The following is a 72089-nucleotide window of genomic DNA, read 5'->3' as shown; positions in this document are numbered from 1 at the left end:
CTAGGTGGGTACTTCTCCAGGCTTCCTGTTACAAGAATAACAGGTTTTCAATCCCCTCCAGGCACAGAAAACAAATTACTCTGAAAACCACACAGAAGAAACTGTATGTTTTAAATAAATGTGACTTTCTTTAGATAGGACTTTTTTGTTTCATTTATTTTTTAATATTTTTGTTGGCTTTGAAAAATACACAGAAGAAACTACGTATTTAAACCAAATGTGAGTTAAGATAGACTCAGGATTTATAAATGTTCTTATTTTGATGCTTTAGTCAGTGCATATTAGTAATACATGGTAATGAGTTTCATTCAGACACTTCCATGTATGTATCCAATGTATAGTAATCATGCTCACCTTACCCCCATTATCCTTTCTTGTCCTCTGTACCTGCTAATCTCCTTCCTGTTCCCAAACTGTCCCCTCATCATTTCACTGAAGTGTGTATGTGTTTTCATTAGTGTCCTTTACAAGGGAGTGGAAGAAAGTTTGTTTCCACTAACATGGACATTTTAGCATTAAATTCACTACTCACCCCTTCTCTCCGCATCAACTGTGAATGGCATATAAACCCCAGGTGGGTTGGTGTGGGGCTCGTGAGTCCCTCTCCTCTCCTCTCATGACAAGGTAGTATGTGCAAGACTACTGTGACTTGTGCAAGAAGTCATAGCTGTTGAGGGTTCAAGTGTGCAAACGCCGTGTGATTCCTGGAAGGCAGTGTTCCACACCCCTTCTCACCCTCCTGTCAGTCATGTCATTTATTTCACCCCTTCTTCCTTCGGAAGTGTTCCTTGATGGGGGATGTCCTTTTGTATATGTGCTTCTCTTATCGGTTGATGAATAAAACACTGTTTGGTCAATAGAGGCAGGAAGATAGGCCAGACTAGGAGATGAGGAGAATTCTGGGAAAGGTAGTCAGAGAGAGACCATGTAGAGACACCATGGAGGGACTGGGAAGATAGGACTCTGGTAAGATAAGGCCATGTAGAAATACATAGACCAGTAGTTGTGGGCTAATAATTAAGAGAGAGCTAGTCAGTAAGAAGCCCTAACCACTGGCCAACAGTTTAAAAATTAATACAGCGCCTGTGTATTTATTTGGGGCAAGGCACTCATGGGACCAGGCTGGAAACAAACACCCCAGTTATGGTTGAGTCGTTTATTCTTTGTAGAATGATCTCCAGGAAACTGTTACAAGAGCAGGAGTTAGAAACCTAAACAAAAACCTCAGAAAAATCAGAAACAGTCAAGGGTACTGCAAAATTATGGTGAGACCCAGTGGCTGCTTCTAAATGAATGGTCAATTCTTAGGCTCAGAAATACCTATAGAAGATTGCAAACTGAAGGACAGAATTTGCATTGTCACTCCCTCTCTATATTTCATGATATTCTGTAGTTTTAGATTCTGTTGTCCAGGCACTGGATTGAATGTATATAATTGTCTTATTCTCCATACCTGACGCTAGGGAAATTCCCAGCAATCCACAAGGACAACCCCAGCTAAGACGCCTAGCATAGTGGAGTTACCTAAACTGTTCTTCCCCTGTAATCAGATTGGTGACTTCCTAATTGTCACCATAGAACCTTCATCCAGTAACTGATGGAAACAGATGCGGAGATCCACATTCAAGCACCAGGCCAAGCTCTGGGGATCTTGTTGAAGAGAGGGAGGAGGGATTATATGAGCAAGGGGCATGAAGATCATGATGAGGGAAACCCACAGACAGTTGACCTGAACACGCAGGAGCTCATAGACTCTAGCCTCACAGCTGGGGAGCCTGCATGGGACCGAACCAGGCCCTCTGCATGTGGGCGACAGTTTGGTATCCTGGTCTGTTTGTGGCAGTGGGACCAGGTTCTATCCCTAGTGCATGAGCTGGCTTTTTGAAGCCCATTCCACATGGTGGGATGTCTTGCTCAGCCTTGATGGGTGGGGGGCTTGGTTCTGCCTCAACTAAATGTGCCAGTGTAAAGCCCATGGGAGGCTTTACACTTCCTGAGAAGGGGTGGGTTTGGGTGAGATGGGGGAAAAGGGGAGAATGAAAGGGGGGAACTGGGGTTGATATGTAAAATGAATAAAAAAATAAAATATAATATAAAAACAATTATCTTATTCTCCAACATAGTACTATATGTAGATATAATGACTGACATAGAATAAAACATAAGGGGTGAGGCACTTATTTTCGTATTGGTATTATCTCTGGGCCAGCAGGTGATTTCTCTTTTTCTTTGGTTAGAGTGAACCTTACTTGTTGACGTTACAAATCCAGGTCACTTGAATGATTAAAAAACCCCCAAACCAGCTCTCTTCCCCAGCTCTTAAATGTTTTTCTACCCCTTCTGGAGCCTTTTCAGAGGGAGGGGGCTGCAATGATGTAGATGAGCCTTTCACGGCTGGTCACTTATTTTTAGCACTCTGACCAGTTAGGAATCTCTGCATTATCTGCTCTCCATTTCTCTGACAGAGGTTGAAGGCAGCACAAATCGAGGGTTATAATGATAACTATTTAGAAGACAGCTTGACAACATCACCATTTGGGAAAAAAAAAAAAAAACAACCAGTAAGTCCTCCCCTGGGGCACTCACTGCGACCCCTCCTGACCAGAGGAACCCCACAGTTTGAGTGGTAGTGTGATAACTTTAGGGTAAGCCATTGTTTTCTGGTTGGATTTGAGGCTTGTTTCCCAGGAGGAATCCTATGCCTGTGTCTATCTATAGACATGGTCAAAATATTATATTCTTAACATGAGCAAATAGTTTTCAGCTATGATCCTAAAGCATAATTAAAAACAAAAGAAGGCAAATTGGAGTATGTAAAGATTAACAACTCCTCTCCCAGGAAGACACTGTAAGGGCTACAGAGGTAACCCATAAGTAGCAACAAATATTTGAAAATAATATGTCTGACATGGTCTCAGATGGCAGACCAGGCCTGGTCCACCCACATGTCCCTCAGTGGTGACAGGAGCCATGGACATCAACTCAGATCCTGGCTGCTAGAGGGCCACAGACCCATATAGGGCCCTCAGCAGCTGCCCTTGTCCAGATGATGTCACGATATAACTCTAGGTGACAGAACAGGCCTCCCAGATCAGCATGTTCCGGGTGACCACACGGACCCTGGACACCATCATGGCCACAGGTTGTGACTCAGAGCCCTGGCATCCATGTGGTCTTTGGTGGCAACATGGGCCATGGAATCAACAGGGACCTGGCTGTGGGAGGTCATGGCTTTGTGTATTCTAACCATTTAAATTTTAGATATTTCTGTGAATGAAAGCATCAAAGCCTGGCACACTGGTGTGAAAAGGAACAAGGTTGAGCACCAGAAAGGTTACTAACTGGTAATTTATTAAGAAGCAATACTCACACAAGGAGCCAATAACCAGATTTACCACTTTGAGAAGTCCAGTCCTAGATGCCTTGAAGTCCTCGCCTGTACCCCGAGAGAGGAGAAGTGCCTCTTTTCTTTGCCCTTTATGGTACCCCTACACATACCCGTGACCACACACAAATGGGCGTGGTCAGTGGTACAGGTACCCAGGGTCTCTCCCTACACTGGTGTTTGAAGCATATTTACTTGTAATATTCAGAACGGAAAATAATGCAGTGCCCATCAGTAGGAGGAGGCATGAGCAGTTCTGTGTGTGAAAGTATGCATAATGAGGATACATTACATTACAGAGGAATAAAACACCTAAGCACGAATCTATCTCAAAAGAATTTTGATGACAGCAAGAACATGGAAATAAAATAATACATATTTTATGTATGTCTATAGATAGATTATTCTTTGGTAGTATAAATCCATGAAATAGGCAGTTCTAATATTTGGAACCAAATCTCCAGGGACAGAAACCAACTCCTGTGTTCCCCCTTGATATAATAAAGGACACTGGGTGGTGTTTGTGAAGGAGCTATCAGGAAAATGTAGAGATCGTGTTTCTATTAGTTTCTGTGCTTTTAGTAATGGGTCTGCTGGCTTGTCAATCAAAGCTTTTACACTACACACAAGAAACTAATGCAGCTTACTTTATGTTAATTTTAACCTCATAAAATTGGTCCCTTTCCAAAACATCTAAAGTCATGCTTTAAGAGCTCAAACTGCTTAAAAATATTAATTTCATAGTCTTATAGAGGAGACTGTGTAAGCTCTGAAAATATATCAAATAAGACACAAAGGTATCTCAAAGAACATGGCAGTTCCCCCAAGGAGTGATATTTAGAACCAAGGAGATAAGATGCAATCAAATGACGTTGACTTCCTGTCTCTGTAAGTGACATGAGTCTGTATTTGCTAAAGCTAAATCTTGGGCATCCTCTTGGATTCACACTTTGCTTTTCTCTTCTATCTAATATTTCCATTATGGCTTCTTTACTGTCCTGAATTGATTAGGGTCTGAGTGCATCTTATTCCCATCCTGTGTTCTCTGATTCAGTATCCACTGTTACTGTCTTTTCTAGTATGCCTTCGTGCAACAGAGGAGAGCAGTGACCTGAAGAAATGAAACGGATTATTTCCTCTTTCCAGTTTGCTTTTATTTGTTAGTTTTGAGGGTTGCCCCTTGAAGGGCAAAGGAAATTTTTTGTACCTTGTCAGTTTTTATTAGTATGGTTTGATTAAATGGAAAACACAAAACAGCATTCATAGTTCAATGTGTAGGAAATATCAAATTTCTGTTGGAAATAAAAAGTTGATTTCCCTGTCTTCTGAAATGTATGTCCAAAAAATATGTTAACAGCATGAAGACTAGTACCAACTGTTGTCCCTTGCTACCAGTTTTCTTTGTACATATGTTGTGCAGAAATGTTTAGTGTCCATAACCTAATATTGTTAGAGATCCAAATATGCCCATTTTCAGAACAGGGGAATTTTTTAAAGAAACTGTTACTGTGCAATCTATTATAGTTGGAATAACCAGCAGTTTCTCTATCTATACTCCTGTTTTGAAGCACCCTCATGGTTAATAGGACACCAATTTACATTACTACTGTTTATTTTCAAGCTTTATTTCCCAGACTAAATGGGAGCTTTACATATTTTTTGTTGTTGTTTTGTCTTGAGGGTGCTTAGTATATACCCTGAAATAATGAACATTCCATAAGTGACTGCTCAACCTGTGATGGATTTTTTAAATGGCAACCATCATGATTTGTTGTGATTTTATTAGCCCTATAGAATCTATACAGTTTATGCATAAAAAGTCAGATAAACTTTCCAGGCACGGAGTGATCATCATTTGTTTTTATATCTTCAAGTAGACATTTACTTTAAGCAGAAAACTACAATAACAAAACTTTCAAATGGGAGGAAGTAAGAACTGGGGTGAATCTGGATTCGCAGTCAGCATTGTCTTGTAATCACATCCTTTTAGATTTGTTTTGAATTATGCTTAAGAGTCAAATATCTTGATCAAAAAGCTGAGAGCCCTGAGCTGGACATAGTAGTCACACATCCTTAATCAGCCAATCAACCAAGCAGCCAGCCAGCCAGCCAGCCAGCCAGCCAACCAACCAACCAACCAACCAACCAACCAACCAAGCTAACCAAACATGTTTTCTGGACCTGAGAACACTCTGTTCTAAAAGGAACAAGAGTCTTAGCATGATTTGTACCCAGCCTTCAGAACGCCTATTTTACCCCAGTCTGGAACTGGTTTCATTCTTGCTTGATACTAACATCCTCAGACAGGGTTACAGGAGAGCAGTACACAGACAGACTGAATAATTTCATGAATCAGCTTCTAGGCCATCGAGATGTGATATTCTTTCCTAGCATTACTCTGTCTGAAACCATGTCTGAGTTCACAGTATAACCTCTTTCTCTACAGAGTGAGACATCAACTCAACAAAAACCTTCACGTTTATTTAGCTTTTTTAGTTTAATTATGAATACTTATTTTTCAGTTACTTGTGTTCTTGTCTTATTTCATATTGCTTTCCAGTTATAATTTTAAGAATATGTACTTTTTATGTCTTTTATAAATAAGCAAAGACACTTGATTGATAAAGTCCAAGTAAACTAATGTTTGTGTGTGTGTGTATGTGTATGTGTGTGTGCATTTGTGTGTATGTGTGTGTATGTGTGTATGTATGTATGTGTATGTGTATGTATGTGTGTGTATGTGTGTATAAGTGTGTGTGTATGTGTGTGTATGTATGAATATGTGTGTGTATGTGTTTGTGTGGGTGTATGTGTATGTGTGTGTAGGTATGTGTGTATATGGGTGTGTATGTGTGTGTAAGTGTGTGTATGTATGTGTGTATGTGTGTGTGTATGTGTATGTGTGTGTGGGTATGTGTGTATATGTGTGTGTATGTGTCTGTGTGTTTAAGTGTGTGTATGTATGTGTGTGTGTGTGTATGTGTATGTGTGTGTATTTGTGTGTGTGTGTGTGTGTGTGTAAGTGTGTGTGTATGTGTATGTGTGTGTGGGTATGTGTGTATATGTGTGTGTATGTGTATGTGTGTGTAAGTGTGTGTATGTATGTGTGTGTAAGTGTGTGTGTATGTGTATGTGTGTATTTGTGTGTGTGTATGTGTATGTATGTGTATATGTGTGTAAGTGTATGTGTGTGTGTGTGTGTGTGTGTGTGTGTGTGTGTGTGTGTACATTCTCCCCTAAGAACAACCTGATCCATCTGCACACTGTTATCCTGTTATCTGTGAGTGTATCTTTTCAGGGATGGCCATTTGGGACTGGATAACCAGTGGTATGCTCTTCCCTGGAGAAGATTGTGTCTCCTGCTCTCAGAGTCCCTTAGATGCCTGCAGTTCTTTGTGTAGGTTGAGGCCTCCTGGGAACACAATCCGTTTTCATATGCACATGTCTATTATGGTTGTGCTTGTCCGGCAGCCATGCTGGAGAGACTTCTTCACGGGTGTAGCTTCTCACAGCAAGCTCCCTGCTCCTTCCATGTTCTTGTGATACCCCCATCCCCTGCCCCCTACTTCCCACCCCCTGGCACTCAGCAACCCACAGGGATTCCTTAGCCTTAGATACAGGAGTTGCAGATGGTTTGTATTCTTCACTTACAAGTTATGCTGTCTTACAAATCAAGTTCTCAGAAACTCAAAGACCTTGTTTGTAGGTCTTACCTATCTCCACCTTCTGTCTCTAATGCTTAATTTAAGGCATATTCTCAGGGCTATGAATCTGTTCCCGTCCTATTGGCCTGGGTATTTTGTGGTGTCTGGATGAAAATGTGAAGAACGCTTCTCTAAGGTATGGTTGAGGAGAAGGTTTTTATTGTAGATATGAGGGGGAGGATAGTCAGAGACATCTGGAAGGGTCCAGACTGAACCAGGCTATGAGAAGAGTTGGGAGAGCCAAGAGGAAGAGAAAGAGGGAAGGAGAGGAGAGGAGAGGAGAGGAGAGGAGAGGAGGGAGGGGAGGGGGGGAGGGGAGGGAAGGGGGGGAGGGGAAGGGGAGGGGAGGGGGGGGAGAGGAGGAGAGGAGGGAAGGGAGGAGAGGGGAGGGGGAGGGAGAGGGAGGGGAGGGGAGGAGGAGGAGGAAGAGGAGAGGGAGGGGAGGAGGAGGAGGAGAGGAGGAGAGAGGGAGGGGAGGAGAAGAGGGAGAGGGGAGGAGGGAGAGGAGGGGGAGAGGAGGGGAAGAGGAGGGGAGAGGGAGAGGAGAGGAGGGGAGGAGAGAGAGGAGAGGAGGAGGGAGGAAAGGGAGAAGGGAGGGGAGAGGCGAGGAGAGGAGGGGAGGGAGAGGGGAGGGAGGGAGGGGAGGGGAGGGAGGGGAAGTGGAGAGGAGAGGAGGGAGGGGAGAGAAAGGGGAGGGAGGGGAGGGAAGGGAGGGGAGGGGAGGGGAGGGGAGGGGGGAGGGGAGGGGAAGGGGAGGGGAGGGGAGGGGAGGGGAGGGGAGGGAAGAGGAGAGAGAGCAAGAAGACCAAGAAAGGAACTGAACACCAAGAGGCCAAGGAGCACATGGCCACCAGAACATGGCTGGGTGTGTAGGAATCAGAAATAGGGGGATGCTAACCTCAACCCCCTGGAGGAAGAGGTTAGGGTAAGGGGTGGGGCCAGAAGTGCTGGGAGGAGCCACCCATAGTGAGTCTTGTCCCGGGTTTCTATGGGATCTGACAGTTTCTCACACAAGAAAAAAGTGCAGAGACAAAATGAATTGAAAAGATCCCCAAGAAAACAGCAACAAATTCTGTTGTGGTAAAGTCACAATTGATCACGTCTTATTTTTGTTAAGGTTATGTTATTCATGAGCATTTTAAAAGCCCTGAACAGATAAACCTCTGACAATCTTCAGCATACATTAGAGATAGCTCTGCTATCCAGTCTTCTTGGGATTATGCGACCTGGCAGAAAGATTCTAATGTTCTTCTCTCACAAACCTCATAGGCCCCATGAGTCTGCTTCACTTCTGAAGCACTTGGCATACTCAGAAACACAGAGGTCTGGAAAACGCCCCATTCGCTTTTAGTTTTTGCTTAGCTTTGAGACAGTTTTTTCTTGTATCCCTGTCTATCCTCTGTCTGACCTTGAAGTTGCAGTGATCCTCCTGCCCCAGTCTCCTGAGTATTGGAAATAGCAAGTTGGACTTTATTTATAACAAGGAAAAGGATGCTATCCCTAAGTTGTTACAATATCCATTTGTTTATTTAAGCTTTCACTCTGAACATACAGACCAGGTTCCTTTGCGGTTCTGGCATTACTTAAACATTTTCATGTCATTGTTGCTGAAGTTTTTTTCCAGCCAGGTGCCACAGCTTCAGTTCCAAATGAACACACAGACACTATATTAATTATAAAACTGTTGTGATGGGGAATGTCCTTCTGTTTATGTTTATCTTGTTGATTGTTGAACAAAGTACTGTTTGAACAATGAGGCAGCAGGTTAGGTGGGACTAGGAGTGAAGAGGATTCTGAGAAATGTAGTAAAAAGAAGTCTTGTGATAAAGGCAGGAAGTAACATAGCAGGCAGACTCATATATAAGCAGGGGCAAACAGGAAGTCGTCCCTTTTCTCTTGTTCTTCCTCTTCCTCCTGCTCTGGAGTCACCATGTGAGCCCGGGAAGACAGGACACTTGCCGCCAGTGTCCTCTAGGATAAGTCTTATGATTGTGGTTGATAATTAAGACTGAGCTAGCATATAAGAAATCCTAGTCAATTGGCCAGCAGCATTTGTAAACTAATGTAAGTCTCTGTGTATTATTTGGGGCTCTAATGTGGCAGGCAGAACTTGGGCGGAACTGGGGTGGCTGGCGGGAAGTGCCCACGTGGTGGCAGGGCTCAGGTGGCTTTGGAATAAAGACTTATCATAACGCTGTTGGCTGATGGCTAGGGCTTCTTATTTGCTAGCTCTGTCTTAATTTTTAACCCATAACTACTAATCCACGCATTTCTATATGGCCTTATCTTACCAGAGGACACCTGGCGCACCCTATCCTCCTGGTATCTACATGGCGTCTTCTTGTGGTATCACTCTCTGACTACCTTTTCCAGAATTCTCGTCCCCTAGTCCCGCCTATCTTCCTGACTCTATTGGCCAAACAGTGTTTTATTCATCAACCAATAAGAGAAGCATATACACTGAAGGACCTCCCCCATCACATTATGAAAGGGAATTATGTTAGAGTTTACAAAAAGTGCAGAGTATTTCCATAATATTGTGCCTTATGAATGAGACAAAATCCTCACATGCCCTAGAACATAATTTAAAACAAAAACAAAGCCGGGTGTTGGCGCACGCCTTTAATCCCAGCACTCAGGAGGCAGAGGCAGGCAGATTGCTGTGAGTTCGAGGCCAGCCTGGTCTCCAGAGCAAGTGCCAGGATAGGCTCCAAAGCTACACAGAGAAACCCTGCCTTGAAAAACAATAAATAAATAAATAAATAAATAAATAAATAAATAAGACTGATTGGATACTTTAGCTTATTGTTCCGAGTTTGTCCCAGGCCCATAGCCGACAGGCTATTTGATTTTATTGTATTGCCTCACTCAACAGTGAAAGCAGAAAGGTTTTAAGATCTGCAGTGCACAGGGATAGGGAGACCGTGATCTGACAGAGGAGTAGATGCCTTCTTGTGCAGACATTTGCTTTTGTTTACCTTTCTGTGCTCTTTGCATGAAGCTTGCTCACACTGGAAGGGGGACAGCCTGTCTTCCTTAGTCTACTAATTCAGATGTTACTGTATAAAACATCTGCACACCCTATGATCCAGTCAAGTTGGTACTTGGATTACTGACTAGGGATTACTGACTCTGCATTTCAGCAGTGTGCCTATAGCCCTTTATACTATTATGTCAGGTCTGTATCATACAGATGCAGGAGACATGATGCATTAAATTCTTCTTCATACTCTTCTGTTAGATTGCAGTAAAAGTCTTTAGTTCTGGCTGCCCTGGAACTCATTCTGTAGACCAGGCTGGCTTAGAACTCAGAGATCTGCCTGCCTCTGCCTCCCAACTGCTGGCATTAAAGGTGTGTGCCACCACCACCTGGTAGGAATAAAAATATTGAAAGTGAAGTCCCTCCTCTCAGTTTCACAAAACTAACACAGGTTAAGTGGAAGGTTGCTGTAGCTTACACAACTCCATTTCAAACTGTTTGCAAATGGCACATCTGAAACTGCCCCTGCTCCCAGCAGGGTTCAGTGACTTCAGGGGCAGAACAAGACATGAATTTTCCTTAAGGCACATTTGGAGTTTGAGTTGTTTCTTTTTCAGGAAGTAATGTTTAGTGATTATTTTTTGAAAAAAAAGCATTCCTTAATTAGCCATACAATATTCCAACCTTAAAAAATCCATATATGGTACCTTATAACTTAAAATACTAAGAGGATGACAGCCTAAGAATTACCAAACAGAAAATTAAAAGACAGAACAAAATTAAAAAAAAAAACCAACCCTGAAGTAACTATACAATTATCTTTTCAAGTCAGTAATAGGCAGTTTGCTTAAACTATTGGCAACAATGAGCAAAAAAATCAGACTTGAAAGTTTTTTTTTATTTTTTTATTATTTTTTAAACAAACTGTTCTCTCAAAGTTACCGAAGCTGTGGATCTTGGCTGGTTTGGTTGTGAACATTGTCACACGATGAAGGGATGGTGGTTTGCAAGTCAAAGCAGAACAAAGTGGCAGTCCACCCTTGCCTATCTGTTCAGTCCAAAATAAAAGTCACTGCAGAGAAAGCAAAACCCTTGTTTCCCTGCTTTCAAAATGACCTTTTCAGGGACTCTGGAGATGTTTATGAACGTCTATGGGAATACCTTCTAGCTAGCTACTCTCAATTTAATTACAAATTAAATCATATTCATCTAATTTTTCTCACCCAGCATCTTCTTTTTTAAAGGAAGGATTTAAAGTTTATCTAAAAATCTATCTGCCTCCCTGTTTCATGATGTGCACATATAACTTTCCCTCAAGCCATCACATTTCTTCTCTGTGGACTTCCTGGTTTTCCTTATGGGAACAAACCCTGTTGTCAGTTGTTCTTAGCTGTAAGTTTTCTCTTACACCTCTCCTACGCTACCCCATTAGTGAAAAACTTGACTTCTATTTTTTCTTCCTAATACCTTTTAAAATTCCCATTGTCACCACCTTGGCACTGGAACTCATTATTTCACAAGTCTCTTTCTTAGATGGCGATCTTGCTAGTGTTCCTGGCCTCTCTTGTATTTTCTCCATGCTGTCGTTCTTCACCCAGCTCATTTCAATACACAAGATGAAACATCAACAATTCTCCATGTGCCACAAGAGGACTTTCCCTTCTGTATTGTGTCATTTCCAGTCCAGTCCCACTCTAGAACTCGCCTCACTCAGCTGACGGCAACGGTTAATCATTACAGTGTCACTTTAAGACATTTTCAGTAGTTGTAGAGAGAAGGGCTGCTGGTGGCTTTCAATGGGTACAAGCCAGGGATGCCTCTATCTAAACACATGAGATGGTCAGCACAACACATACTTTTCTAGCTCCAGATATCAACTGCACCAATTCATCAATGACTATAGCCTTTCCTCTCAATTATGTGATGAAGTTAAATGAGCTGATATCTTTAGTTCTCCTTTAAAAGAACCAGAATATGATGTGTTGAGTGCTAACCATCTCAAAGGGAAGTTGACACTAAGTCCCTGGAACTAAAGAATGTTGCCTTCCTTGGCAAAAAGAGACTTCACAGATGTAATCAAGGTGTTCCAGAGAACCCAAATCCAACTCCTGTCCCAGCAAGATACACAGAGGAAAGACCCAGATAGGGAGATACCTGGGGAGCACAGAGGTAAGAGTACAGATTGGAGCCACGAAGCCACATCGAGTCACAGACTGAAGGAGATGAATGGACACAAACAAAAAATAAAGTGATATGGCCAAAAGCCAAAGAAGAGGAAGGCAGCTGGGTCACCAGAAGCTGTGAGAGGAGAGGAGGAAGTATCCACCTTAGAGCCTTTATAGAGAGAGCATTGGCCTTTGGATGCCATGAATTTAGACTTCAGTGTTCAGAACTATGAGAAGACACTCCTGTTGTATGAGCTGCCAAGTTAGGTGTCATTGTTATGAAGGGCTCAGGGGACTGATACACCCGGTCAGTACTGAGCCTCACACACAGCTACTTTACAAATACTTGCTTCTTTGTAGAAGTTTGACTATGGTTCCTTACAAAAACTTAAGTTGGTGTTCCTGTACTGCAATATAACTTCTTTGAATGTCAGAACATATTGTGAAACTCCTAGACAAAGCATTCTTTCGTCCTCCTAAGCAGTCATTAATTTATTTTAAATGTATTCCATAAAGATAGGCTATAACGGACACTTAGAATTGGCCGATTAAACACATTCCCAATAAAATGCAATACTGCAATTTAGAAACTGGTTCAAATTTATGTAGCTTGCAGCAACTTCATCTTTAATCTCTAGATGGCACTATGTTATAAGGGATCAGGCTGAGATCTGATTACAATTTTCATATAACATGCTGGGAACGAAGAACGCTTTCTTGCAAAATAAAAATTCCAGGAAGTAGGTACAATTATGGTGAAAGTTTCATTTCACTAGATATGCGTAGGTGTCTAATTTGCACATGACTAAAGGATAGAGAAGACAACAGAGAAACAGTGTCTCTAAATTATTCTCACCCACAGGGAAGAGCACGTCTGTCAAGTTTGTTTTTGAATTATTGTCAGCTACGTTGCTGTAGAGTGCACAAAAGCAAGTATGCTGTCACCAGGGCTCTGCAACGAGATTGCACACATAACTTGTGACTTTATCTCTGATGGCCATGAGTAAAGACTCATGATCTACTCTTTATTGTGGCTTCAGATATAAACAAGACCACAAGTTTCTTCGTCAAATTCCAACTTTGGTCTCGGCAGAGCAGAGGCGAAACTGCTCGTGTCATCCCTTCTGTAACTCACCTTGCAGTTTTAAACATTCTTGTCCTCTTCTTAGCTTTTTGCCTTATGTCCCCAGTGATTTCCAGGCATCTGAAATTTTCTTTTAAGTTCTCAAAGACCTCAGCAGTTCGGTTGCTTTCCACCTGCCTTCGTGGCAAACTCAGTTAGCCAACCAACACCCTGCATGCTGTGATTCACTCTCATAGCATTTGACGTCGCTCCTGAAGTACATTTTCATCTACTGTCTTGTATTTTAATTAATTAATTTTTCCTCTGTCTACACACAAATTGAAAAAAACAATATCCTAATCTCAGATCTTCAGCTTTTGCTTTCCCTTCACACCTGTGATCATCAGACAGCTCCTTTTTCCCTCTGACCTCTTTAGGGTGATGTCAGAGCTTTACACCATAGCCCAAACTGATGCGGAACTGACTGCATAGTGAGCGTGGCCTCTATTGCATGGCAGTCCCCTGCCTCAGCCTTTTGAATGTTGACATTGCAGGCAGGCACCACCATATCCAGATGTGTGGCAGTCCTTCCTGGAGCAGTGTTTTACTTCCAGAGAAAAGCCATCCACATTCCTAAACTGCAGCACACATGTTAGAGAATACTTACCATACTCTCGCTGTTTATCTCATCTATTTTACCAGCATTTGCATTTCGAAAAGACAGGAACTTCGGGAATCCTATGTGGCCTTTTATGACAATGTATGCACTGCATCCATGTGGTAAATAACTATCAGTGAAATTAAATGGAAACTTTTTAATAAAAGGGAAGCAGCTGCATTTTGCATTGATAATATATTGGGATATTTGCTGCCTGTTAATGCTCCATGGCATATTAAAAAACACACTTATTAGTATTATGTAAGAACCCTAAATAAAGGCACAGTGCTGCTTGAAGATTCATTATGCATGAAACGCAAACAAAAGAGCAGTGGCCAAGATAAATAAAGTACCCTGTCCCCAAGGAGCCTCCATTATACGGAAGTTAAGACAACAAACCAAGAAATAAATATGTAACAAAATAAGCAAATATGTAAGTGAAAGATATGCAAAAGTAGCAAAACATAGCAATATACATATTATTGAATATATACAATTTTTGAAGGTACTTGCTTTGGTGGCATATATACTAAATTAGGAGCTATGGAGAAGATTGTCAGAGGCCCTGCCCAAGAATGACATGCAGATTTTTGAACAATTACCTACTTTAAAAAATTTTATGAACATACACAAATATACACACAAGCACACACACACTAGCACACACACCCACACTAATGTAGAAGGCCAATATGATAAGGGTTCCAGGCAGGCTTTAAGGAGGTGACATTGACATGTATCTGAATGAAGAGGCATGCAAATCTATCTGCCTGAAGCTAGACCTTCCTTTAGAGCATAGAGACATAAAGTTATGAAGCAGAATCTTGGCTGGTGTGTTTCAAGAAAATGAGTAAGGCTAGAATGAGTGACAGAAACTTGCTGGTGTTTGAGGTTTGACTGTGGAAGAGTCAAACCTGGCAAGGACTTGGATGTTGTTGAAGATAGGAAGTCCTTTTCCTGGAGTAACGGTGATGGGGGAAAATACGCGTGATCAGTTGTGACTAGTGTTTGGGTTAGGGTTTCCAGAGTGTGCTGGTGGGAATCGTGTAAAGGATAAAGAGTCAATACAAAGAGGATTCTAAGGATTCTCATTGTTTGTTGCGTTAACTAAGAAATGGGAGCCCAAAAGCAGACATGGACACAGGGAGGCTTCCCTCTTAAGATGATAAGGGTTTCAGCATGCCTGCATTCTGATAGAAATGATGGCAGAGATCCTGGACTGTGTGTTGACTGGGTGAGCAGGGTGTGGTGCTATACAAGACTTTCCTCAGAAAGGTTTCCCCGTGTTCCAGGAGGAAACATAAAGAGCTATGGATCCAGAAAGGGGTAGATTTCCTTGAGTATGTGCCCAGTATTGGTATAGGTCTGTAGTCAGACTTTTTGCCAGGATGGCCAACTCCCCAATAATGACATGGAGACTTATTAATTATAAAAGCTTAGCTGATAACCTAGGCTTGTTACTAAGTAGTTCTTACTCCTTAAATTAACCCATTTTTATCTATCTGCTATTTGTCTTGTAGATTTATTACCTTTATTCTGTACTACCCATAACTCCTTCCTCTCCTGGCAGGTAACTCTCCCTGTCTTCTTCCCAGTGTCCTTTGTGCTTGAAAATCCTGCCTGGCTACTGGCTGTTCAGCTTTTTATTAAACCAATCATAATAACACATCTTCATAATGTACAAAAAGATTATTCCACTACATAGATCCTATTGTTGAAGACTGCATTTTTGTGAGCCATAGGCCATTTAGAAATCAAGCTATTCCCATTGAATAGCATCCACACTACCAAAAGATGCTGTGCACCCCAGCACAGGAGAAAAGCAATCAACAAAGTGCTCAGTTGTGAACCAGCAAGCTACAATAACCACCGGCCTGACAAGACATGCTCATTGGAGCAGTTGTGGCACAGATGCTTTGGGAGTAACCAACTGCTTAGATTTAAGGTCCACTCCCCAAGACAGAACACAATTTTTGTTTTGTTAATGGACCCAGAACCCATGACCAGGCAGGTCATAGGTCCTCTGAGAGATCTTACTGCTACTGTTCTTTGCTGATTGGACACAGTAGCAAATTATTCTCTTAACACTTATCATTATATCTATAAATTAACACATCTCTCAACTCTTATCAGAGAAGCCTAATTTTTCAGTAGATGGTGATCAATACAGAGTCTCCCTACCTGGTCAAAATTCAGAAAATAAGAAATACAGAGTGTTCAGTTCTAAATGGGACACATATACCCCATCTCCCATCCTTTAAGACCCGGGAATCATCATGGAAAATGGGGCAGAAACAGCTCAAGAGACAGAGGTAGTGGATGTTTACACTAAAACACTGTTTTCCAAATGTGCCAGCGTCACTGGCCATATGAGATCATAGTGACTGTGACTGTTTACACAAGACATGAGCAAGATCAAGGCAGCCCAAGTTCCAGTATGGCTGGGGAAGGACTAACGATATCCCATCTCTATCTGAGGAGCTACTGACAGTTGATGGATCCTTGGGGAAGAGTAACCTTTTTCTTTAGATGCAGCACCAGATAGGCTGGCCGTGTTCTAGCAGATGGTCTCATATATACATACTGGCAGTGCTGTGTGAACTCAGCTGGTTAGAAAGACAGACAGACAGACAGACAGACAGACAGACACACACACACACACACACACACACACACACAGAGGGGGTGCACATCCAGTTGAAATGGAAAATCGGGGAGCTGGGGTTAAGTTTGATCAAAATACATTATATTCGTGTATGGAATTATCAAGCAATAAGTATTTAAAGCCAATGGTGGATAAGAGGCTGGGAGCGAGTAGAATTTTCTTTTCTCTGCTTTTGTGTCAGCAGTGAATCAGCAAATCTGTCATTGTGAGCTATTTCAGGAGACCTGGAGTCAAAAAGACTGGGAATTGAACTCTGAGACCTCCCCTTAGTAGCTGTACAGTTCTGAAGAAATTAGTTAAGTCACTGAGTATCACTTAGAAGAAAGGAAAACAATCATTATTTATGAGTTAGGCAGTTATACACTTGGACAAATGTTTACACAAACTTTTCTTTAATCTTTATAATATTTATCTGAAACAAGTACATAGTAAAGTGTCGCGCATGTCCTATGTTATAAAATTCCCCATCCTTACCTGGATTATTCTTTTTATAGTATATTGCTCTCTCTTTAAAGGCTTTAGTATTATTCTTTTTCTATGACTGTCTATACCCATTCTGGACCTGGCTCTGCAGCTCCAGGAAAATGTTGCAAAACCCTTCTCTGCCTCTGCAGACTCCTTCTGTGCCTCTGCTTAGCACACGGTGCTGGAACCAGACTCTGTCCGACTCAGTTCATGAGCCTGGAGCCATGTTTACCTGCCCAAGCTCTTCGAAGTTGCTGGGCCAAGCTGCAGCAGGCCTTCCTACCTTGTTTCCTGTTGAGTAGCATGCCAGGTACTCATCGTCCCTACTCTTGAATGTATGTGTCTCCGCCACATTGGATGCCAAGTGTGATGGGTTTCTTTGGACCACCAGCTCCCGAATAATGGCATTAAGACTTTATTAATTATGAAAGCTTGACCTTAGCTTAGGCCTGTTCCCAACCAGCTCTTAAATTAACCATTTATATTATCAATGTTCTGCCACGTGGCTCGTGACTTCTCCTTGGCACAGTATGTCTGACTTCTTCTGCATCTTGCTGGTAAATCCTCTGTGCCTCAGAGTCCTCCCTGAGTTCCCATCTCTCTCCAGAAGTCCTGCCTATGCTCTCCTCCCCTAGCTATTGGCCATCCAGCTCTTTATTAAACCAATCAGAAGGTGCCTTAGGCAGGTTAGTTAAAACAACAACACATCTTCACACAGTGTGACCAAATATCCCATAACAGTAAAGTAAATTTGAAAGAACTGTAAAAATCTTGACTAATATTATGCATGAAAGTATAGCTACAGTGAAACACTGCCAAAAGAGGCAAACCCTAGAAACCATGATGCTTTTAAATACCAACAGGAAATTAACTCATTGATAAAATTCAGGGATATGCCAGACCTTGTAAGAAATGCCTGAGACTATCTAGAACAGCTCTAGGTTCCAAGCAGTATTCCAGTATCTATCACTGGTAGGCAGAATCCCAAGATGGCCTTTTATAGGCACGCTCTGTGACAGTCATGGAGCCTGCATGGGTTTGTGCTAGAACCTTTTTGTATATGTTATGGTTGTATTGTTTGGCGGTCTTGCTGAACTGCTAACAGTGGGAGCAGGTGTGTCTCTGACTCTTTTGTCTACTCCAAACCCTTTTCTTCCCAATGGGTTGCCTCTCCAGCCTTGGTATGAGGGTTTGCGACTTGACTTACGTAACTTGATACAATGTGTTTGGTTGATATCCCTGGGAGGCCTGCTCTTTTCTGAAGAGAAATGGAGAAGGACTGGATCTAGGGGAGAGGGGGTGGTGGGGAAGACTTAGAGGAGTAGAGGGAGGGGAAACTTCTGACGGACAAGATATATTATAGGAGAGTAGAATAAGTTTAAAAAATCATGCTCTGGTATGCATTGCCTCATCCCTGGCATTACAACAGTGTAGTACCCCTTATCCATGGCTTCATTTTATGTGGTCTTAACAACCCATGTTCAACACATACCTGTTAGAAAATTCCAGAATTAAATAATCCATGACTTTGGAATTATTTCCCATTCTGAGTAGTGTGACTAATTCTGGCACCATTCTGCTCTATCTTGCCCTGATTATAGATCATAATTTTATTTATTTTTACCCAGCATCTAAATCTTGGCCATTTCTTGGCATTAGCACCAGACTTTCCCTCTTGATGCCTCTCCTTCTCTTTAACTCCCTCTCCCCCCAGCAGTCTTTTGGTCTTGCTTATTTCAGTCATAAAGAAACTGAAGTTAGGACTGTGCCTGTAGCTCAGTCACTAGAGTTATTGCCTAGCACTCGGGAAGCCCTGGATTTGATTGATCTCCAGCAGCACATAATACCAGATATATTGGTCCGTGTCTGTAAGCCCTGAACTCAGAAGGTAGAGGGAGGGGGTCTGAAGTTCAAACTCAACCTGAACCATATATGAAGAAACACACACACACACACACACACACACACACACACACACACACAGTTGATGCAATCTGTCACAGAAAGTCTGGAAGATCCTAGAGTTACTAATACTGAATCTATGATGAAGGGCTTGAAAGAAACAGACACAGAGAGACACACAGAGACAGAGAGACAGAAAGACAAAGACAGAGAGAATAAGGAAGAATTCTCATAGAGGTACAGTTCCTCTTTTCTTTGATTCCAGAGCAAATGTGGGGAAGAAGTCTGGAGCAAGACCTCTTGATTCAGCTCAGTGATTTTTCCCGCTGGGCTGACTGTTGAGAGTTCTCACAAAAGCTTTGGTGATCCTTTTCTCTGTTTCCAACCCTACCTCTCCATCCTTGCTGCCCTTACTTCTTGTCACAAGTCACTTAGTATGGGTAAACCTGGTCCCACTTTCCTGCCAATTGGCCAGGTTCATTTTCTTCCTCATGGACAGCTTCTCATCTCCCTGGCCCTTAGCAGCTGTGGTGTTTGTATTTGCTAGTCCTGCCTTTGCACACCCCTCATTTCTCTGTACTTGGTCAGCTGTCCATCTCTCAGCGCTCATCAAAATCGATGATGACTACCCTTGGCTGTCAACTTGACACTCCTGGGAAGAGAGACCTTCAGCTGAAGAATTGCTTCCATCTAATGGCCTGTGGGCATGTCTACAGGGAGTTTTCTGGTTTGCTAATCGATGTAGGAGGGTCTAGCACACTGACAGCAGGGTCATCCCTGGACAGGTGGACCTGGGCTGTATGAGAAAGACAGCTGTGTGCAAGCCCAAGAAGAAGCCAGTAAGTGGCACTCCTCTGTGATTTCTACTTTAAGCTCCTGCCATGAGGTTCTGCTTTGGATTCCTTGGAAGGTGGGCTGTAACCTATGAGATGAAATAACCCTTTCCTCCCAAGTTGCGTTTTGCCAGAGTGTTTATCACACTGCCAGAAAGTAGACTGGGACAAGGACAGACCTTCCCATTAGGTTATAAATACTCCCTGGGTGTTTATCTTCTCTTCCCAGGTTTTAAACATTCTCAGATGATCCTTTCTGAGGCAGTCACACATCCCCAGGTGATCGCTTTGGTTTCAGTTGCATTTGTAGCCAGAATGCCATGTACAGCATGAATAAACAATACATTGAGCTAACCTCACGTTGGTCTTCTGTACTGTTTACATTTTCTGTCCACTGACATGTGTTGGAGGCCACTTAGGTGGCCACAAAAGGTAACAGTCTCAATCTTTGTCTTTAAAAGCAGCTCACTTTCTAATTGGAGATGCAAGCAGGTACCATATTCTGAAGCATCGTGATAGATATACCGTGTGAGGACATTTGGGGACAGGATGCTCCTGTTAGCAATGCAACAATTAGCAGAGGCAGGGTATTGGTGCTACCCTTTACATTAGCTTAGCTCTCCAGATGAGGCAGGTGGTGCCTACAGGAATTTTGCATATACATGTTACCTTAGTTCCAGGCTCCACCCAGTCGAATATATTTACATAAGTAAAAGCATTCTAGCCAAAGTACATTCTAAAGGACTTTGCAAGAGCATAGATCCCTTTATTCCGGGTAAATAACCTATCTGATTAGGTGCTCTATTGTATTTTTATTTGAAAAGTGCTCTGATCCTGGGGCAGTTAATTAAAAAAAAATCTATTTTCAACGTGTTCTTTTACTTTCACTTCAAACAAATATGCCCTTACCATATTGTGAACAATTTAAATTTTAGAATACTGACCCTTCAAAAAGCATGGTGTAACTTAATTACAATACATTCTGTCGCTTTGAAAATAGCTACAGATGAAAACAAATCTTTCTCACACAATGCTCTCTAAAAGGCACAGAAAACAGAAGGAGTAAAAAGTCCAGTTGACAAATTACAATCAGACTGCATCAGGATACTTCAGAACATTATTCGAGTCACTGAAATGCAAAGGCGCTTTGTTGGGTTTTTAAATGGAAGGCTTGGATGCCTACCCAGTTGCAATAACACAGCTTAGCATTGTTAGTTCTGACACAAGTGCATCTGATCAAAAGGTTATTGAATATTTCTTGTCTCTCTGCCAAGTCTGAATGTCTTCTCTCTGACTGCGATATTTGGATCCTGTTGGTGTTCATTAATGCTTATCTTACATTCCGTTCACAATCATTATCTACCTCTCTCTGTAATTAGCTAATTATATTTCAAGATAATTAGCTTAATGAAAGCGTGGAAAGTATGTGGTAAGAATCTAAGTGATATTGTCATGACCTCTACACATAGATCAAGAGGGAAATAAATACAAATAACAGAGAAGTAAGGGGCACTTATATTATACTTGTTCAAAGGGTGGTGTGTGCTTCACTGAATTATATCAACTTCCAGCATCCCTTTGGGTTCTGTTGCTCACTAGGAGTATGTATGTGATCTGGTGTGTTAGAATAGGGAATGATTCGAAGGGCTGTGTCAGATTTCAGTCTCTATGGTTGCAGTGCTTATTGTTACTCCTCATGTTTATGGATGCCTTAGATACCAAGAAATAAGGAGACAAGTGAAACGATATTATATAAACACAATAGCTTTATTAATAGAGGGAGATACATCCATTCTTGCATTTTCACAAAAATTTGGGGTAAAGGAAGCAGGCAAAAGCACCTTGCCCTAAGCACTGCCATTTTGATTTCAGGCTCCATTTTACCCATAGGATGAAAGTAAGTTCAAGTTCCTGTGGAGTTCTGTCCAGAATCTAACTAGCTTCCTCTCTAAGCAGCAATCCCCCAAACATAATGCCTGTTCCTATTAACAAAATCTAACTGTTGTGGCATGTTAGTGTAAGATGTGTTACATTAGGTTACACTGTGGAACATTTGTTTGATGATGCAAAAGTGTGTTGCATTCTTTTATGTTGCATTTGTTTTATTCTGTGAAGCTGTGTTACTTTGCCTGCCTAAAGCACCTGATTGGCCTAATAAAGAGCTGAATGGACAATAGCTTAGCAGGAGACAGATAAGGCAGGGATTCCATATGGAGAGAATAAATAGGAGGAGAAATCTAGGCTTGAAAAGAATGAGGAGTGAGAAAAGGAGGAGAGGAGGATGCCAGCGCCAGCCACACAGCCACACAGCCACACAGCCACACAGCCACACAGCCACACAGCCACACAGCCACACAGCCACACAGCCACACAGCCAGCCATGGAATAAGAAGGAAAGAAAGATATATAGAACAAAGAAGGGTTAAAAGATCAGAGGCATCCGGGTGGTGGTGGCTCCCAGCACTCAGGAGGCAGAGGCAGGCAGATCTCTGTGAGTTAGAGACCAGCTTGGTCAAGAGCTAGTTCCAGAACAGCCTCCAAAGCCACAGAGAAACCCTGTCTTCACCACCCCCCCCCCCCGCAAAAAAAGCTCAGAGGCAAAATGTAGTTAAAGAAAAATGGGATTATTTATGTTAGAAAAGTTGGCTAGAAACAAGTCAAGCTAAGGCTGAGCATTCATAAGTAAGAATATGTCTCCATGTATTTATTTGGGAGCTGGGTGGTGGACCCACAAAGAAACAAAGAAACAAACACCCTCCCCCAATCAAACTACACTAACAACAAAAAGAACAAACGAATCTAACTGGCTGGGCATTCTGCATCATTTGACAACAATGAACATATAGGGAAAGTCCCAATCCCTGACTCCTGATTGGTGAAAAATATAACTGTAATGTGTCACAGGTGTATTCATGGTTTTGTGCTGACAGACCCTGCTCTGCCCCATCTCAGGGCTGCTAGGAAATGCAAGGCTCCTGAGTCTTTGTCCTGAAGCCCTGATCTATCATTGACGCTCTTATGTGGTGATTTATTAAAGTCTTTGGAATCCGTAAGTATTGCTGTCTTTCTCCATTCTTGTGGTGCACAACAGACTAGGTGTAACACTGGTGAACCTAAAACTACTTATATATTGTCTAGTGTTTTAGTTGCCTATAACGTGTGTCTGAATTCTTTATCTACACAAGTGTGTATTTGAACATTGTACTGTTCTAGCCATTATGGAAGAAAATGCATTAAATGTGCTTTCTGTCTTTGGAGAACTGACTACTGTTGTCTGTTAATGGCAGCCCCAAGGCCAGATCTCATCGTTTGCCAACTCTAAAGAGGGCAATAGCCCACACATTTCCTGGGTATTCTGCCATGTAGCATCCTCACACTTCTTGGAGACTATTCTCTGTTGGCTGGCACAACTGAGACACTGTAGCAAGTCTGTTCCTGAGAGACATGACTCCTAAGTGGCTCAGAGAATTCCAAGCTTGTGATGTTCTCCCTGGCTGCTACAGTTTATAGCATAGGCACTTCTCCTTTGGGATCAGATTTACATTGCTTTTGGGAGATTATCCACCCTTCTCCAGCTAGCTTCATTTTTTTTTCATTTCAGGCATTTTCTCTCTAATAAAAACATTTGGATGTTTTGTCTTCTTTTAACATTTTATTCTTGGGAGACCCAAAGTAACATGCTGGAGGATAAAATCAGGTGTATGCAGTGAAATGACAAACAATTTCATCTGGAAGTAAAAACATAGGCACAGAGAGCAATGCAATTGAAGAGGTCCCCAAAATGACATAATGTACTTGATTCAGGTGACTAACGGAATAATTAACTATTAGAATTCCTAACATGTTTGGAGCACATTAGAGGTGCTAGTTAAATGGAACACAGAGGAACTAAAGCTATGCTTTAAAAGTTACTGAGCAGGGTGGTGGTAGCATGAGCCTTCAGTTTTAACCCTTGGGAGGCAGAGGCAGGTGGATCTCTTTGAGTTCAAGGCCAGCTTGGTCTACAGAACGAGTTCCAGGACAGCCAGGCTACGCAAAGAAATCCTATCTGGAAAAACCAAAAGCCAACAAGTTTATTGAAATTAGATTATAGAAGATGATGGACATTGTGGTGATCAAGTTTTTTTTTTTTTGTTTTTTTGTTTTTTTGTTTTAGTTTCTTTTATTGTGGTTTATTGTCTTCATAACAAGAGCAGCTTAGAACTGAACCAGTTGGCCCTTTCTTTACTTATTGCCTTCCAGTTCAAAATGCTTGCATCTCTTAATAGCCAGAGTCCTCTTAGATCTTCAGTTAGGCTCAATACACTAAAGCCTCAGCACAATCTTCTTTGTAGTTTTAGTCTTTTTTCGGAAAATAGGCTTAGTCTGCCCACCATAGCCACTCTGTTTCCTGTCATAACGCCACTTTCCCTGGGCATACAAAGAGTCCTTGACCTTCTTGTACTGTGTCACTTTATGGGCCTGGTGCTTGCCACATTTCTTGCAGAACGTCCTGCGGGTCTTAGGAACGTTCACCACGTTGGTGGGAGCGATATCGGCACAGAAAGAAAGCGAAGCTATAGGAAGTGCCTGGGTGAAGCAATCAGGAATTTTACTTGTCTTTTATTCTCTATGCTTCTGATGAAAACAGGGCATCAGAGGATCTTCAAACACTTGAAAAACCTGGAAGCAGCAGAAACTTCTGTCTGTCCTAGACTGGGATTGTAAATCTTCATCATTTCCTGGTGAGCTGAAGAACAGTGTTGTAACTTTAAAAATGCTGAAAAGAGAAGTCATGGCATAAAACAGGACTCACATAGGAGGCTTATTGGAAGAGTTGGGAGAAGGGATAGAAAAGGGGGCAGAGAGATGGCAGAGACCTGTCCCTAGGGACAAGAGTGGTGGGGGAGGGGAGAGGGAGGGAGGAGACGGAGGTGGGCGGGGCCCTTTTTTAAAGGGAACAGTGAATGTGCACAGGTGGTGCTCTCAGTGGCTGCAGCTGAAGGCGGATCCTGTCAGAACTCCAAGGATAGGTCAGTACAGATGCCTGAATACTAACAGAGACTGATTCTGAATCCTGGGTCACGGGTCTATATACTGTCTTCTAGAAACGGTTTAAAATCATCATCAGGATGTGAAAGACTGCAAAGCTGGTTTTTATTTGTTTGCTTGTTTTTTCCCACTTCAATTCAGATTTTGTTTACAAGTCATATTGATTTAAAATAAAATCTAAATGCATGGCTTGTGAACCATCAGGTTTTTTGACTAGATTTTTATTTCATTGGTCACAAAGATGGCATAAATTGGCAACTTGTAAAGAGTTGTCAAGAGTTCATCATTGCGGGATAGGCTCAAATCTGCCTATTCTGTGTTGCAAACTTACAGTACTGTCTATGGTTTGCCTCCTTTTAAATGTAGGACCACAACCTGAACATATACCTTAGGTTCTTAGAGTTTGTTCAACTAGTACTAAAACCTTTAAACATCTCAGCCAGTGTAGGTTTTCCCTAGGACATTGTGTGTGTGAATTAGAACAAGGGAAATTTTAGGAGGAGTGTTTGGCCAGAACATAGAAATTACACGTTTTCTTCTAAGCATCAAGAAAATTAAATATGTTACAGTGGTCAGTAACCTCCATGTTGTTAACTCTAACATCATTAGTTATAGATTCTTGTTTAAAGGAATAACCAGAGTCTTTGTCCTGAAGCCCTGATCTATCATTGACGCTCTTATGTGGTGATTTATTAAAGTCTTTGGAATCCGTAAGTATTGCTGTCTTTCTCCATTCTTGTGGTGCACAACAGACTAGGTGTAACACTGGTGAACCTAAAACTACTTATATATTGTCTAGGGCAATGTGGAAGATCAGAGCTTACACAAAAATACACAAAATACAAAGAAATCTGCTGTTTATTTCCACATTAGATGAACTTTGGTCTTGGCTACATATGGACCTGTATAACCTTTCCCCAAAGGTCTCAAAGCTTTGATCAAAAGGTCCCAGGACTTCGGCATCCCAAAGAATGGAGATCGCTCACATTTTAGTTCCTTAGACAGTGCTCCTATTTTACAGATCCATAGTTTGCAGATGAGCAAAATTTTGTATGCAATACTAGATAATAAACCAATGTCAAGGGCCATCTGATCTTTGTGAGTTCTACTCATCTTGGCAATTGTAGTGGGAAAACATTTGCAGATACATAACAAAAGAGCATTGCTGTATTCTAATAGAACTTTGTTTACAAAAAATATGTAAATATTTTGTTCTCTGGCTCATAGTGCCATAGAACATAAGGAAAGAGACACAGATCTCACCCTTCACCCTCACCCACAACAACCACTGCAGGGTGATAGGGAAGTGTCAGAACTCCGGAGACCCAGCAGCCCACACAGTCCAGATCTTTCTTGGGTTAAAGTGGGTGGGGTTTTTTTTTCATGCATTTTCCACTGAGAAAGTTTGCCTTATGTATCCCTAATTCACTGTGAACTTTTCATTAATTTTTCCTTCCTGAGATGCCATAGATTTTATCTTAAAAAAAAAAAAAACACATCTGGTTCTCTCCCCTGTTCTGTCCTGCACAGTCCAAGGGGACATCCAGAATAAGGTTTGTCACCCATTGGCCTTCTCATACCCACGGGACTTGTCTTCACCTCAGCTATTCACTCCCCAGTTAACATCCTCTGACACAGCTAATATTATTTCCAAAGTTTTATCCGTATCCCTGACAAGAATCTAAGTTCATCCTTCCTTATAACTGTTACCCAGTCAGAGAGCTTGGAAACCAAGCGAACTTGATTCTGCAAAAAGAATTCCCTGTTTCCCTGCCCAAATCTGCTGCCTGGTTGTCTTGCTCCCTCAGAACACGATGCTACTTGAGCAGTTGTTTCTGTCCCAAGCCCATTCCTTTTCTTGATCTTACTTCCCTGGTGCTTGCTGTTAAAATTTACTCTAACTCTCACCTTTTCTTTCTCAGCCATTAGACTATCTACCTTCATCTGTCTTCAGGATTGCACAAATGATTGGCAGCCATCTGCTAGCTCTGATTCCTATTCATAGTCTACACATGGCTCGTAGCAGCCGGAATGAACTTGTGAAGTATGAAGCAGATCACTCACTCCTCTACTTTAATCTTCTGATCTGGAAAAGAAAAGAAAAGCCAACTCTCTATCCGACTGTTCACAGTACGGCTGACATCGCTTGGATTTCATTCCTATAGTTCTTGCTCACGTTCCACGGTGCTGAGGGTTTTCTTTCTATGCCCTTGCCTATTAGAGTGCATGGCCCATGCTCTGTTATCTCTCTGAGCTGATCTTGGTCCTCATGCTTCAAAGCTAAATGCTTCTTGTCATTCACGTATCGATTGAAACAATGTCTCTTCAGAAACCTGGTGACTGACAATAAAGTAGCCACGAAGTCTGTCTGAATCGGCACATTATTTTTTATGAATTCTCTTCATGGTATTGATCATTATCTTCATTACTTGATTTACTTGGCTTCTTTGATATGATGCGAGCTTCAGCAGAACAAGGGTTATCTGCTTATTTGGTGATTTTAGTTCTTTAGTCAATTGATTACCGGCTCCTTTTAGTTTTCTACCCCATTTCAGTCACAAATTAGCTTACTCATCGTCTCAGAAACTTCCCTGACAAGTTTCCTTGACTGCTTTCTCCCACTCTGGCGAGTCATCAGAAAGAGTCTACCTTCAACTTTCTGTCTGCCATATTTGTGCTGATAAGACTTGCTGGATAAGATTACATAACCAAGAAGATTGGTAGCATTAGTTATTTGTAGTCACCTCACCTGGCTCTCAACACTGCTGGATAATCTTAATATATTTCCCAGTTGGCTCATGGTCTACTCCACAATTATTACAAATCTCCACCCCCTCACTCTCAGCAAATAGTCTCACTGTTACTTCATTAAAAACAAGAAGTTCCAAGACAGATGCTCTCTTAACTCTTCCTTACTGAACCTCCAATCTTCCTTTCTTAACTGCCCCTCACACCAGCAGGGATACCCCTTCCTTTGAAGAGGCTGTACCCTCTGTTTGCTTCTTGGGACACCATCAAGACCCCACATTGAGACCTTGTACAGTTAATTGTTTCTACTCTGGGCTGAAGTTTATTCTTACTGGTGCATTCTCATCCATTGCTATAGCAAAGTCAAATTGTGTTCAATTCCTAGCACCAATCTGTCTCATTTTTCTTCTTCCTCTTCCCCTTCTTTCTCTCTCCCCTTCTCCTCTCTGCTTTCCGCTCCCTCTCTTGCTCTTCAGCCCTCTCCTTTCTTCCCCTCCCTTCTTTCCTCTTCCCTTCCCTTCCCTCTTCCCCTCTCTTCTTTATGTCCTGGGTTTTCTAGTAGATTCCTTTTTCTGACACATTGTCATTTACTCCTCTCCCCACTCCATCCCACATCATCTGGTTTATTTATTTATATTTATTTCTTTCAGATGTTTCTGCACATTGGCCTTGAAGCTGCCTTAGGATTCATAGGAGACCAATGTCTCAGCACATTCTGATCTTTATGTTTTCTCATTCCCATGATGATTGTAACAATTTGTTTAACTTTGGTCTTAGCTACGATTGTATTGCTGTGAAGAGACACCATGACCAAGGCAACTTGGAGAAAAATCATGTAATTGGGGGCTTGCTTATAATTTCAGAATGGAGCCATAGGTATCTCCCATCCAAGTAGTAACCAGGCTGGACCCTGCTTAGCTTCAGAGATGAGACAAGATCGGGCACGTTCAGGCTTGTATGACCGTAGATGTCATGAGTATCTCATTCACTGACATAGGCAAGTGTCTATCTTGGTGCCTGTCCCAGCTTTGACATTACTCAGTGAATATTTGTTGAGTGGATCAATCTAAGAAGGAGGACAAAGGGGAGGATGAGGAGGAGGAAGAGAAGAGATGACAAAAGGAAGGAAAGGAAGCACATCTCAAAAACACACTGAGGTGGTTTGAAAGAAAACGGCCCCCAAAGGAAGTAGCACTGTTAGGAGGTGTGGCCTTGTTGGAGGATGTGTGTCACTGTGGGGTGGGCTTTGAGGTCTTCTATGCTTAAGATATTGCCCAGTGTGTTAGACCACTTGCTCCTGCCTGCATATCAACGTATAGCAACTACCTCTCCAGCACCATGTCTATCTGCTCGCTGCCATGTCCCACCGTGATGACAATGGACTGAACCTCTGAAACTGTAAGCTGCCACCTCAATTAAATGTTTTCCTTTATAAGAGTCACCATGGTCATGGTGTCTCCTCACAGCAGTACCCACCCCAACACACACTCACACACACACACACACACACACACACACACACACACACACACACACTGTAAAAGCCTGCAGCAGACTTGGCTTCTATTCAGGTTGACCTGGCTCTTAGTAGGTGGGCAAGAGGTCTTCTTCCACCAGGAGAGTGCTGTAGTTTCATAAAGTGCATTGTCTGGCTGGGTGCTTATCAGCATCCCGACGTGTCTCATCAAACAATGGCTCCAAACTGCTGGCTTCCTCTTGCCTGGCATGTTTAATGCAATGGTTTCATCTTATTGCTGCCCAGTGCTCCTCGAGTGTCTCCTACTGGGAGACACAGGGGTGGAACGTTGTGCTCCCTCTTGTGGTCATGATTAGACCCTTACAATGGAACTTAGGTAGAGTATTGATATGGTCTGGGGATGGCAGTCAGTGCACAAAGAACTAGATAACCATATAAATTAGAGAATAAACTCAGTTTATATGGTTCTGTACCTGTCTACTATTGAATATTAATATTCATCTTTAATGTCACTAAAAATGGAGGACCAATTCAAGAAGTGTATTTTTATATATAACACGGTTGAAAATGAGTTTAAAAATCAAGTGGATTTGGACATAGACAATTGGGTTAGTGAATAACAAAATCATTATTTTAAACAAAGGAAATCATACTAAAATATCAGCCTTAATTGGTAAAGTTAAAAGAAAAAAATCCTTAAGAATTCAATTATAGAATCCACTTGGATAAATGCTATGTGAATTTGATTTTCCTTTTATAAGCATTACCGTGTCACACAGAGAGTAGCAGATGACATAAGCAGATGGACTTGTGTGATCTGTGCTGTTTAAAACTGTCTCTAACATTTTTTTGGCCATATTCATAAACATAGGGTATGGTAGAAGGAACTTACATCTGTTTAAAACCGTTGTTAACTTCTGTTGAAATTTATTTTAGTAAGCTATAATATGGCAAGGCTTTTTGATTATTATGGACAATATTCTATCCATTTTAGAAAGAAGGTCTAAGATAGATTTCATTACTTCTAGGTATCTCTGAGTTTGAAAAATCAAAGTTTCATGTGATTGTAGACAGTAGTTATCATTACTACAGGAAATGGGAGAAAGGCATGGAGAGATTCTTGTTGGAATTAAGAATTTTTTCTCACAGTTTTTGAAGCAATTTAGCATTTACTTCATTCTTTTTCTATGCTTTGCTATATTGGTAAGTAGATGATTTCCAGTTGAACGAAATATTGTCATTGTTCATTCAGTTCTCTACCTTTATCCAAGAGTAGAATGTCACCATTGTTACTCTTTACTTGGTAATAGCTTGCCTGCTAAGGTAATCAGAGAAGTAACCTTTAAGCTTGGTACCTAGAAAATGCTATGTAGGTTTTAGGAAGTCTTTCCTTGGGACTGGAGAGATGGATTAGAGCTTGAGAGCACTGACTGCTCTTCCAGATGGACCCAGGTTCAATTGCCAGCACCCACATGGTGGCTAATACCCACCTGAAACTCCAATTCCTTGGGATCCAATGCCTTCTTCTGGCCTCTGCAGGCAATGCATGCAAATGATGCAGGCAAAACACCCATACATACATAAATGAAAATAAGTGAGTCATAAGAAGTATTTTCTTAACTTTATTAATTATTATCATTTACTGTTTCTTCACATATGTGTGCTTGCATAGAGTCCATTCTTTATCTCTCTGTCATCCCTACAAATCTCTCTCTTCAATTCATGTCTAATAGTTCTGTTTTGTGAGCCACTAAGATAAACCAGGGCCATTTGTGTGATGCTGAGTTTGGGGGACTCAGAAGAGGGTACATTGCTAAAGATAGTGATTTCTCCCTCCCTGAATACCAATAGCCAATAGTTCAGAGGGAAATGGCAGGGCCCCATGAACTCTTGACTGATTGCTGATAGTGCTGGTTTTGTGTGGACTCAGTACAGGTAAATCCAGTTGGTGTGAGTTAATGATTACAGTAGTTGTGTTGAGTTTAAGGAATGGCTTTTTGTAGCCCTTCACTCTGTCTTTCCTCCCCTCTGTATACACTTCCTGCTCCATCTTCTACAGTGTTTGCTGAGCCTTGGAGGGGGTGGTGTAAGTGACTTGTTTAGAGCCGAGCACGCATCTGGCTCTTATTTTATGCACCTTGGGCAGCCATTAAGTCTACATGCGTCACTATTCAGTGAGGAGAAGCCTTTCTGATTCAGCCTGGGAGCTGCTGTTGGCAGTGGGAATAAGCATAGCTGTTAAAACAGCATTTTCTACTATATCAGTTTAGTTAGCTATTAAAAATACTTTCCCTGAATGGATCTACCACCTCCCCATGAATAATTAACTTTACTGAAAAAGAATAAGCTATTACTTCATGTGTTATCACTAAAGTTGTTATAGGAAACATTCAAGCCTAATAAAATGCACACCTTACTCCAGTTAGCGCCTTTAGAAAATAATTTATAATAGAGAACCCCATAAATATTTTTAGTTTTATAAGTACATGGAGGAAGAATTATGCTTGGAAACATAATAGTCACAACTTTCAAGTTGATGGTTTGATGACTATTTGAGAACAAATCTGATGAATTTTAAAAAGGTTTCTGAAGACAAGAATGCAAATCTGATCCATCCCAGGAGCTTCGGGTCAGACAGTTGACTATTGAGGATGGCTTAAAGATACACTTCATTTCAGGGAAGGTTGCTATAAAGAATATCACCAGCTGGGATCACTGAGGAAAACAATTCAATCCGTTGTATCCATTTCCTAAAATTGTTGGGACAGATGGTTGATCTGAGATTTTGTAGAGTCCCGTTCTCACATAGGGGTCCCTGAGATCCTTCCAGAGCGCTTCTCCAAGAGTTTCCCTTGTAGGGAGCACTTCTAATGCAGGGAAGGAGGTCTGGGATGAAATCAGATTTATTGATACAGTGCAGTCATGATACAGAAACGAATCAGTGATGCCGCTGCTGCCTCTTCATTCCCAAAGGAAGCGAGCAAGATAAGGAGAACATCACCAAGCCGTGGCTCTGCCAGCTCCTATACCGTCCAAAAGGCATACAGCCCCTCCCCTCTGGGTCTTATCGGGGCACCTGTCTCCAAAGAAGACCATGCCCTTTGGGCCTAGCCGCTCCGTACACTTGGTTATCAGACCAAATTCCCACAACTCACTTCTTCCGCGATATATTGAAGTTATTTATCTTTAAATTAATTTTTGAATGAATAGTTTTGCTATTCAGTGTGACGAATAACCACTGGCTACCATAACGACAGTTATCATTTCTTTACAAAAGCTTTTTTATACTGTTTGCGTGTGTATGATAAGTGTGTGTAAGTATGAGCACGCGCATGCCACAGCACACAGGTACCGTCAGAGGACTGCTTGGGAAGTTGGTTCTGTCCTTCCACAGTGGGTTCCATGAGTGGAATTCAGGTTGTTAGTATAGTATGGTATACTTGCATAGTATGGTAGTTTTAATGCGGTAGGGAGTGTCACTGCTACGAGTTACGGCTTCTCTGGAGTGGGTGTGGCCTTATTGAGGCAGGTGTGGCCTTGTTGGAGGAAATGTGTCACTGTGGGGGTGGGCTTTGAGGTTTTTTTTTTTTTCTCAAACTTCTCTCTGTGACAGCCAGACCACTTCCTGCTGCCTTCTGATCAAGATGCAGCCAGCACCATGTCTGCCTGCATATTGCCATCCTCCCTGCCATGATGACAATGGCCAGAACCTCTGAAACTGTAAGCTGTCACCTCAAATAAATGTTTTCCTTTGTAGGAGTTTCTGTGTTCATGGTGTCTTTTCACAGCTATAGAGACCCTAACTAAGACACATGGTAGGCATCTATACATGCTAAGCGGTCTCACTGTTCCACAATGGTCATTTTTTTCTTTTTTTATGCTTATAAATATGATTTATTGCTACTGAAATCTGTTATCGCTGTATTTTATAATAGTAAGTATAAATATTTTGAGAGCAAATAGAAGACGATAGAAATATGTCCAGTAAAATATTTGATTAGAGCTATTGCTGATATTATCAGAGGAGCTGAGTATGATTGACAGAAATAAAAATTCATTTTGTGGTCTAATTTTACATCTAAATTTTACAATAGTCACTATTCAAACACAACATTTCCCTTTCATGTGTTGCAAAATGAAGGCTAACTGTGGCTAACATTACCCAGTTTATAAAGATAGTACGCTAAATCAAGTCAGAGCCTGGTGCTGAAGTCAACCTTAAAACAGAATCCTTGCATACCTTCATGGGAGCCAGTTGTATGGGTGTGATGCATGACGGATCCACCATGGGCTTGGGCCTGTTGGCTGTGTCTGTTAACAGGCTGTGCCATTGCTGGGGAAGGCCAGTAAATTTCTGCTCCTGTGGATCAAACCCAGTATGAACCCTGTGCTCAAAGCTGGATGGGCCAGAAATTTCAATCTTTTTCTTTTTCTTCCCAAACATTATGTAAAAACTTTTTTCTATGATGGCTATGGAGAAATTAAAGACTCCAGAAGAGTTTGGCTACTCTGGTTATGCAATTTTTGTCAGAGTTCTTAAGGTTTCTTCATTTTTCTTCAGTGTTCATTTTGGCAACAGGTAGAAGCATTTCATCACAGTGTATTTCTTTGATATGCATCATGAAATATCCAGGTATTAAAAACAGATACTTTCTTCTATCATATCAGAAAGACAAATTTTAGGGTGCATGTCTTTTCTTCTGCATGGGGTTATTTATTCCTCAGTCAGTTTTCAGATGTGACCAAAGAAAAGTTTTCCTACTGCAGTTCCAGAGTGACAACTCATACTGTCCATCCCAGGCTGATCTGGAGTACTCCCTGAAGACTGCTCCATGTTTTTCTTGGATAATGTTCTTATCTTCATCATATTCACCAATTAACCAGGATGAGTAGTGTATGCACTTAGCAGAAATAGGATAGGATATGATGATGATGAGCTGTGTTGAATGGCAAGACCAGTCTGTCAGTGGTTTCTAAGCTTTTAGGCAGTTGTTCCTATTTGAATCTGACCCAGAGATAGGAAAATAGTTGGATCTTTTCTAAGTTATTCTAGTATAATATATCAGCATCACAATATTTTTGCAACTTTTTTTTAGCAGCCCTCACCCCCCCATTTGGGATAGGCTCTTGCTATATATAGCATAGGCTGTTAGTAAAGTCACAATCCTCCTCCTTGGGCCTCCTGAATCCTGGGATCACAGACAGGTGCCAGAGGATTCATTTGTCTCCCTAATTCTAATTGGCTGAAAAAGCACTGGGTGACTCAGCAGCTTTCTAGCACAGAATTTATTAAAATGTGTTTTTGCAATATAGCAGACATGATCATATGTAGAAGTGTTAGCATAATGCCAGGTCAGCTTTACTTGACTGGGGACTGGCAGCATGGATGGCTTAACCAGCAGTAAACAAAAGTGAATTTACGCTTGCTCAATATCACTGGATACAGCAGAAGCTGGTTCTCAGAATGAGGTCAAAGTGGAAAAGTTCATGTTGATGAGTCAAGGGAAAACTGATAATTTAGAAGATAAGCAGTTAGGATTTCTCAATGAAGAGCAGAAAAGTTGAGACAAGATTAACAGGACTGCTGTGCACATTACATACATTTGGTTTCTCGTGCCTGGGGGTGGAAGCCAGTGAGTAATGCCCACAGAGCTTGCTGCTCACACTGTACAGCAGCTGTTTACTCCCGGCTGCCAACGACAGGGCTGGAGCCTTACTAGCCAATAGTGCCGTTATGCAGCGTAACATAACCTCAGGGAACCCACTGGTGCCAACCTCCACTTGTCTGCACAGAATCCTGTGCATTCTGAATCCCACAAACCACCTTCCTGCTCTGTGGTGCGCACTGGTCTGAAATATCCAAGTCACAATGGAGAAAATAAACTTTTCAACGTCATGCTATTTTTTTTTCTTTTGGTTGGGCCAAAGGGAAATAAACTGGAATGTTTCTCAAGCTCATGATAGGTGACCTTTGTTGTCTCATAGGGAAATGAAAAGCCACCCATTTTCATATTTGGCTTAATAAGGTACTTCAAGTAACAATATTCAATAGCCCAAAGTGACTGGTGATTTCCTTTCTAGATGGCCCATTAAAATTGGCTGAAGATAATGAATTCATCTATCACTTTTGACTAAGTGTGCTGTCCCCTGCATGCACTCAGGATAATAGCATTTTAGAATGAAGGACATTAAAGCAGTCAGATCAATCTAATGTTACTAAGGAGAGCCACCGCAAAATGACCATTCAGAGGTGACATTATGCACCGGCTTCCAAATGGTCGAGGACCCGGATTGAAGAAGATGAGGACATAGAGCAATTTCTTTCAAGTGCCAGGAGTAATTCACATCTAGTCAGCTGTTCACCCTTTAAACGGAGAGAGAGAATTCTCTACTTTAGGTTTTGAGGAAATTTCACAAAGTCAAACTTTTATGTATTTTAATAATATTAAGTCACACACAGCACAATCCTCACACAGGTGAGGGCTGAGATGTGCTGATGAGCAGACAGCTTTGACACAACTCCTGGAGAAGCTGTCTACTGAGGGAGTGAGTCTACTCAGCTCCAGCCTGCACTTACCGTTTCTTCCCTGGATAAACTTTGGGCAACGCATTCAACCACTCTCTGCTGTGTTTCTCCCACCATAAATGAGGGAGAAGGATATTAGCTACCTGGGAGGTTAAGGGGAAATTAACATATTAATGTATGCAAAATATTTATGAGAACGCCTAATACTTAGGAAGACCAGAGCCAAGATTAATCATAGTATCATTACTCTCATTATTAGTGGGTTTCTTTTTCTGAGAAAAATGGGTTTTATGTGATGTGTCCCTTGGTTTCTTTTGTTTTTCAAATGATTATTTTGTGATGCTTCTCAGCCAGCTTTTAGTCATTTTTTTAATTTATTATTTTTTATTTTATATGCATTAGTGCTTTGCCATGGGTATCATCTTCTGGAACTGGAATTACAGACAGTTGTGAGTTCCATGTGGGTGCTGGGAATTGAACCCAGGTCCCTGAAAGAGCAGTCAGTGCTCTTAACCATTGAGCCCCCTCTCAGCCCTTAGACATTGATTTTTTCACATCAATCAAGTTTCCTAGCACTTTTGATCAGTCTCCTCTTGTTTGACAAACTAACACATACATGCCAGAGGTCTTTAAATCATAATATTTCACTGAGCTTATGATCAGAGTGTAGGGCCAATGGATTGAGGTGGCAAGAAGAGGCCCAAAATGTCTAGGACATGAAAGGTCTGACTGGTGGTTTATTCCTTTTGGGATGTCATTACAGAGGACAGGATCTGAAATGGCATTCTGTGAACACCAAGCTGTTATTTATTACACATGTTTACCATAGCAAAGGTGAAGCAGAGTGGCTGCTGGCTATGGCATTGAAATCAGCTACTCACAAAATAGGAAGTCTAAGCTGTTTGTATTTTCTGCTTTTTGTAAAATTGAGAAATTTATCCACGCATATCATGCGCTTTGATTGAATCTACCTGTCAATGTCTCCCCTTCAATTCCTGCCTTATTCCCTCTCACTTTTCCCTCTCAACTTCATGGGTCTCTGTGGCCTTTTATGAAGACTCAGCCAGTCCACCTAATACTGTCCATATGTGCACAGGGGTGGGGCCATCCACATGGGCATGGGCCAGTCTTTCAGGTGAGCATCCCTGAAGAAAACTTACTCTCCATTCACCGGTAGCCATCTGCTGCCACTAGCTTCTCCGGAAAGGCTTGGGACTCCCTGGGTGCCTCCATCTAGACTGGGGTTCTGGCTGGTTTGATCTATGGAGGTCTTGTCTATGCTGTCACAGCTCTGTTGGTTCCTGTGAGCAATGACCCTGTCATGTCCAGCAAGTCATGTTTGGCTGCAGATGTCCACTACTTCTGGGTTTTACAGAAAGTCTGAGGTGTATTTTGTTGTTGTTGTTGTTGTTGTTGTTGTTTCCCAGTGGAATTTGTGAATGGCCCCTAGGTATGAATTTGGTTGAAGGCCTCTAAGGAAATGAAGCAAATTGGTGCCTATCATACCCTCTGTCTGAGCTGATGTTAAAAACCCATAACTGTGCTAATTCCCTTCATCTGTCTTTCTCGTGTGCCCTGGGATCATGTAGGGGCTGAAGCAGTGTCATCTCCATTGATAATGCTATGAGGAAGAAACATTTTCTTCTTACCTTTCTTCCTTTTTTCCCCACTACAATCAACACTTTATACACGATAGACTTGCGAATTAAAATTTCACATATTTGCAGCCAATTCTTATGAAATGATCATTGCATGTCAACTGACTCCGTGTTTGACTCTGGTTTTAGGAAGTAAGACATACTGCCTGGCCTCAAGGATGTCGTTCTGAGAGAGATACACCTTGTTCACTGGGACTGGATAAAAGACAGAGCTAGTTGACCAAGTTATCAGCCGTAGCTGACCAATTCTTAAAGCGTTAGCTTAACTTCAGACACTTAAAGGAAACTCATTTAGATGACAGATGGGATGAAAAACTAAAATATCCATAGATGGCCTCCTTGAGTTAACGTATCTTGACAGAACTGACTACAAACTTGGATGCTTCCTATGTGGTGGCATGGAAGGAGATTATCCTAATTCAGCAAGGGCTTTTTTTTTTTTTTGAAGAAATTTATTTTTCATTTTACATACTAACCCCAGTTCTCTCTCCCTCCCTTTCTTCAGCCCCTCACCTCCCCCTTCCCACCCCCACACACTCCTCAGAGGAGGTAAGGCCTTCCTTGGGGAATCAATAAAGTCTGGCATACCAAGTTGAGGCAGACCAAGCTGGTGCCCTCTGTATCAAGGCTGAGCAAATACATAGGGAATGGGCTCCAAAAGGCCAGTTTAATAGGTCCTGGTGAGACTGACAGGTGCCCCCCCAAGCAGATCAAACAATATAACTGTCATCCACATTCAGATGGCCTAGTTCAGTCCCATGAAGGTTCCCCAGCTGTCAGTACATAGTCCTTGAGCTCCCACTAGCTTGTGTCAGCTGTCTCTGTTCTTTTCCCATCATGCTCTTGACCCCTCTTGTTCATATGATCCCTCCTCCCTCTCTTCAACTGAACTCCAGAAGCTCAGACCAGTGCTTGACTGTGGTCACTGCGTCTGCTTCCATCAGTTACAGGATGTAGGTTCTATGATGACAATTAGGGTAGTCACTAATCTGGTTAAATGGGAAGGCCAGTGCAGGCACCCTCTCCACTACTTCTAGGAGTCTTAGCTGGGGTCATCCTTGTGGATTCCTGAGAATTTCTCTAGCACCAGGTTTCTCCCTAACCCTATAATTGGTCCCTCTATCAAGACATCTCTTTCATTGTTTCCCCCACCCATCTCCGCCCTCCCCCAACTCTGTCTTTTTGATCCCACATGTTCCCATCCCCCATCCTCTCTTCTAGCCCCTCCCAGATTACCCATGATATCTTAACTGTTTTCCCTTCCTGGGGCTTTCCTTGTATGTCCTTCTTAGGGTCCTCCTTTTTACCTATCTTCTCTGGGGTTGTAGATTATAGCCTGGTTATCTTTTGCTGTATATCTAATATCCACTTATGAGTGAGTACATACCGTGTTTGTCTCACTCAGGATGGTCTCTTCTAGTTCTATCCATTTGCCTGTAAATTTCATGTTGTCATTATTTTGTTACACCTGAATAATACTCCATTGTGTGAATGACCACATTTTCTTTATCCATTCTTCAGTTGAGGGGCATCTAGGTTGTTGACAGGTTCTGGCTATTCAACTATGAACATAGTTGAGCAAAAGTCTTTGTGCTATAATTGTGTCAGCATGGGCTTCTTACATCTATGAATTCGTTGTCTCTGTCTGTATGTCAGTTCTATTACTAGGACAGCAACAAGCACCTGTTACAAACTACATTATTTAAAAACAAACAGTGTTGAGGCATCCAGTGACGATTGGATTTACTGGTGGAATGTCCTATCAAACAAAACAATTTAAATTTACTATTTACCATGCTCATGAGCTGTAACAATATATAGAAGGTAAAACTGAGGATAAACCCCCAAATACTGTCCCTTGGGTGTAGGATACAAGACAATGAAGGAACTTATGCAATTCGATATTTTTTTATTCCTTCCTACGGTGTCTTAGTTAGGTTTTTATTGCTGTGAAGAGACACCAGAACCATGGAAACTCTTATAATGGAAACATTTAATTGGGTGGCTCACTTATGGTTTCAGAGGTTCAGTCCATTATCATCAGCATAGGGAGCATGACTGCATGAAAGCAGCTGTTTCACTGGAGCTGAGAGAACATCCAACAGTGGAGCTGACTTAGGTGGGCCAGCCCCCAGTCAGTACCAGGGTTAATAGGAAAATCCACGAGAGTGGCCGGGGCTAGGAAAGATTCTTTTCTCTGGGTTGCTAGATGTTTCTATCTGAGCAGGGAAAAAAGAAACATAGATGCTTTCTGATGATAAATTTCTCTTTACTTGCTGAAAAAAAAAAATCCTCTCTGAAAAATCTCTTTCTCATCTGCAGACTTCTTAATTAGCTCTGTCTATCTTCCCAATGCCCTATTCAGCAGCGTCTCTCTAATTAACTCTACATCCCTCTCTCTCCCTCTCTCTCTCTCTCTCTCTCTCTCTCTCTCTCTCTCTCTCTCTCTGCCCCACCACTGCAGCTATCTTTCTCTCTGCATCACCACTGCTATCTGCTGCCTCTGCTTCTCTCACAGCCAAACTCTGGACAATTATAAGTTACATTTTCAGGGCCCAACCCATTTTCATAAGGTATACGTGATAAGTCACAGAGCTCTTTCCCAGACAGAAAATGACATTCAAAATCAAGACTTAGCAATAACGTTGAGTTAGCTGGACCTTGAGTGATTTGGAGTATGCACAGACTAGAGTTGTTTCCAGCTCTGGCCTAGGATGAGTAAAACAACACCTGGGAAAATGACCTCATGTGTTTGTCTCCAGGGGCAACCAGCCTGCTTTTAATCTGCTCTAAGTCTAAAGTTAGCTGTCTGTGTAAAAGGACTGCCTTTGTGACTGAGAATCCTATATCAGTCTGAGTAATGTAAAACATCCTAGTTTTATTTCTGTTCATCAGTTATACAGCTTAAGCATCATCTTCCTGACCATCCACAGCTGTACATGTGCCCAATAAGTGTAAAACACATCACCAAAGGGCTGTGGAAAGAACCCCACGGTTGTTCTTATTAGGGAGGCATAGCAATGCCGCTTGAGAAAGCTACCAAAAGGAGCAAGCAGTCATCTAGTCAATAACCCCACAGCTTTGTCAAGTGGGGCTCCCCAGTGGGTCGATTGTTAAATACTAGTTGTCACTGCTGTACAGTCCCATGGTCCTCTACACAACATGAAGTCAACTGACATTCACACTGAGGGTAGCTTGAGCAAAAGAAACCTCAGCACCCCCCCCCCAACCTGCAGCGACACACTTCCTCCAACAAGGCCACACCTACTAATAGTGCCACTCCCTTTGGGGACATTTTCTCTCAAACCACTGTACTCTGCTTTCTGGCCTCCAAAGGCTTTGCAAAAATTGCATTCAGTGCAACTTCAAAAGTCTGCACAGTCTATAACAGTGTCCAACTTGTTTCAAAGTTCAAAGTCTCTTCTGAGATGCATGGCAAGCTCTTAACTATAATCAGGTCACATATTTCCAATACATAATGGCATAGGATATATATATATTCAGGGAAGAGGGCATAGCTAGGAAACATTGGGCAAAAGCAAGACCAAAAACTAGCTGGGTAAACGCCAAACTCTGCATCTCCATGTCTGATGTCAAAATGCTTTGCAGTTCTCCAGCTCTGTTCAGCTTTGTTGACTGCAACACACTTCTTGGGCTGGTTCCACTCCCTGTTAGCAGCTTTCCTTGGCAGGTATCCCACAACTCTGGCATCTCTAACGTCTTGGGTTCTCCAAGGCAATCCAGGATTCAACTTTGCAGTTTCACACAATGGCCTCTCCACTAGCCCCCCATTCAGGGACACCCATGACACATGCCTGGCCTCAGTGGCTTTATTCTATAATTCCTATCCTTAATTCTAATGCCAGAACCATGTGGCCAAAGTTGCTGAGTTCTGTTGCTTAGTGTGGCTGGAGTGTGGCCCCTTGTTTACATCTTCACCAGCTTTCTGTTTTTCTTCACTGCCTAAGCTTGGCTGTCCTTGAACTTGCTCTTTAGACCAGGCTGGCCTCAAACTCAGATCTACCAACCTTTGCCTTCCCAGTCCTGGGACTAAAGGCATGCCCCACCATACCCAGCTCTAAGCTTTGCTTTAGTTCCTTTTCACAAGCTGGAAACTTAGCTAGGTGGGATTTTGCCCTGTGGTCACTACTTCCTTTATTCTATTTCTTAATTCATTTATCTCCTTGAAGATAGGATTTGGCTCCATTCCGCTTTCTGACCCCCTTTTTCTCTTCAAATATTTTGCCTTGCTCAGCTTACTCCTTTTTATTATAAATCTTCATTAGAGTTGCCACAAATATCCACACAACAGAGTAAATACTAGGCTGTTTTGAGATTTCTTTGGGTAACATAATGAATCCAAAACTCTTCACTTTAACTTCAGGTATATTCTTTGGACAAGGGCAAACGGCAGTCTCTTCCTTCACCAAAAGATGCCAAGAATGATTTCTAAGCAATACACTAAAATTCTTCTCCTCTAAACCTCCATCCAGCTCCAGACAGTTAATCAAATCACTCTCAGCAACACTGTCTTACATGCTCCTACTAGTGTGGCCCATTAAGCAGTGCTTAAAGCATCCCATTGTTTTCCTAATCCAGGGTACCAAAGCCCTTATTACTGTAAATAATATCATGGTTAGATCTGTCACAACAATACCCCAGTCCCTGGTACCAACTTCTGTTTTAGTTAGGTTTTTATTGCTGCGAAAAGACAACATGACTATCACAACTCTTATAAAGTAAACATTTAATTGTGGCAGCTCACTTACAGTTTCAGAGGCTCAGTTCATTATCATCAGGGTAGAGAGCATGACACCCTGCAGTGCTGGAGCTGAAAGTTTTAACTCTTTTAGGCAACAGGAAGTCATTGAGGGAAGCTTGAGCCAAAGAGACCTCAACATTCTCCCTGTCCCCACCCCGCCATGACACCAACAAGACCAGACCTCGTAATAGTGCCACTGCCTTTGGGGGCCGTTTTCTTTCAAACCACCACATATGGTAAACTGAGCTGTTAAAGAAGAGGAAAACGTAAGATAGAGTGTCTTGGCTGGATGGTTAACTTGATCATTGTATAAGTAGTTTCATTGACTACTTATACTGACTGCTTATATAAGAAAGGTTTTTTTTTTGTCTAATTTTACTTATTTTATATGTTGTTTTGCTTGCTTGGATTGAACTCAGGGCACACACTGGAAATCCCAGGACTTTGGAGGAGGGACTCGAGTGTCCTCTATGACATACAGAGTTTTAAGCTAGCCTGGGCAACACGAGACCATGTCTCAAAATATTGAAATGAAGAAGAAAAATAAAGTGAAATGCACCACTTATTGGCATTATTCATGCAAATAAATGCTGTCATCACCACCCAGGCCCATGATGTTCTTGTTTTTCATTCCAAAGCGAAACTACCATTTAACTAATCTCTTTGTATTCTCTCCTTTGCCCAAACCCTGGCAAGTACAGATATTCAGCACCCTTAGCTTCTCTGTTCTGTGCAGTGTGCCTAATTAGGATGACAAGCCCTGACCTGGAGCAAACACTGCAGTGCCCAGGGTTCTGACCCCGGTCTTCCTCCAAAAAGCTGGTGAACTTTTCACCTTTCTTTTTTAATTTGGTATGCATGTTCCAAATCTTATCTGCTGTAGGGCATTGGTGGCCTGATTTCTATTGGCTTCAAGCTCCTATTTTGTTTACAGTGCGTAATCACCTTGTTAAAGATGCTGCATCAGGCAGGGTTGTATAGGAAGAGAACAGAAGACACATGTATGTGTACACACACTACACACACACACACACACACACACACACACACACACACACACACACACACACACACACACACCACACATACACCACACACACACACACACACACACACACACACACACACACACACACACACACACACACACACACACACACACACACACACACACACACACACACACACACACACACACACACACACACACACACACACACACACACACACACACACACTGAAAGCCTGGAAGACCCTGGACTTACAAATACTGAGTCTATGATGAAGGGCTTGAGACGCTGTGGTGTTTGAGGTCAGGGGGACGATGGCAGCAGCAGCAGCAGTAGCAGGAGCAGCAGCAACAGTGCGAAGCTTGCTTGCCCAGCAGGAAGAGCTTGTGTGCCTGCATGCCTTGTTCTTAATTCAGATGTCTTTTTCATCTGGGTTGAGGAAGGAAAACGCTGCCTGAGTAGAGGACACTTCTTTTCTCCTCAATCAAGCTTGCGTATGTAAGCCATCTCTGGAAATGCCTCCAGAGACAGACACTTGTGTTTAACCAGGCCTGGATACATGTTAATCCTGTCTCATTGAGAACCAAGATCAATTATCACAGATGCCATCTGCAGCTATAGATGATTAGTGTGCAGGACAAAAAATAATATAATGAATAATACATTAAGAGGAAGAAACTCACCCGGTGCTGGTGGCACACACCTCTAATCCCAGCACTTGGAAAACAGAGGCAGGTGGATCTCTGTGAGTTTAAGGTCAGCCTGATCTTCAGAGTGAGTTCCAGGACAGCCAAATATACACAGAGAAACCCTGTCCTGGAAAGCCAGAGTGGGGGTGGGGAGAAAAATCACTACTTTGGAGGGGGTTATGTGGGTGAATGCACAATAACTTTCTCCAGAAGTCAAGGAAAACACCTTGTCTCCTCAGGCCAATGCTCCTAAGAGGAGACTCCTCACCATGAACCTTTTGTAGTGACAACAGCAACAAGTGGCTTGGTTGTTTCATTCTTTACCTTAGTTACCATGTAGATCAGTATCCTTTGAGTAAAATATGAGTCAGTGGACATCTTTGGAAACTTTATAAAAATATCTCTGATGGGTGAAAAAAATGTAAGAAAAAAATAAAAACAAAGTCTAGCAGTGAACAACTTAGGGAGAGTAAAGCAAAATTATTCCAAGTTCAAGGCTTGCCTGGGCTTCAGAGTGACTTCAAGTTTGGCCTGGGACGCTGGACAAGACCATGTTTCAAAGTAAAAAAGTGAAATGCTGTGGTGCAGTGGCAGAGAACTTGTCTAGGCTCTGCAATGTCACAGGTTTAATTCTTTGAACTACAACAACAACAAAAACAAAATTAGACTAGAAGGAAGGGGGAAAGGTTAAAAAAAAGAAGGAGGAAAAAGAACTATTAAATTGTTGCTGAGACTCGGTTATTTGAGAAGTTTGCTTAGTGTGTGTCTTTTTCCTTTCTTGTGAGAAGAGACCAGTGCTGGGGTCTGTGCTGTATCCTGTGATCACTGGAAATTAGGAGTTGCACTGGAATTTGACAGGGGTTAAAGCTTTTTCTGTGACTCATAAATTGATCTCTGTCTCTGAGCTTGTCTTCTATCAGTGTTCATGAAAGCTGGTGGGATTCCTTTTTCTTTCTCTCTCTCTTTCTCTCTTTCTTTCTCTCTCTCTTTCTTCCTTTCTTCCTTCCCTTCCTTGTTTTTAATTCTTTTCATTTATGCTTCATGTTAGCGCCCTTTTTAATTAATGAATTAACTAATTAATTGATTTTACATCCCTCCCTTCTTTCTTCTCCTCCAACTCCCTCCCCTCCTCCACTCGACACCCACCCACCCCCACCCCACAATCCTCTCCTCCTCCATATTCACTCAGAAAGGAGCAGGCCACACACAGGCATCAGCAAAGCACTTCGTATTTTGTTACTTGAGAGTACCCTAAGAATTTCAGACTTTGGATGTTTTTATGAAGCTGATCTGAAGTAACATCTAAATTGTGATGTGGCTGGTGAAGATTGTAGTGAAAAGAAAATGTTCAGAGTCAGAAGCCAGACCCACCCAGCAGCTTCGTTAGTGGTTATATGGATGGTACCTATATGCTTTGCGGGGGGGGCCCGCGGGGGCGGGGGGGGAATCAGGTTTGATCACTTGCTTTGAAGGTGTGGATTTGGGGTGGACAGATAGAAGGTCTTTTTATGTCACGGAACTGAGTGAGAAGTAGGAAGCTGTAGTAACCATACTCCCTTAATTAAAGGGCATATGACAGCTTCCCTCCATTCCAGCAACAATTAATATAGTAAAGCAACACCAAGTTTACTCATTTAAATGAGCAGCTACTGCACAATCCTCAGAAATCCCAAGACAGGACAGCATGGCAGTTCGGGTTACATGTTTAAAACTGAAGAAGGGTACAGGCCGAGTCCTCTGTTTTTAGAGGATGTTCCTTGTAGTGAGCCAACACCTTTGGCTCTTACATTCTTTCTGTCCCCTCTTCCAAGACCCATGAGTCTGGGGAGGGGGATGCAGTTTCTGGCTGAGCTCTCTGCTCCTGTTCTCTGCACGTGCCGGCCGCCTATGGGTCTCTGTGTGAGTCTCCATCTGCTGCAAATAGAGGCTTGTGGGACAGGAGGTGAGAGGTGAGAGGGCGGCAGCCGACTGACAGCCAGCAATGAGGGCAGCGGGTCTCAGGCGGGGGTTTTAAGTCTAATTCCCAGTAATGTGGAATCGGAGAGTCTCCAGCGAGAGTAAAGACAGAGTTAGGGGGCCTTCCAGTAAGAATTATGTCAAACCACCCCTGGCATGGAAGGCAGGAAGGGATAAACCTGTCTTGTTAAGATCCTGGGAGCAGGGGATAGATACACTGCTCAATCTGAAATGTGGTGGTGTAGAGGAAAGAGGTGACACACATTCTGCAATCAGAAGGGCCTCGGGAAGACTAGGAAAGTCAAGAAAATGGAAAAAATAGTATTTAAAATTGCTTTCATTACATTCACATTTTTTCTTTGAGGGGAGGGGTGCAGCAGTCAGAGGTCAACCCTGGAAGAGTCTGCTCTCTCCTCCCACCAGGTGAGTCCCAAGCAAGCACCTTTACCTACAGAGCCATCTTGCAAGTCCCTAATATTATTTTTCATAAAGCGAAGGCATATAGTAAATGAAAACTTCTAAAAGTCAAGTTTTACGCATTTACCTTTCTTTACATGTAACAAATATTTTTTCTTCCCAAACCTTATTAATGTATCTGTCTTTTGTGTGTTAGAAAAGGGTTTTGCAAATGTAGTCTGAGAAACGGTCATAGTTCTAAGTAAGAATGGTTTTTGAAAAAAAAAAAGGGAAAAGTAAAGGAGGCCTGAGCTGTTTATGCCTTCTCATAAGTTAGAGTCTGTGCAACTAGCACACACCCAAAGAACTGAAGGAAGGAAAATTGTTCCGTGTACCTAGAGGGATTACCTGAAGGCAGCTAACATGGTGCCAGATGCATACTTAGTAGATTTCACAATGTTTCTCTTAGAGCTTCCAGCATGCATAGTTAGCAGACTCTTCTCCCCATGCAGAAAAACTAGACACTTATTGTTCTTATTTGTTCCAACATTGTTACATGAATATTTATGATTATGTCTCAATAAAATATTGCTTTGAACCAGAAATTAAAGAAAATCTCTCATTGTATTGCTTTATGGAGTCTCAAGTTCCATAAATAAGTTTTATTTCTACTTAGTTCCAAAGAATAAATTTGGATGCATTTCTTCAGGGCAATATTGCTGCTAGCAACATTCTATTAGAAAATAAGAGAAGAAATGACTTGAGAAGGATAAATATATGGCCTCAATTATGATATCAATATGTATTTGCATCATGAAAATACACAATGTATAAAATATACTTGTAAGTTCTGGTTTTCTAAATGATGATAACCCAGGGGAAGGGCAGATAAAATGTGGGTAACATTCACAGTGCTTTTTCTCAATGTGAATCTTGAAATTTCACATCGAATCTAGTTTTAATTGCAGGCTTTTTGGTCATCTTTGTTATTCTGGAGTTAAGAGAATATCTAGACTGTTTAGGGAAGTAGAACAGTTACAGACTCAAGTTCAGACAGGCCGCTGCTCAGAGAACAGCAGTGATGTGGACATGGTTATCAAGATGAGGGTCCATAAAGGTCTGGACCCCTTTTTCACCTCTGTTCACCCACAATCTCTACTCTATACTAAGACATCCCTAATACAAATGACGTAACATCCCTTTAAGTTTCCACCTACAATAACTGTCAGGGAAAAGTGGAAAACTGTCCTAATCATTCATGGCCAGCAGTCAACAACTCTTCTTTAAATAAATTGGTTCCCTTCCCACCCCCATTTAGATGTCACTGCCATGTGATGACAAAGTTTCTCTTCACAGACAACCTTTAGCCCGACTTCTCTCAATCCCACCCACAAACTTACTTATACAAAATCAAGTTTTAAGAATGCAGTTTAGCAAGATTCTCCCCTGCCTTCCAAGTCTGGTCATTCCTGATATCTGGTCAGGGATCCCTCATCCTTTATATCTGTGACTCACCCCCCCCCCCAGGGGATGTTTAATGCTTCTGAGAAGTCTTAGGAAGAACACTGCTAGATCAGTTCAGCCAGTCTCCCTGCATGGGATGTGATTTTCCATCCCCCACCGCTGCCACTCTGTCCCAGGCAGCTGAGGATGATCTCAGTCTCTCTTTCTGTCTTCCTCCATGACCACATTCGTATATGCACTGCTTATGTTGGTTCTAAGTGAAATTTTCCTTTCCAAGTTTTAACAGGTGCCATTGAACAGAATTCTTCTCTTTCAACAATGGTGTCACATGTGACACTAGCATGGTGAAATGAAAGCATCTTGGGGACCTTAAGCAGTTCCTCCAAGGAGCAGAATTGGTGGCCAGTGGAGGACTGTATTCAAAATCAAGTCCTAGAATTTGACTGGACTTTGGAGTTCTCTCCTGGGACTCAGAGTTCTTGTCATTTTGAAGCCTGTGAGAGCTGTGCATACATCTTCTACTTCTCTCTCACTCTCCTCAGGCTCTCGGGTCATCTAAGGAAAGCACTCCTGAAGCAAATAGAACGTTTTCATCCTCAACTGATCTGTACCCCCATTTTCTTGGGTGGGTTCACTTGTGTTCCTTAAATATTATTAGCTAATACCTTAATAATGGTCATTAGGTGATGAGAGGAATAATTAAGGTGGGGGAAAGAATTTTGAACACCTTTTGATTTTGCCCAAGATTGGCTCACATTCAAAGACTGACAAGGGTCTTTGCTCCATCTCACCTCCAGCCCTTCGTTATACACACACAGTGCACACTTAGTGCATTCTGCATTGACTCACGGTGGTAGATGGGGCATGACAGTCGCCAAAACACACCCATGACTTATTCATTGACACACCGTGGCGGATGGGACAGTAGTCCCCAAACCACAAGTCCATGGCTTATTTTTATCATGCCAAGAGCATTCTGCTTTCTATGAAAGTAGTTCATTTATATCGCACCTTGAATACTTCTTTTTTGCTATATTTTCTCTCTCAAATGAGGAACTGCTCTAAACACTAAAGAAAATCTAAGTGGAGAACAGGGCAGGGAGAGAAGCCAGCAGCCATCTGCTCTATTGGCTCCCTTTATTGGCTGTGTCTTTTCCTTTGTAAAGGTTGTTTAAATTGTTGTAATTTTGAAATTATATAAATCTTTAGAGTAGTTTTAGAAGCTGTGTTAAGCTAATAATTTCTTTTTCCAAAGTCCCTAAAGCATGGCTTAGACATAGGATGAATGACATTATTCAAATATAAACATCCAAGTGACTATCACTGAGCTTATATTACAAAATAAAACTTGTTTTTATTTTCCATTTTGTAAAACTTTTCAGAAATGTATTTTTGTAATTGGCTTGGGAACTAAACTAAAACGAGTCAAAATTATTTTTACCATATAATCATACTTTCTTTTCTTCCCATTACTTTTAATCAGATTTTGAGCCACAAATCCCGTTTTCAAGATTCAAATCTGTTTCCCACTCATTTTGCCATACTTTTAAGTCATTTTCTTTTAGTTTCAGGGATCCATAATTTTAGGCTACACTAGTAGTCATTAAAGAAAAAAAATGCTTACAGACGGTAGTGAAACCAACTAAACCAACTATTCCAAACGGACGGTATGTATTTTGGTTGGCATGTGGAGGGTTTGTTTTTTGAAAGTAGATTTACTAAATGCCACAGCCCAGATGCTTGTCTTTTCAAAAGCGATGTGTAGGCAGGAATTGACCAGGGTCTGAGCTCCCTCGTGTGAGCCTGCCTTCAGGAGCTTCTCTGTTGTGGTGGGCTTGCTTCTCAGCTGGCTCTATTGGGCCTTCTCCTCACTCTTCCATAAAAATGCCTGAGCTAGAAGCTCAGCAGAACTCCAGCCAGCAGCTGTGGAGAGTCAGTTTTCTCTGAGGAGACAGGCAGCTACAAATCCCCCTCTAATATTATGCAGCTATTTGCAAAAAGAATTTCTGGGTCTTGTTTTCGAATGGATGGTTCAGAACCCTCCTAAGCACACTGGGTGTGTGTTTGGAGTTCCCAGTAGGAAGCTCTTGAGAACTTGAAAAGCCAGAATTGAAGCAGACTCCTTGTTTGCTATGAGTAGTTAATACACAGGGAGGGAGAGGCGGCCATGTGAGGAAATAACACACCAGAGTAAAAAGATGAGTATTACATTAAGCCATTCTAAGGAGGGTTTTTGTGTGTGTGTGGCGGGGGGGGGGGTTTATAAAGTCATTGTTGCTTTATAAACCCAAGGAGATAACCACAGTGGTGAAACTCAGTGTTTTTAAAATACCAGTCCCTGATGAACTGTTAGAATGACCCTGGCGCCCAGGTGGCGGGTGGGTGTGAGGGGGTGGGGGTAGGGGTGTGGTTAAAACTGTTACCACTTTACTTTATTTATTTATTTATTTATTTATTTATTTATTTATTTATTTTATGTGAGGTCCTTAGGGCCTTAATTGAAAACTGTTGAATCCAAATTGCAAAGACAAATGCTAATTTAAAAAGCACCCAGACAAATTTAGACATAGCTGGGTTAAGGACTGTCTGTGAACAGTCCTTAACTGTTGTCAGGAACAACAACAAAAAAGTGTACTTTAGCAATTGTCTCAGAATATCTGCAGAATATAATTAACTTTAGAGACAAAAGAAGAAAAATCACATGACCCCTGCCTTGAGAAATCCAGTAGGAAGGGAAAGAGCTTTGGGTGACAGGTTACTAAGAATGTGTGCTACACAAAGAGAAACGAATCTCAAGCATTCTTGCAGGATCCAGACAGACTTGCACACGAGGTAATACTTGGAGGGGATGCTATGAGCCGGGGATTGGCTATAGGGACCGACACTGCGTAGCCAACTTCATAGGTTTGAAAGAGGCCTGATAGAATATGTTAGAGTCCCTTAAAAACCTTCTTTGGGCCTCCCTCCCCAGAGTTCTATTTCCCTCCAGGGGATCCTTGGCAGATGTCCTTAGAGCTGAGAGCAAAAAGTCAAAGGGCGTGACCCTTGCCCTCTAGCCTGGTCCTTGTAGTCTCTAACGCAGCTGTTGGAGATGCTTATCTGCCTTCAAAAGGCGCCTGCAGGGAATCCCTGCTGGGAGCCTACTGGCACGTCCAAGACGCTTTTCTTCAGCGAGTTTCTCCTGCAGCCCATCTAAAACACCAAGCGTTTAGTCCAGGACAGTGCATAAAACGCTTTTGTAAGCACTGTTCCATCTGATCTTCACAACAACCCTGGATCTAGGTATTGTTTCTTTACACCGCCCCCCTCCCCTTTAAGGGATTAAGTCACGTGCTTAAGAGGATGGGCAGTTAATAACCTGTGGGCCGAGCTCCAGCCTACCTCTGACTCATAATTCTGTGATCTTTGCTCTGTCTTTAGAGAGCTCCCCTCCCCCATGCCCCACTGGCTTCTAGGTAAATGGCTGAAATGCAGGTTCTGAGTTTATAAGGCTAAAAGCTACCCCTGAACCAGTTCCAGCTCCACTTTGTAATTTTTAAATTTTTTTAAAACAAAATTCATGGTGATGATGGCAATAACGCAACACATATTGGCTGAAAGAAAGAAGCCAAAATAATGCGTTTTATACTTGCGGAGTTCTTGGGAAGTTCACTGAGATTTGCCTTCTTTAAAAGAGTTTGGTTTTAGGGTCGCTTTGTTTCTCTGAGTTTTCAGAATCATGCTATCATACCTTTCGTTAAAGACAACATTAGACATGAACCCTTACGTGTGCCTAGCACAATATCCTAACTTACACAGAAGCCAGCCACCGGCCTGAGAGGTTGTGGCTGTGACAAGGGGACACAGGATATGAGGTGCCAGCAAGTCTGTGACTAGAAGGGCTTGCAGAAGTGAAATCTGGGGCTTCCCCTTTGTAGTGACTCCAGGCTTTCTCTACCATGCACTTGTGATTTTCGTACTTCTTGAAGTAGTTGTCATTGTTAAGCCTATCACAGTGGCCGGCCTCTTTCACGTAGCTTCATGTCTTCTACTGATGAACTATCAATGCCTCTGTTCCTCAGCAGATGAATAGATGTAGAAATTAGGCCCTGGACTAAATGAGTTTAACATTAGAGATCAAATTCTCTCGAAGACCTGTATGCAGCTGAGCCTATGCTTTAAGCAAACACATGCAATGCCTAACACGTAAAACAGAAGCAGAACGGGTGTCGTGGGAATTAGAGAAGAGCAAAGTTCCGCTCTCACCCTCTGGGCCAGCTTTGGTTGTGTCCAGCACGGGGTCTCCAACTGGGACTACAAACCGGTGGAATCCTCCAGTTTAATTCTCTTCCTCAGAGTAAAACAAGGATGCTTCAAGTGTATTGTATGTGCATCTTATTTTGGCTTGGGGCACTGAAAGATCAGGTGAAGGGGGCATCAACAAAGACCCCCCCCCCCCAGTAGGTCAGTCAGCACGAGACTGGTGATGTGTATTTTTATTTTCATTTGGAAAACGTTGCTGTGAACGTAATTTCATGAAAGAATAAACATTGTGTCACTTTTAGGATTTAAAGAAAGGGACACGTAACTCTAAAACACACTCAAGATTGCCTTATATGTCTTTGATTTGCAGCTTAGCCTCACCATCCATCATCATGTGAGAAGACAGAAATGGGCCCTGGACCATCAATCCATCTTCCCACACTTGTCAGGGCTCCTGGCCTCAGTCAAACGTAATCTGTCCCCATTATTTATTTTTCTGAAAACGATTGAGGGAACTGAAGCATGCGTGGTTTTATTTTAGGTGTAGTCGTTACAGGACTGCGTGGCTCTGGAGCTTGTTCTTGTGCTTAAAGATTGACCAACTGTAGATAGAGAAAATAAACTACGTAAATATATGTATATATAGAACGTGCACACACACACACACACACACACACACACACACAGTGTAATAAACTTGCTATCTGCAAGACTGGAGGAAATGGGCCCTTTGTACTCTTGTAAGTCCCAGAAGAGATATTTGTAAACATTTGTAAAACTTTTTTCCTCTTCAAAGTGCCACTGAACTAAGAATATATTTATGGTAGAATTTTAAATTCTTCATTCTTCTACCTATGTGTAATAGCTAAGAAATTTTAAAGGAATTTTCTTTGAACTGGAACCTGCCGTTGTTTTTTGTACATTTCAGTTCTGAACAGTTTTTAGTTTGATGTCTTCATCTGTTTTGTGGTGTTTACTTCAGTTTTGAACTTTGGAACATCTGCATTTAAATTGAGTCAAATTTAAACATCTTTCTCTCTCTTTGATGCTCACATGCATGTGTTTGTGTGTGTGGAGTATGTAAACGTGTGTGAAGTTCTCTCATTGTAATCTGGATGGCTCTCCACCTCGTTCATCAAGACAGGTTCTCTCAGTTTAACCCAGAGCTCACCAACATGGAAAGCCTAGGCAGACAGCTAGCCCTCAAGACTACTAGTCACCATCTTTTGGGAGCTGAATTGCAGGCAGACTGGTATGCCCACCAAACATGGGTACGGAGGATTCGAACTCTGGCCCCAGTGCTTGTACAGAAAGAATTTTATCTAATGAGCCATCTCCCAAGTCCAAATTAAATATATATATTTAAATTTTCTTATTTTTTTGTTTTCAGTACACCTGACCACAGTTTCCCCTCCCTCGACTCCTCTCAGCCCTCCCCCCTCCAATCCTCTTCTCCATTTCTCTTCAGGAAAGAGCCAGCCTCCTAGGGATATCAGCCAATTCCAACTTAAGACACAAAAAGACTTGTTCCTATCAAGGCTGGGTGAGACAAACTAGTAGGAGGAAAGGGTCCCCAGAGCAGACAAAGGAGTCGGAGGCACCCTCACTCCCACTGCCAGGAGTCCCACAAAAACCCCTAACTAATAACCATAGCATGTATGCAAAGGACCTAGCGCAGACCCACGCAGGCTCTGTGGCTGCTGCCTCAGTCTCCTCTGAGCCCCTATGAGCCCAGCTTAGTTGATTCTGTGGCTGTGTTCTGGTGTTCTAGACCCTTCTGGCTTCTACAGTCCTTCTTCACTGTCTTCCGAGAGCTCCGATGAGAGGGACCCAAGGGGTGTCTACAATTTGGGTTCTCTCTCTGCCTAAAGTTTGGGTTTCTGCACCTGCTCCCATCATCCTCTCTGATAACAACTGTGGTAGACACAGATCTATGAGTATAACAGAATATCATCAGGAATCATTTCATTGATTTTCCCCCTCTCTATCCAGCCTCTGGTTCCAGGCCATCCAGGGCTCATTAAGCATGGGGTCCCTCTTATGACATGGGCCTCAATTTAGAGAAATTTTCAATGTTTTTTTAAACTCCTTATATACTTTTCAAAGATTTCTGAATCCTAGGAGATTTAGTTAGTGCTTATTTGGTTTGCTCCACAATCATTTCATTTTTGTGTTTTCTAAGCTTGCTTCTGTTCCATACTGACTTGAAAGGTCTTTACATATATAAGAAATCCTAGAGGCATCTGCATACAGTGTGAAGGTACTAGGGTTGTGTAGTGTGTGTGTGTGTGTGTGTGTGTGTGTTCTGTAACTTTCAAAGTTTTGGCCTCTCAGAGCACCCTTCTCAGAGGAAAGTTAGAGAGAGGAAGTGACTCAGAGCACCGAGGAAAGGACAGCCCAGACTGCAGCTTCAGGTTCTATTTTCAGGCGAGGAAGTAGTCTCCTCGTGGTGGTGGTATCTCCATGGGACACAACAAGCAGGCTCATCTCCTGTGCAACCTCTGCAATGATGGCAAAACACGGACAGCGGATCACATGTGGCACTCAATAAAAAGGCTTCCATTTCTCAAACGATCAGACTTTCTGGATTCCTGTACAAGGATTTCCCTTTGGGGCTGAACTTCATTCCTGGGGTGTCATTGCTTTGTAAAAGTGGGTACCGTAACTGTTGGTTCCTCACGGTTGGGTTGTGTAACTGCCATTATTTTTTTTTCTCTTATTAGCTCAATGCTAATTGTATTTTTTCTAAACAGACATTTTTTTTAAAGAGCAGTTTAAGAGTCACAGAAAAATTGGGCAGAAATTACCAAGAACTCCTGTGGTCTTCCTGTCTCACACATATAACTTGTGCCATTATCAACAACCCCCATGGAAATGGGACTTTTGTTACAAAAAGCTGGCTTTTTATTCCTATTTGTTGTCACAGAAAGTTGAAGTCTAGACTAGAGTTCACTTTCAGCTGTTCATTCTGTGGTCTTCAACAAATGCTCTATGATAATTTTCACAATGAGATTGTCATACGTTCATATTCCTCTTTTTCTGCCAGTGAAGGAATTGAAAGTTAGGAGAAGCTTTCACAACCAATACTCTGTCAAAGAGCGGGCTGAAGTTTTTGAAAGCTTGTCCAGCCATGACCCACTCCACTGCAGCTCAGACTCTGCACTCGGGCGGCTGCTGCAGGGAGAGTCCTGTCTAGGCTCTTTTTAAGGGCTTTATTTTTGTTGTTGTTGTTTTGTTTTTTAAAATCTTGGAAGAGTTTTCCTTCCCTAACTTAGGGTTGGTCAGAAGACAGGATGGTTGATTGGCCACTGTCATGTTAGGAGGCCTGGCTAGGACTTCTTGAGTCAGTACTTCCACAAGGGGACTACTGGTAGGAAACAAACAAAACAACCTATGAGGCCTTTGTTTTAAGCTGCTGGGCTTTTGTCTCAGCTCAGGATGAGTAAGAAGCCAGGCGTCTTGGAAGTTCACCACCTTTATTAACTAACTAGTCACGGCGGCCCCGCTCCCTATGCATCTTGTCTACTAGGGCGGCTGCCTCCTCATGGTTGGTCAATGTCACTCTTCAAGTCCTGTTCACTCCATCTACCTCTCTCTCCATCGCTGGCTACCAGTTCCTTCACTTTCCCGACTGTTTTGCATTATTCATAATGTCATAGAGCCAGAGTGTTCTTGTGGGCAGCCTTTCAGAACAGACACATATAAAAGTTGTTATACGAAGAAACCCTGTCTTGAAAAACAAAACAAAACAACAACGAAAAGTTGTATTTATCTTTCTGTGCTGGGTTGCACCAATCATACATTTTAAAAAGTACAATACTCAATTCTAAGTTATAGAATGCATTTATAAATTCATTGCTATTTTTAAGATTAAAGCATCAATGACATTGTTTCTTGAAGCTATGGAGATAGTGTTCTTCCTGGAGCAGCTGCATCCAGGGGAAGTTCTTGGAAGAGACAAATTCTTGTACTGGTTCTTTGTACAGGTGATTTCCTTGCCTCCAGCTGCTGTTTCCTGGATGAGATACCTGCTGAGAAAAGGGGCCAGCAGAGCTAACTTGTTTGGAAAAGTAAGTAAAATTCAGGTTTTCTGTTCACATTTACCTTTCTGCCAAGAAGGGGAGGTTTGTAACTACCAGGGGTCTACCTTCTTAACACGCTTCCTTCCTGACTAGAATTGAGAGGACTAAGATATTTCAAACTGGGGTGGTGAATTTTTAGTTACTTATTTTAGATAAGTTTTCCTGTTTTTTTTTCCCCAAATGCAGTGAATAGTTTGTGTTTATGAACACACTGGCTATCCTGAAGTGAGGCCACACGGAGGTGTACTTGGTCAGATGGAACTCCTGGGGATCTTATGAAGTGGTTATCTCTCTCTAACTACTTGGATGGTGTCACAGTCATGTAATAAGAAGTTTTAAGATTTCATAGTGAGAAATCCATTTTGCTTGGAGCTGTCAACCAATTTACCCTGTCACAATTTGTAAACATCATTATGTTGAAAACTGCTTGAGAAGTCCTAGGGAACCGTGGAAAGAAACAGTTACATGTATGAGATTTCCTCGATGTCTAGTCCTAAATGTTAAGTATGGCAGCCGAAGGCAAGAGAGTAGAATTATTTAAAGAGAGGATATATACTGAATGAGTGAGAGTATTAATTTTAATATCATTTTCTGGGGTCAAATTCTGTTCTTTTATCATAAAAATACAGTAAGCTCTATTCTAATAGTTACGCTGTTCATGCTTTTGAAGTTGCATTAGAATTTTTGTGGCTTGCTCTTTTTATCAAGAGTATAGTGTTGGTTTTGAGAATGCTGTTCAGTCTTGTTGGGGAAGAGGAAGTCACAAGACTGGGGGACATTGTTAGGTGAACAGGATGTGGTTTCGGAAACCTGTCAATCACAGTCATGACCACTTTGGTCACCACTTCCTATCTTTACGAGCCGTTTTCTGGAGAATAGCAGGTGGTGGCACTGAAGAAAAATACTTAGTGTGAGAGACAGGGATCAAGATCAGAGACATACATGTTCATATAATGTGCTTAAAATTTTTAAAAACTACCTAAGATTACTTATTATATCGTGGCCAGTTGACCCTGGTTACAATAATAGAAAATATATCATATATAATACACATGAAATGTATTATAACTTTAAGTCTTGTTAGTTGTATGGTAGATTGAAGATCATAGGAGGAAGAGAACATTAAAATATGAATTATCCTTATAATAATCATTACTTTTTGCAAATTCTGGAGTTTCTTAAGTTTCTTTTAAATACAACAGGGTGAAAACCTGTTAATAACTTATAGGCAGAGCTTTTAACTTCAAAGACCTACAGAATATGGCATTTAAAATGTTTTATTTTTGGTTGTGAGCCTAGCCTTTAATGGCTGAGCCATCACAACAGCCCTTAAAATGTTTCAGTAACATAAGTCTTTTCTTGACAGTGAGACACATCTGCTTCAGGCAGCACCAATTTACTTCAGAGAAGATGATGGGCATTGAAGAAACTGTATATGGAATTTGCTTTCTTCATGGCAAAAGCTAGCCACTGGGAAAAGAAACTGTCCCTGCCTCATTTTCGGAAAGTCTACTGTCCAAACTGGACCAGCAGAATGCAAAAGAAAGCAACTGCCAAGCTTTGCCAAGACAAGGTAGGAAAGCCCTTCAAAATTCCCTGCTTCTCAGAAATGTCTGTCATTGTTGATAAGAAAGGTCCTTTCTCTAGGTTTGGGGTAGCTCCTGGGGTGACTATATTAAGGAACAATATGGCACAGAGCAGGGTACAACAATTAGCTTGAGGCATAGTGAAAGAGGTTATGAGGATTTAGGAAGATGCTCTTTATCTCAACCCCCAGAAAATGGACATACTGTGTTTTAAAAGGGTTTTAAATAAATCAGGAATTAGTCTTTCCCTTGGTTTGATGGCTTGAGAGCTCTATGAAATGCATGGAGAGGACTTCCTCTTCAGTTTGGAAAGTCTGTGTGGGATTGGGACTGTACTGAGGTTCTCCTGGAGAGAGCTCTTTCCCCATAAATCCTTACACCCCATGGGATTCTTACACTCCTATTTGCTTTGTCAATGAGTTCTGACATTTATATTTTCAGAGATTTAGCTTTTTTTTTCCTGCATGTTTAAATGATTTGACTTTAATGATACCTCTAGAAACTTGTCAACTTCTTTTAATGCTTTTTCACACCTTATTTTTAAATATATTTTGTTTATTCTGGAGAATTTCATGTATTATGCAAATGTATTTTGATCATCCCACTCCCTGTTGAATTCTCTCAGAACCCCTCCCCTGAAGCCTCTCCCCACCCCCGCCCCCGCCCAAAACTTAATGTCCTTTTTACTGAACTCATTTCCACTTTTTTTTTTCTAACATTTGGAGGCAGTCTGGAAGTTATATCTCCTGGAATTATCCTGTTTATTTTACCTGTAAACTTAACAAAATTTAAAAGTAACCAAACCTTTCTTTTGTTTTTGAAAAGGAAGAATCTTAGAATACTTGGAGTATGTATTCTTTCAAATATACACGCCCCGGGTATCTGATATTTTGTCTTTGTTACATTGGTAAGGCTACAAAATAGCTTTGTTATTACATTATACACATAATTTTGTTTAGATCTGATGAAAATTTGAGCACACCTTTCTCATAATTCCATCCCACACTCAGATTTTCTCTCTCCAATAGTAGCTACCCCAACTATAAACTAGAAATTTTGCTATAAAGGATTTTTGGTTAAAAAAAAAAAGCTTCTTTATTATTGATTCTAAATTTCCTTCTCTCATTGGGAAAGAGGTTCATTTTGATTTCACTTACTCAAAAAAAAATAAGTAGAAGTTAGAACCACAGAATATGGAACTTTTTATTTCAACGGTATAAAGGTTCAGTTTGGGATAACAAGATGTAGCCATGGATGGCAGTGATGTGTGTGGCTTTGTGGAAGCTTTCTCTACCACTGCACCATGCATGTGAAGATGACTGGAATGTTGAAGTTTATTCTGTTGTGTCCTAACGTGTACATACACATGCACATGAGCATGCATTCTGTCTGTCACTGGTTCTATCACTTACTTCTTGCTAACAACGCCGTCTCAGACAAGTCCGTTAACCTTGCTCTGCTTTGTGTTTACTCTGCAAAGTGGAGAGAGTTGATTGCTTATCTTACAACGTTTCAGTGCGGACTCGGCGGATGAGTACATGCAACACAGGGCCTGTATGGATTCGCCATACAATGCACACTAGCATATACTATTTTTCCTCATGCTGATCACTATCACATAATGAGAATTGAAGACACATGTCTAGAAAGGGTATGTAGCTCCAGGCTTAAACACAATATTATACCCAAGCATCTATGTTTCTCCCCTTGAAGACATGGTTACTCTGCCAATGATTTTCACAGCTTAACCTTAAGTTCTGCTCACATCTCTCCCTTGTATCTAGCTACCCTATAATCTGGGATTTTCTCTCACAATATTTGACTTCCTGGTTTCTGGCTTTATTCAGCCCTATTGCTTGCAAATCATGTTTCAGTCCTACAATGATTTAGTGTTTATGGCTGTTTGTGAAATTCGGATCTTCACACACAGGGTTAAGACACCATTTCACGTGGGAGTGCTAGCATCTCAGTACTCGTCAGAAAGCAAATACATCTGTGGCTGCCTTTCAATTCCGCTAGCGGCTGGAAGGTGCTCTTGAGTGATGATTGTTGGCTGTTTTATGAATTTGTTTATGGTTTCAAGCAAAGATGTGATTTTTCCTGGATTTTAGTGCTCAATTTGTTTCTATGCTTTTTTAATTTTTTAAAATTGTTTCCCTATTTTGATAACTGTTTAGACAAAACACTTTATCATGCTAAATAACTCCCTAAAAGTGCATGTTTTGTACACCTGTTTCCCGGTTGGGGGCACCAGTTTGGGAAGCTGTGGAACATTTGGGAGGTGAGGCCAAGCTGGCAGAAAGAGATCATGGAGAGTCGAGCACCTGAACTCACCTTCTCTCCCTCCTCGTCTGCCATAACTTGAATAGTTGGAAGGACCACATTTCCCAGTGCAATGAACTGAGCTGCCCTGTGTCTCCTTCCCTTTAGGGTGGACTGTTGTCCTCTTAAAATATGAGTTGCAATAAATGCAACTTCCCCTAAATTATTTCTGTCAGGAACATTTGTTGCAACAAAACTAATGCAGAGATTATAAAGAAAAAAACCCAATACATTATCTAAACCAAACTTATTTCGTCTTTTGAAGATTTTATTGTGCATTTTAACATGTAGATGACAGATATGTATATGTTAACTTTAGCTAGGATTATTTCTACAGATTCATGTAATATAAAGGAATTAATGTTGTCTCCCCAGTCTTTTTGAAAAAAGTATTCAGATATAATCATTGAAATTATTAAATTATGGCCAGGCATTGGTGGCTCATGCCTTTAATCCCCAGCACTTGGGAGGCAGAGTTCGAGGCCAGCCTGGTCTACAGAGTGAGTGCCAGGATAGGCTCCAAAGCTACACAGAAAACCCTATCCTGAAAAACAAACAAACAAAGAAAAGGAAATTATTAAATTATTTACCAATTAGCACAAGTATTAACATATAAAGAAGAGCTAAAATGTTTATGCATCTGTAGAGTGGAAATGCCTTATCATGAATGTCGTGAAACAATTTCTTCCAAGTTGAAACACTCCTTTCTGGAAGGAGAAGAGAACTCCTAAGACTTGGGAAACAAAGCATGGGGGGCCAAAAGGAAGCTCATGAAACTTAGCAGGCTCAGAAACCTTTGAAAGTTGTAAGATTTGTAAGATCCACATTGAAGGTTAGAAAAAGAATAAGAGATTGCAGAGGTAGAGGAGATTCTCCCGTGGAGTTGCTGTCGGATGTTACCACTCACACTGGACCAACTTTGTGATGATGCAACTGTGTTTAGCTACTCACATTTCTCCAGCAAATGCCTCCTTCTTGCTCCTGCAAGTAACCTTGATAAACTCTCTGTTCCGCTAAGCCAGACTCGGGTGAAGTGCTGCTTTTGCTCTGTTTGTGGTGCCTTGCCTGGTGTAAATGCATGCTTGTTCAAGTCTCCCCAGGAAAAGGCACAGAGCAGTGATCTTTATGCAAGAGTTTTGTCGATGTTTGTTTGGGGGAAAATTAAAGTGCCTTAATTACTTCTGCAATGTGAAAAATTGCAGCTGAAACAGGGAATCCTGTCACTGACTGATCAAGGCTCATCAGCAGGAAAAGACACCTGCTTTCCATCACCCGTGGGATATTTCAGCGGAGCAACACTGTACACAGAGGCTCCCTCATGCGCAGCCGCAGTGATCAACCCCTCTTCCAGACATGGCATCTCCCAGGTAAGTCCATCTTGAGAGGCTTCAGCAAGCTGGGACACAAGTTTCTGCCATGACAACAAAAGACACCTTCTAAAATGTTAGCAATGTGATATATTCTCCTGGATTTTCAGCTTTTGCTACATGAATGTAAAGGATGCATGAAATCCAGTCTCTCAGTTCTGCAAACAGAGCAAGATATATTGCTACACAGGCTTCAAACCAAATATAACTATGCTATAAAAACTTACTGATGTCTGCCATTTACCACCAAATTTATTCCTGTTAATATTTTAGGGAAAAATTAACATCAGTCTTCATCACTAGGATCAGTTTCAAACCAGTTATGTGTTGTGGTTTTAAGTTTGTTTAGAGGCCTTTGGGGTTGGAAAGGATTTTCTTGAATATGTATCCTAAAATATCAGTTCTTGAATACTAAACCCTCAGGTTGCTGAATGCTAGGGTTAAAAGGAACCCTGCTTTGGATCTTTATTCCATTGTTTTACCTTTTAGTGTGATGTGTTAAATAATGCAATTAGGGAGACTATATCCTGCTTAAAAAATGGCCTCAAATTCAAGATGCAGTAGACAGGTTATTCTTTTCAAGACTCAGTAAGTCTGTTTCCTTTAGGGAAGTGGAGAAATCTAGGCTAGTAGTATGATCTCGCCAGGATTTTTCAAGATGTTTGTCTTTTGTTGTTTAGAAGTACATTATCAGCCTAATAGTTTCTCTTTTCTGTCTTTAAATATCTCGTCTGTGTCTATTTCTGTACAACATCACTAGCATGATCTTCAATCAAACTATCAATCACACGTCATCTAATCTCATGGTGATATTTTCATATCATTTCTATCTCATGAGCTGTCATTTGATTTCTCTCCCAATTAAGGAACATTTTCAACTGCTAATTTAGACAATAGCTTTCCTTCATTCTTCATATACTATCACCATCCAGAGGTCATTTGATTTCCCAATACTGAGCTATTGTATTTTTCTTTGACCTTTAAGTTACCTTGTTTTCCTTATTCTTGTCTTTCTGTGAGCTTGCCTTCATTGCTTCTTTGTGGCTGTTTTTAAAACACCTGGCAAAGCACTGCATGGGATTTATTCTGGATTAGAGTTTCACAGAGATACGGTCCATCATGGTGTGGAAGACACAGTGGCCGGCACTGCGCAGCAGCAAGAGCAGGAGGCTTTCTTCTGGAATGGCAACCACACCCCAAAGCAGAGTGTGACAAGAAGTGGGTCTGTTCTCTGAAGCTCAAGACCCTCCTGCAGTGACCCACTTTCTCCAGCGAGACTCTACCAGCTAAACTCATGATCAGTGTTACCTGTGTCCAGCTCCAAGTGGGCGTGGTCCAAATTTCCCCCTACAGGCACACCTCCTAATCCTTCTAATCCTATCAGAGTTTGACTTCCTGTAACTAACGTTCAAATATATGACCCTATGGGGGCCATATTTACTCAAACCACAAGTACCTATTAAAACCACAAAACAAACAGTCATCTAGAGTGTTGGCCCACATATTAAAATTTTCCAAGAATATGTATTGTGTTTTATTGTCCAGCAAGACTTTTGGAGAAGCTGAGTTTCCCTGTGGCCTTGTTAAATTAGAGAGTGAAGTTTCTGTTCTAGTCTTCATTTTTCTGATCGTGAAACATGGAGGGCTCAGATTTATGCAAAGATTTAGGATTTTAACTTCACTGTATGAACTCAAGATCTGATTTCTTGTCCCTTTGGTGTAGAAGCCTACACTTTTAACATATGAAAACTGTCCCCATTTGTCCCCATCAATAATCAGGGATGGCACAGCTGCTTGTAACTGTTCACACACTATTTTGTTTAAGGCATCTGTGTACTTCCCCCTTTTGGCTCCACGTTAAGGATTCAGGTAAACTTTACATAGCACTTGAGGTGCTCGCATCTGGGTGATTCTTAGTTTGTCATATTCTACCACCTTGACAGCATATGTCATAAAGCTATTAATGGCTGCTTCCTCTAACAGCCAGATGAAGCTTTAAAATCACCCTTTCTTAGGCCAAAGACCGTTTTTATCCTTGGCTCCTCTCTCAAGTGAGAATAGCTGCCATGGTACTTTGTTGAACCCTTCCTGTCTGTGCAGAGCATAAAGTATATAGTGTTACTTAATCCCTACAAAAGAACTCTAAGTTTCTGACAGCATATGCATTTTCCAAGTCAAGAAAGAGAGGCTATGTTACTTGTCCAAGATCCCATAAAAGCGAGACATAAAAATGCTACTGGCAAGATAGCAACAAAGGTCTGTCTGGTGAGAGACCCCTCAGTTTAAAACATTTAATCACACAGGCCACACAGACAGCCATTTTCAAGACGCTGTCTTTAAAGTGTATTGCTTGACTTACTTACTTTTAAAGTCTGTTAAATCTTCTATATTTTTGTTTTTAGAATACACATATATTAGCGTACTCAAATGAAATCTTCCTATTAATGTTTGGCTTTAGGATGTATTTTATAATTTAAGAGTTTTTTCTTTAACAATTTTTCCTGGCCAAGTAATAAAAGAATCTATGAAGGTTTTTATTAATAATAACTCACCCAGTGCTTCAAAGATACATTTTCCCACTTGCCTGCATAAGAAGACAATGGTGGCAGTAATATATTGACTCAGTTGTCTGCAGAGTAGATAAAGTCTGTGATTTCCAGCCTGCCACTCAAATGCATCATGAACCAGTTCTGCCCCCTGACTACTCACTCTCAAAAACAGCATTTTGTGTTTTTATAACAATAAATGAGGTAGAAGGTGTCTCTCAACATGCCACTCTTGATTAGAACCTGTTGACCAGTTGGGTTTGGACCAGTTTCTGAAATAAACTGCAAAAGATAAGGATTCCAAATGCAAAAACAAGGGACAAGAAATGAACACACATGAACATATCTAGACGACCGTTCTGTTCAGGTGAAAGGGAGAGTAGAGCCTTTCATTATGTTTCCCCCATTGCAATGGGTTTTTGGACAGTGGAACCCAAGTACATAATTTCCTGCTAGGCGACTGCTCTTTGCACAGCATTGGAATCTTTGAATTATTTAATTATATTTTGCCTCTATGTATTTCTACAACACTGTGCTCCCTCAGTTATATCAGTTTTATACATCTTAGTTTTATTGCCTCACGCCGAATCTTTCTCTTTAATTTTTCTCCTCATCTTGAACTGTACAAAGCAGGGACACCTACCTTGACTAATTGTGAATGGCATTTGGTGCTAAATACATACTTGAGGAATAAATTAATACATAATTGCTAATTATATTTCTAGTTCAGCGTGAAGTTACAATCTCAGTCCAGATAAGGGAGAAAGCCTGATGGTTATGGTGGAAGGACGAAGAGGGAGCCCATTCTGAGTGGAGGAGGCCGGAAGGGAAGGGTGGCGTTGCAGCTTCCATCATGAATTGTGCTTAGCTAGGGAATGAACCGGAGTAAGCTCACCTATTTCTGCCTTTATTATACATTCATGTTCTACATACTGAAACTCACTGTTCGTTTTTCACAAGGTTAAAGGGTTGTTCGGAATTGTGAGAATGTTCTTGCGTTGCTGTGGAAGGAGTGTGTGACTTCCGTTTCCGTTTACCGGAGCACTTTATATGCACTTTACCCGGGGTAAACAAAACGCTTCATATTCACACTTTGTAACCAAACCTCATTTATCATTAACACTTTCAGGATTTATGTGATACAGAAACGGACAGGCTTTCAAACTGTATTAGTTGCTTAAACATGTCAAGAAAGGTTCAGTTTATGTCATCTGCCACCTGCTAATGCCTATAAAACCATTCCTGCCTGAGATACTGAATTGTTTTCCATTTTATTAACATGGCATGAATAAAAACACAAACCTTTTAAATCACAAGTTTCCTACAGTGTTGATTGGCCTGAAGCTGGATAAATCCAGACAAATATTTATGGTGCCAAGAGTTGTGTACATAAATATCCTTGCCTTGAAAATGTTTCCAGTGTACTGTTAAACTGCCAAGGTAACATAATTTAACAAGTAAAGCAGCTAGCAGAGAGCCAGCGGTCACCCAGTGTGAATTCTTCTTCTGCCCCCACTTTAATACATGATTATGAACCATCATCTATATCTTTCTAAAGCGTAACTTTCACTTTGTGAACGGGGTGGGGTTCTACAGTCACTAGGGCAAAGGGCTGGTCCATAGTTTTAGAAACTCCGCAAATTACTAAGTTGTAAAACTTTACAACATCCATAACAAAATAGCAAAGTTGATAGTGTTAAGCAATGACCATTTGTCACAGACTGGTGACAGTCAAGGTCATGATGAAGACACTGAAAATTCAGTTTCTAGGACACCCCACTCAGTATGTCATAAATTCGAGGGAGAAAAAGGCAGGATGCATGGGGATGATTGGAAGGAGGAAAGAGAAGGAGAAAATGTTTTAATAACATTTTAACTTCTAAAATAAGAAAGTTCAGTTTCTAGAGAGGGCCTGCTTTCTGGGGTTTGTAGACACTTCCTTTTGACCTAGTCTTTACAAGATGGAGGGTGTGAGGAATCCTGAGGGCTTCAATTTGATAACTTAGTCACTTCCCAATTGACCCCACCACCCAATACATCACCCTGGTGCTATGGGAGCCCTTTCCCTAGGGAGCTATACCAATATCTACCCCTTCTTTTTATAGGACCGTTCAAAAACTGAAGTATGACTCCCTCAGTGTCCAACTGGGGGGACCAATGTTTATCAGGCATACTTACAGGAAGCATGAGTGAACAGTCACTTACAGGACTGTTTGGGGTGAGCCCAAAGCAGCCACACCACTGGAAAGTCTTTCCTTAACATGGGTGACAGTGTTCCCAAAGCTGGAGCTCCCTTTAGTCAGCCGTGCACACTATACATCGTAGCACCCACAAAGTCATGAGGCCTTGTGCAGTTAAGGAATAATTACATACAGCTGGCTGTGAGCTACAATAAGGAATGGCTGAGATCAGGTGAGGGACCAACGGCCTTCCCCATAGCCCTCCTTCTATCAGAGACCAACAGTTATCAACAAGCTCAGTTTTGAGGTTTGACTTTAAGTAGTCACAGCTTCTGTGAAGCACAGGATGGTGGATATTCTCCAAAGATAATATTCTACAATACTTGGGTTGAGGAAAATTTATGTGATACTGAAAAGATGTGAATATTCTTAACAATATCTAATTTTCAAGGAAATGGGTTTACATTTATTATTAATCTTCACAATGTATTTTCAAATTATTTTGCCATAATGCTACTGACCATGCCTCGGCTGTTTGCTCTCCTCTAGACTTGAACCTAAATCTTCCACTATTCCATCTACTCCTTGTAGTAAGTCTTGAAAGGAGGCAATGTCATTGCCACCTTGCAATTAGAGTATGTGGCCAGGACAAACTTTCCCAGGTTGAAGATGGAAAAGCCAGGGTTGAAGCCATGAGAGTCTGAAACTAGAGTGTGGGTCTTATGTTGTCTCCAGTGAACCTGACCTCCGACAGCCACAGCGGTTTGCTGATGCTCACCGGCTCCTATGCAGGCTTGGTAAGGACACCTTGGTGTGTTGGGCAAGGCAACCTCTATTTCTGTGCTTGTTTCTCTAGTTATATGAATGTGCTTGGCATCTTCTCCACCACCCTTCCCTCTTGAATCATGAGGATAATTGGAGTCAGTGTTCTGCTGAGTGCCCTGACCTCCCTAATCTTCAAAACTCAATCTTCCTAATGAATTCTAGTAAGAGGATATGAAAGTGAATTATGTATCAAAGGAGAAGCCAATCCCATTTAAATCTTTAAGACACCCAGCTTCCCTTACTGCTTAAATGAGGCATTTGTATTAGCCTTTGTAGTTTCATCCCCATTCTAGCCTTGCCTCAGCGTGGTGAATAGTTGCTTCTCATCTTATTAAGCCCCAGTGCTTGATTTAGGGTTCGGAACTCTGTGCTATATCATATAGCAAAAATATCTGTGATGAGGACACACAGAGTTTTTTTAAATAATTTAGGACTTTGTCAGATTGCACACTCTATACAATTGCTTACTAAAATGACCAGTATATTATTTCCTTTACAAGATAAATTCTTTTAAAGAAATTGGTCCAATTTACTTGATTTATTGCATCTTTTCTCTCTCTCTCTCTCTCTCTCTATATATATATATATATATATATATATATATATATGTGTGTGTGTGTGTAAACATGAGACAATGACAAAGCCTAGAGACATCAGTTCATTTCTCTAGGTGAAGCTTTTAAACAATGTCATCTTGCGAAGACTCTGGCTTTCACAGAGAAGCCCAAGTGACTAACCAGTAAAGTCTTAGATAAGTATGGGATATACTGTTACTGCCTGAACTTTACCTGGAGAGATGTAAAGAAGCATCTATTCAGGCCGCATAGGGTATCAATGACCGACCAAAGAATGGTTCCCCCAAAGTTCATCTTTGCAATGCAGAGTTCATTTGGCTTACAGAGTATGTGTGAGGGATACAGGAATGTAACTGACACCAAAACAGTCACACCAGCAAAAGTCACTCCACAGCATGAGCAATGACTGGGTACCATCGTTCAATTAACCTTCCACATTTTATTATTTTAGCACATCTCAGGGTCATGGGAGCACATGTAGCTGGAGCAGATTGCATGCTGCCGGGGCAGAGGCAGGTCAGGGAAGGGTTTAATGGCCCTGCAAACCCTTTCCTTCTCAGAAGGCATGTCAGCAAGCTACATCTCCCATGAATAGTCACAGCTGCTTCTGATCAAGATGGTAGTGACTACTGAGCTCAGAGACAACATAATACCGAAGCTGGCTAGTGACCTGAACATATTTCCAGTGAGTTCCAGTAATTGATGCCACACGGGGACCTGTTTGCAAGATGAATATATTTTCATAAAATTCTTTGGGGCCATTTGTACAGCACCATTACTTCCTCTACTTCATAGTTTACTGTAAGCATGATTTCATGAGGACAGAGGTTTGATTTTGTGTTGCCAGGACAGTCCTACGTATGCTACACCTATGGCTTTTAATGCATCTGCATTCCTGGCTCTAGTCCTGTGAGGTAGGCACCTTCTATTCAGCACCAATGCAACTTTAGTAAGCAAGACAATAGCTTTTTAAAAGGATGTGCATGCTGCACTCCTTGAAATCCGAGACTGTGTTAGATGGCCTAGCCAAGGGAACTTTGCTGATGTGACTAAGGCTATAGGCCTTGGGATGGAGGAGTATTATTATTATCTTTGTTCATACAATTTAGTCATATGATTCCTTAAATGTATAGGGCATTTTCTGACTGTAATCAATGAGATATAATGTATGTGTGCAACACATAAATAGCTTTGAAGGTAGACGAGAGGTATCATGAACCAACGTAGCCGCTGAAAGCTGGGAAATGGCACAAGACAGGTTTTAACTGAGAGCCCAAAGAAAGTAATGCAGGCCTCTTTGTTGAACCATGTGAACGGAGTATTGGATTGATGATCAACAGAGCTGAGAGATAATAAATTTGTATTGATTAAGTAACCATGTTTGTACTACTTGCTTCTTGTGACTATAGCACCACTGTGCAAGGTCCTCCCTGAACCACAGCGTAAGACTCAGTAAGAACTGTAAGACTCAGTAAGAACTGTCTTTGGAAAAATACTTAGGGTGTGTTGGGTATTGTGCTAAGTGGTGTGTGCGTGTGCGTGTGTGTGTGTGCGTGTGTGTGTGTGTGTGTGTGTGTGTGTGTGTGTTCACCATGCATCACCTCCAAATGTGTGTAGTAATACTTTCTCTTGGGACCACTAGTGTACAGATATTGATATGGAGACTTACTATTAATTACAAAAGCTCAGCCTTAGCTTAGGCTTGTTCCTAACTAGTTCTTATAACTTAAATTAACCCATATTTTTAATCTACAATTTTCCATGTGGCTTGTCGCCTCATCTTCATATTGCCCACCTTGTTTCCTCTGTGACTGGCTGGTGACTCTGCCTTTCTTCTTCCCGGAGTTCTCTCTCTGCCTACCTATTAACTTATCAGCTTTTCATTACACTAATCACAGAAATACATCTTCAGACAGTGTAAAAATATCCCACAACAATCGTGTACTATTGTCTCATCTTCATAGATGTGGAAAAGCAAGGCTTGAAAAGTTCAAGTAACTTATACACACCGCACATCTAGCAGCTAGCACAATTACTATGGAAAACTATATAAATCTGTAGACAAAATCAACAATGTATCCTTGTACCCATCCATGTAAATACAGAACATCAGGATTCCTTTTCTTCATCAGAAAGATTTGAAAGCAATGAACCTCATTTAAAGGCAGATTTTATCATGCCAGAACATTCATTACCTTACTTACTATTCTTTGCTCCATGATGCTGTCTTATTTATTATAGGTGCTTAGTATATGGTGACTAAATGATTAAGAACCTTGTTGCATGGAAATTCTGGGATATAATTTATTATATTCGTTGTGTTGCACACACACATACACACATATATGTTATACTGTATATTCATAATGGTAAATGATTTTTTCATTTCCAAACATGCCCTGAAACTCTGAGTCTAATAGATTTTTAAGAGACTTAGAGGTTAGCCTGCATTTCTAAAATTGGAGCATATAATCACACGTTATTTCAAAGAAGTAATTTGCAGCTCATTTGTGGTTTGGTTTAATATCCGACATCACGAATAAAAGTAGGTTTAAGGGCATAACATGATTAAGTGAAGGAAATATATTTAAATTTTAAAGTGAGTGTTAATTCTCATGAGAATATCAAAAGAGATTACTTATAATATCAAGGAAATTAAATGACCTTTGTATTTTCAGACAAGGTTTTTTGTTTTCTGTTTTAAAATTGTGATCAAAATCAGAAAGATAACAGTGTTTAATTAAAGAATCTTCTGTTGGTTTGTGGATGGCTACTGATGTGGAAGCATGAACTTGTGAGCAACAGTGAGAACTCATTGACTAGCCTTCTTTCCCACATTAGTCAATTTATAAGTGACCACTGAGGCCTAAGGGACAGTGTTGAAATTTCAGTTTCATAAGGACATACATTTCATAGAACCAAAATTAACCTTTCAGTACCCATTTATTTCTAAAGATTTGATATTTCAAGGAAGATTCCCAAGTTAAAATAATCAATGATCTTATTAATTGGAAAAGTAGTCTATCATATTAATAGAAAGATAAAAGGGTATAGTCTTCGATAACAAGATCACTGGAAATGATTATCTTGAATTTAAAGGAAATTCAGTAGTTATGAGCAAGAACTCCCAGCAAGAGACATAGCAATTTTTAAAGTATGGAGTTTTGATAGTAACATGCTGAATTATCTTCCTTCTGTCAATGGTGACCTGAGTTTATTCCCTGAGATCCACATGATGGAAGGAGAGAATCATTTCCTGCCAATGGCGTTCATATAAATGCTGTCACACATATGTGACCCCCATCATCAGATATTTATCTACAATGCTGATAAATAAAATAAGTAAGCTAATGATCTACACACTTATCTATTTTCACAAAATATAGCAACATGATAAATTATACATGCTATAATGCATTGGTGTAGAATAAGCAATAAAGTGCAAATATTTCATTTTGAAGACTACAGGTGTAGTGGTGAATACATGTTTTTTGCCACAATAAAACATATATCATGTCTTGGTTAGCCCAGTCAAATGTTTAATTTGATTTTTTAATGGGAGTTGGAATGGATACATCAGGGAAGTGAAAATCAAGAGCTATTCCATGAGAAAATCTGATCAAATAGCAATCTCAAAGCTGAATTAGTTCCATAAAGAGCTGGTCACCAGAGAAGGGAACCAAATGAGAACAGAGTGTGGAGCCCAGAAGGATCTGAGCGACTCGAGGCAGGGGAGCATATCCACACAGTGCTGGTAGAAAGGAAAGCTAAGACCAGCAGATGAGCGCCACATCTGGAGCCTAGGAGACAGCAAATGTCTTGGGAACGAGTGCCTTGCTGCATTACCCTTCCTGTGTCTGAGTCACAGTGGCTTCTCTGCATGTTTCAGGATGATTTCTTTCCACATGGTACAAGGCTCTGGCCTCTGGCTCCTTTAGGAAATTGTTTCCTAATTGTCTGTAGCCACTTTCCCTTACTGTCCCTCTTGGTTACAACTAACTCGTTTGCCTAAAAACTCTTCCCTGCACCTCACTGCTCAGTTTAAGAGGTATCTAATTGATTCTCTTTTCGTTTTTTAGTATTTATTTATTTATTTATTTATTTATTTCATATGCAACACTCTGCCTCCATGTATGTGTGCAGGCCACAAGAGGGCACCAGACCTCATTACAGATGGCTCTGAGCCACCATGTGGTTGCTGGGAATTGAACTCAGGAGCAGCCAGTACTCTTAACCTCTGAGCCATCTCTCCAGCCCCGATTTCTCTTTTCACTGTTGCATATTTTTTCATTCCCTGAAGATAACTACATATATTGAACCAAGAATGTGTATTAGTAAATCTTGATTTGCCTAAGCTCTAAAAGGAAGTCATGTGCACATTAATTATGCTTTACCATTGACTGATGGTTTCTGGGAAATAAAGTGCCAGTATTTTTAGTTCTTAATCTTAAAATAACTCATTTTCAAATGCTGTGAACCCTTAATGAATATCCTCATTTGTCTACATTATTTAAGCTGTAATTTCCTATACTAAACAGTCATTAGATTAACATGCATATTTAGAGCCCTTTCCAGCTGTACCAAATTAGCTTTTCTGAGTCTTTTTGGTTTATGATTTGAGGCAATGCAAAAACTACTGCTTTTTAACTTGTATTCCAAGGGTTACAAACAGTAATTTGACTTTAAAATGCCATTTAGAATGTTTTCTCTCCTGTTAGCATGCATGCAGGAGGAAATCATGTTGTTTTTTTTTTCTCCCAAGAAATATTGACTATCAAAACATAGCTTAATTTCATTTACAGAGGAGAAAACAGATACAGGCATTTT

At 41.3% G+C, this 72089-nt stretch overlaps 2 pseudogenes; one reads left to right on the top strand and one right to left on the bottom strand.

The window, feature by feature from the left end:
• Positions 1–14464: 14464 nt before the first annotated feature.
• LOC113831054 lies at positions 14465–14565 on the top strand (annotated as a pseudogene).
• A 9452-nt stretch (positions 14566–24017) lies between these two features.
• Positions 24018–33520, bottom strand: LOC113833249 (annotated as a pseudogene).
• Positions 33521–72089: the final 38569 nt, after the last annotated feature.

The sequence above is a fragment of the Cricetulus griseus genome (assembly GCF_003668045.3).
Source record: "Cricetulus griseus strain 17A/GY chromosome 1 unlocalized genomic scaffold, alternate assembly CriGri-PICRH-1.0 chr1_1, whole genome shotgun sequence".
NCBI lineage: Eukaryota > Metazoa > Chordata > Mammalia > Rodentia > Cricetidae > Cricetulus > Cricetulus griseus.
Note: the sequence above shows the minus strand (reverse complement) of the source record. Positions and strands in the feature narration are given on the sequence as shown.